At 42.6% G+C, this 72,089-nt stretch overlaps 2 protein-coding genes across 4 annotated transcripts; one reads left to right on the top strand and one right to left on the bottom strand.

The window, feature by feature from the left end:
* The first annotated feature begins 8,637 nt into the window (after window positions 1-8,637).
* LOC129839982 (C-reactive protein-like) lies at window positions 8,638-10,864 on the top strand. Its single transcript, XM_055907744.1, has 2 exons — window positions 8,638-9,086; window positions 9,314-10,864. Exons 1-2 carry the CDS (start codon window positions 9,029-9,031, stop codon window positions 9,934-9,936), a joined length of 681 nt encoding a protein of 226 aa, XP_055763719.1. The 5' UTR covers window positions 8,638-9,028; the 3' UTR covers window positions 9,937-10,864.
* A 1,191-nt stretch (window positions 10,865-12,055) lies between these two features.
* On the bottom strand, window positions 12,056-57,951 carry LOC129839981 (egl nine homolog 1-like). Of its 3 annotated transcripts, XR_008757140.1 has the most exons (6): window positions 56,909-57,951; window positions 38,979-39,098; window positions 20,620-20,756; window positions 20,135-20,202; window positions 14,244-14,937; window positions 12,056-13,785 (listed from the first exon to the last, which is right to left on the bottom strand). XR_008757140.1 is itself a non-coding variant. In XM_055907742.1 (5 exons), exons 1-5 carry the CDS (start codon window positions 57,698-57,700, stop codon window positions 13,730-13,732), a joined length of 1,215 nt encoding a protein of 404 aa, XP_055763717.1. In that variant the 5' UTR covers window positions 57,701-57,951; the 3' UTR covers window positions 12,056-13,729. The 3 variants fall into 3 exon arrangements, 2 of the variants coding, with proteins under 2 accessions (XP_055763717.1, XP_055763718.1); XM_055907742.1 differs by lacking the exon at window positions 14,244-14,937 and having other exon boundaries at window positions 20,093-20,202; XM_055907743.1 differs by lacking the exon at window positions 14,244-14,937.
* Between the last annotated feature and the right edge of the window lie 14,138 nt (window positions 57,952-72,089).

Below are 72,089 nucleotides of genomic sequence, written 5' to 3'. Positions count from 1 at the left end.
CTACTATACAAACATACAGTACCGATCAAAAGTTTGGACACACCTACTCATTCAAGGGTTTTTCTTTATTTTTACTATTTTCTGCATTGTAGAGTAAGAGTGAACACATCAAAACTATTAAATAACACATATGGAATCATGTAGTAAACAAAAAAGTGGCCACCCATTGCCTTGATGACAGCTTTGCACACTCTTGGTCTTCTCTCAACCAGCTTCACCTGGAATGCTTTTCCAACAGTCTTGAAGGAGTTCCCCCACATATGTTGAGCACTTGTTGGCTGCTTTTCCTTCACTCTGCGGTACCAACTCATCCCAAACTATCTCAATTGGGTTGAGTTTGGGTGATTGTGGAGGCCAGGTCATCTGATGCAGCACTCCATCACTCTCCTTCTTGGTAAAATAGCCCTTACACAGCCTGGAGGTGCATTTTAGGTTATTATCCAAATGATAGTCCCACTAAGCGCAAACCAGATGGGATGGCGTATCGCTGCAGAATGCTGTGGTAGCCATGCTAGTTAAGTGTGCCTTGAATTCTAAATAACTCACTGACAGTGTCACCAGCAAAGCAACCCCACACCATCACACCTCCTCCTCCATGCTTCACGGTGAGAACCACACATCATTCGTTCACCTACTCTGCGTCTCACAAAGACAAGGTGGTTGGAACCAAAAATCTCAAATTTGGACTCATCAGACCAAACGACAGATTTCCACCAGTCTAATGTCCATTGCTCGTGTTTTTTGGCTCAAGCAGGTCTCTTCTTATTGGTGTCCTTTAGTAGTGGCTTCTTTGCAGCAATTCGACCATGAAGGCCTGATTCACAGTCTTCTCTGAACAGTTGATGTTGAGATGTGTCTGTTACTTGAACTCTGTGAGGCATTTATTTGGGCTGCAATCTGAGGTGCAGTTATTCTAATGAACTTAACCTGTGCAGCAGATGTAACTCTGGGTCTTCCTTTCCTAAGGTGTTCCTCTTGAGAGACAGTTTCATCATAGTGCTTGATGGTTTTTGCGACTGGACTTGAAGAAACTTTCAAAGTTCTTGACATTTTCCAGATTGATGTCTTAAAGTAATGATGTAATGTCATTTCTCTTTGCTTATTTGAGCTGTTTTTGACATAATATGTACTTGGTCTTTTACCAAATAGGGCTATCTTCTGTATACCACTCCTACCTTGTCACAACACAACTGATTGGCTCAAACACATTAAGAAGGAAATAAATCCCACAAATGAACTTTTAACAAGGCGCACCTGTTAATTGAAATGCATTACAAATGACTACCTCGTGAAGCTGGTTGAGAGAATGCCAAGAGTGTGCAAAGCTGTCATCAATGCAAAGGGTGGCTTCTTTGAAGAATCTCAAATATAAAATATATTTTCATTCGTTTAACACTTTTTTGGTAAATACATGATTCCATATGTGTTATTTCATAGTTTTGATGTCTTCACTATTATTCTACAAAGTACAAAATAGTTTTTTTTAAACTTGAATGAGTAGGTGTGTCCAAACTTGACTGGTACTGTACAAGGTCAGAGAGTGTATTATAAGGATGTTATATCTACTTATGCGTTCTTCTGACAATTCACAGGAAGTGTTATAACGCACTACAAGGGTAGGCCTATCATAAGGCATCATAAATGCATGTGCCTCATAGAAAGTTAACAAAAGTTGTTGTGAAAATAGCCTCCCTTCTTAGCTTATCTAAGATAGCAGAAAAAGTTCCAGCAAGCAAACTGTTACTCAGACAGACCTTATCAAAGCACTTTCATATCAGGGATAATTACGCCCCAGATGTAGCCACTGAGAGATGTTAACGGTTACTGTGCAAACAACAGCCACTATAAAGACTTGCCCTCTGTGAGAACATCTTAACCGCAAGGTTTTACATAGTATAATTCAAGTTAAAACTCTAACAAGTGTTCAAAAGTAGTCAACTGTATTAGTGTTCATTTTCAACTCTTTGCGGTTACTGAAACTCCCGGAAAGCTAACACTAATAATATTAAATGTAACTCAAAAAAAGTGTCTATATTGTTCCGCACTACACAGAAGTAGCTAACACCGTGTGGTATAGGGCAATATATACACTTCTGATTTAACACTTGCTTTTTTTGCTGTGAGAAACACCACAATGTTGGGCTGTCGATCAATTTTGAAATGTTGATTAAAAACCATATTTGTTTTTAAGAAAGCTTGAGTTGTTGGAAAAGGGCCAGTGGTCAAGTCAGCATGGGTGAATAAGCAATTCATCCAGGACTGTAATCTAAAATTAACTTCAAGCGTTTAGATAAAAAGCCGTTAGAAAAAGCCCCTAATGTTGCCTTCAAAAACTTGGCAGACAAAATGTCTGCCCCAGTCCAATTCTCTACCTTTCTCTAAGATAGCAATGAGAAATAATCATCTTTGGGTAATTTTATGTCTTATCCAAGGGTGGCATGTCAAAATCAGTGCCTTGACACACTTCATGTAATGGAGTTGGCCCTAGTGCCTAGAAGAAACTTGGTAACACTTTCTAGTGTAAAAATTTACTATAAATGTATATCTTAAGGCATAACGCAATTTGAAAGTATTGCTGCCTCATAGAAAGTGTTACCAAACGTTTCTACTTGGCGATTTGTGCTGTTGTTGTTTTTTTAAATGACATTTTTGTCCCTCTGATTATACAGCAAAATGGGTAATATCGCAATCAAAATCTATTTGTTGTTGTTGATATTTGAACTATATTTTATTTCAAGTGCATGCTCAACTTTTTAAATGCCCCAACACCCTTTTATTCCAAAGTTGAGCAGTATAATTTTGACTTTAGCAATGATACACTTCCAATTCCAAAGGGGCCGGTGTTGCAATCTAGGGGGCGGTGTTGCAATCTCCATCGCTAACTACAACATTTTCAGAAAAGATAGAACGGCCAAAGTGGGCGGTGTTGCAATCTACTGCAGAGATAGCCTGCAGAGTTCTGTCCTACTATCCAGGTCTGTAGCAAAACAATTTGAACTTCTACTTTTAAAAATCCACCTCTCTAAGAACAAGTCTCTCTCTGTTGCCGCCTGCTATAGACCACCCTCTGCACCCAGCTGTGCTCTGGACACCACATGTGAACTGATTGCCCCCCATCTATCTTCAGAGCTCGTGCTGCTAGGTGACCTAAACTGGGACATGCTTAACACCCCAGCCATCCTACAATCTAAGCTTGATGCCCTCAATCTCACACAAATTATCAATGACCTTACCAGGTACCACCCCAAAGCCGTAAACACGGGCACCCTCATAGATATCATCCTAACCAACTTGCCCTCTAAATACACCTCTGCTGTTTTCAAACAAGATCTCAGCGATCACTGCCTCATTGCCTGCATCCGTAATGGGTCAGCGGTCAAACGACCTCTACTCATCACTGTCAAACGCTCCCTGAAACACTTCAGCGAGCAGGCCTTTCTAATCGACCTGGCCGGTGTCACGATCGTCCATGGGAGAGAGATAGGACCAAGGCGCAGCGTGTAAATAATACATCTTCTCTTTATTTAGGAGATGACCAAACGAAGCAAAACAACAAATCCAAGACCGTGAAACAAAAACCGACTAAATGCAAAACATGCCAACTTGACACAGACCTAGACACAGACTAAGACAATGACAAAATCAATGACCCAACAAACACATGATGCCTATGGCCGCCTAAAATATGACTCCCAATCATAGACAAATGAAAGACACCTGTCTCTGATTGAGAAACCACTCAGGCAACCATAGACATACCTAGAAACCCTCACTAAACCATAGACATACCTAGACATACTCACTCAACACAAAACCACAAACACAAAACCCAACAACCCCTTAACCATATAACCACCCAAACACAAACCTTCCCCATGTCACACCCTGACCTAACAAACATAATAAAGGAAACAAAGATAACTAAGGCCAGGGTGTGACAGCCGGGGTATCCTGGAAGGATATTGATCTCATCCCGTCAGTAGAGGATGCCTGGTTATCTTTTAAAAATGCCTTCCTCCCCATCTTAAATAAGCATGCCCCATTCAAGAAATTTAGAACCAGGAACAGATATAGCCCTTGGTTCTCTCCAGATCTGACTGTACTTAACCAACACAAAAACATCCTATGGCATTCTGCATTAGCATCGAACAGCCCCCATGATATGCAACTTTTCAGGGAAGCTAGAAACCAATATACACAGGCAGTTAGAAAAGCCAAGGCTAGCTATATCAAGCAGAAATGTGCTTCCTGCAACACAAACTCAAAAAAGTTCTGGGACACTGTAAAGTCCATGGAGCATAAGAACACCTCCTCCCAGCTGCCCACTGCACTGAGGACAGGAAACACTGTCACCACCGATAAATCCACTATATATACGATAATTTCAATAAGCATTTTTCTACGGCTGGCCATGCTTTCCACCTGGCTACCCCTACCCCGGTCAACAGCACCCCCCACAGCAACTCGCCCAAGCCTTACCCATTTCTCCTTCTCCCAAATCCAGTCAGCTTATGTTCTGAAAGAGCTGCAAAATCTTGACCCCTACAAATCAGCCGGGCTAGACAATCTGGACCCTTTCTTTTCTAAAATTATCTGCCGAAATTGTTGCAACCTCTATTACTAGCCTGTTCAACCTCTTGTGTCATCTGAGATTCCCAAAGTTTGGAAAGCAGCTGAAGTCATCCCCCTCTTCAAAGGGGGGGACACTCTTGACCCAAACTGCTACAGACCTATATCTATCCTACCCTGCCTTTCTAAGGTCTTCGAAAGCCAAGTCAACAAACAGATTACCGACCATTTCGAATCCCACCATACCTTCTCCGCTATGCAATCTGGTTTCAGAGCTGGTCATGGGTGCACCTCAGCCACGCTCAAGGTCCAAATCGATATCCTAACCGCCATCGATAAGAAACAATACTGTGCAGCCGTATTCATTGACCTGGCCAAGGCTTTCGACTCTGTCAATCACCACATCCTCATCGGCAGACTCGATAGCCTTGGTTTCTCAAATGATTGCCTCGTCTGGTTCACCAACTACTTCTCTGATAGAAGACTTCTGGCCCTTCTTTGGACACTGTGTTAACAACCCTCCAGACGAGCTTTAATGCCATACAACTCTCCTTCCAGGGACTCCAATTGCTCTTAAATACAAGTAAAACTAAATGCATGCTCTTCAAACGATCGCTGCCTGCACCTGTCCGCCTGTCCAACATCACTACTCTGGACGGTTCTGACTTAGAATATGTGGACAACTACAAATACCTAGGTGTCTGGTTAGACTGTAAACTCTCCTTCCAGACTCACATCAAACATCTCCAATCCAAAGTTAAATCTAGAATTGGCTTCCTATTTCGCAACAAAGTATCCTTCACTCATGCTGCCAAACATACCCTTGTAAAACTGACCATCCTACCGATCCTCGACTTCAGCGATGTCATTTACAAAATAGCCTCCAATAAATTGGATGCAGTCTATCACAGTGCCATCCGTTTTGTCACCAAAGCCCCATATACTACCCAACACTGCGACCTGTACGTTCTCGTTAACTGGCCCTCGTTTCATACTCGTCGCCAAACCCACTGGTTCCAGGTCATCTACAAGACCCTGCTAGGTAAAGTCCCGCCTTATCTCAACTCGCTGGTCACCATAGCAGCACCCACCCGTAGCACGCGCTCCAGCAGGTATATCTCTCTGGTCACCCCCAAAACCAATTCTTCCTTTGGCCGCCTCTACTTCCAGTTCTCTGCTGCCAATGACTGGAATGAACTACAAAAATCTCTGAAACTGGAAACACTTATCTCCCTCACTACCTGCTGGAGCGCATGCTACGGGTTGGTGCTGCTATGGTGACCAGCGAGTTGAGATAATAATCATAAACCAGAAATATATCTCCTACATCATAAACCAGAAATACCTGGACTGTAATAATAAGAAACAGCAACACCTTATCAAAACTGTTGACAACAATTCACTACCCATTGATGTTTGACTCAATCACTGAAAATAGATACTGGCAAAAGGTCATGTTCCTTTACCTAGAAATTCATCTGCACCAGCAGCATATAATAAATGAGGTTTAATATTAAACCGAGTTGAACACCTGCTTGATACGCATCAATAGGGGTTAAGAAGTGAGTATACGGTGTATACCCTCCACTATACCACCGGCCCTATGTTTTACATAAAGTCCACTCTCCTACATGAGCGCGCTGGTATTACGGTGGCTGTCTTTTCAGAATCACAAACTTGTCACACACTGACGGTCAATAGGTTCGCCATTGTGCAAACATGTCTATACTAGATAAAGGCTGTGAAGATATTGTTTCAAGAAAGGAGTGTATATATTTGTCCTGGCGAAGCGGTTTTATGCACTGACTGAATGGAAGTTGATCATGATGAGTGTTTTAATCCGCTTGACTCTGCTGGTCTCTGGAAGAAATGACGAGTCCTCACTGTCCAAGACCGAGTACAAATGTATACGAGACAAGACAGAGACACTCAATATGTGGTCTCGAGATTGGACTCGGTCTCGAGTGCTTCAACACTGCCAGAAGAAGTGCTATTCTAACATCAGGAGTGCTTTTCATTTGTTTATGTACTGCTGTAGGTTCACCAGCTGGCCTCTATCGAGGCACCTCAACTGGATTCCCACTGTGAAGATGAGCAATGCTGCAGCAGCATCAGTTAACACTTCTACTACATTGTCCTTTTCCAGATATGAAAGGAAACATCTCTCAATTATACGAGATGGTTGTTATAGGCTGTTCTTTGGTCAATCTGAACGATTCGGTTGTGCCATTTGAGTAGAGCACCTTGCCATCATGACAAAGTGCCCCCTTAAACAGTATGAACATATAAAATGTCATTTAAAACGTGTAACAGACTATTGTTTATGGTATTGTAAACATACTGTACTTTGATAATAGGGTGAAATGAAAAGTATTTTGCAATCTCTACTTTGCCTATCCCCATTGAATAAAATGTATATCTTAAAAGCCAACTATTTTCTTTCTTTACAATTTAAACACATGTATTATAGACAATGTAATTGTTGTGGTAGTCTTAGGCAAACCACCTTTATTATCTTAGTCGCACCTCTTTTTAATTAAAAAAATAAATAATAATTTCACCTTTATTTAACCAGGTAGGCTAGTTGAAAACAAGTTCTCATTTACAACTGCGACCTGGCCAAGATAAAGCAAAGCAGTGCGAAACAAACAACAACAGAGAGTTACACATGGAATAAACAAACATACAGTCAATAATACAACAGACAAAGTCTATATACAGTGTGTGCAAATGAGGTAAGATAAGGGAGTTAAGGCAATAAATAGGTCATAGAGGCGAAGTTATTACAATATAGCAATTAAACACTGGAGTGATAGATGTGCAGAAGATGAATGTGCAAGTAGAGATACTGGGGTGCAAAGGAGCAAAATAAATCAATAAATAACAGTATGGGGATGAGGTAGTTGGATGGGCTATGTACAGGTGCAGTGATCTGTGAGAGAGATATGAGTCTCCAGCTTCAGTGTGTGCCACTCAGACCTTCTTGGAGAAAAGTATCTGGCATTGAACTTGGTAGTAGTTGTGTGCATGTTTTAATTAAGCTAAAGATCCTATCATCTCCTGCTTTCAGACCGAGATTACAAGGGTTGGATTTGCACCAAAAAATGTAATGTCAGCACAAGGCATGTACAAAATCTAGTATAATGATTAGCCTCATGTACATTGTCTACTGGAATCGTTTTTAAATAACAATATGTAAGCAATGTGGGAGTTAAGCTATTCTCTACTTCAGATTCACAATGTAAAGGGGTGCATTGCAAATGCCCATAAGGCTTAAAGGCGCTCCATGGTCAATCTGTGGTCTGCATTGGCCGTGCAGCATTTACGGTTGATACGTCCTCTGCAGAAGTCAGGACATTCATAGTTCTTGCTTTTCGCAGAGCAGCGCAGCACTGTTGTGAAGGAAGTTGTCAGGGAAGTGAGTTTTTGTTTATACAGGACCTCCCGCCCCCCCGTAATGAATCATGTCAGTGCGGAGCTATACGGAGCCCTCCGCATTGTTACACAATTTGAGAGGCGCACGGCAAAGCAGTACGGAGCTCAATTTCCGAAATTGCGTCACATCATCTACACTTCCCCTCAAGCATAAATTGTCTCTAATGACATCATACTGTAGGCCGGTGGTTCCCAACTCCGGTCGTCGAGTACCTCAAAAATACAGTTTCATCTTAGCCACAGACAAACACACCTGATTCAACTTCTCAACTAATCTTCAGGCCCTCAATTAGTTGAATCAAGTATGCTTGTCTGGGGCTACAACAAAAGTGTGCTGTTGGGGGTACTGGAGGACTGGAGTTGGGAACCACCGCTGTAGGCCTATGGCTGCATTGGCGTTGCATGCTATTATCAGCTGCAAAAAGGGTTCACATGACTGATATCCTGAAAAAATAGTGACAATCAAATTAAAAGAACTGGAGACCTTATGACTGAACAAAAAGGTCATGTTCATTTGAGAATATAACACAGGAACACAGACAAATTAGAGACAGATTCCCTTCCCCTCTTTATTGCAGGATTTTGATCTGTGATTAATCAACCTCAACACTAGTTAATCTTGAAAAATTGTTAAGTTAACAATTAAAACAAGTTTAAACACTTAATTTCAAAGAATCAACACTTTCATATAATTTCAAAGTGTACAAGTAAGCTAACTCAAATGCAAAGGTTAGACATTTTAGTAACAAGTAGGCTATTATTACTAAAAAGTCTGACAGAAAGAACATCTTGATAAACTGGCAATGTTGAAACATCATATGAACTTAGGTTCTCAGATGACTCTATTTTCTAATCTGGACCAATATCAAAACAAGGAAGTGGGTAATGTGCTATGTCTGGCTGGCATTCATAGGAGCATACAGGTAGTTCCTCCCATTTTCAGTCCCTTTTCTATACTATAAATAGGAATATCCTTTGAGGATGTGTCCATAACATTAGTGCTTACTCCAAGTGAAACTACAAAATGGAGCTGCAGACATGGCTTCTGATGTTCTTTACGTGCTGCTATGCTGTGCCACAAGGTAAGACGGAAATCTTGGAGATGGCCCAAAATAACTTTTATGAATTGTTGAATAATTACATGTGTTTCAGTAGTACTTACTTACTATACTAATAGGATTGCAAAATTCCCTGTAATTTTTCTAAGTTCTGGAAATTTTCAAACGCATTTTGGAAATATACAGGGAATATTTCCTCCCTTTGCAACTCTAATAATGAATATTAATGAATATTATTCTAATTGTAACAGACATGTCAGGGAAGGAAATCATTTTCCCAGTAGAGTCAAACACCGCCTATGTCAAGATAACCCCTGACATGAACAAAATCTTCTTTGCTGTGACTGTCTGCGTTCGATTTTTCACCGACTACCAGACGAAGGAGCTGACCATTTTCTCATTGGCCACGCCTTCTCATGCTGATGGTTTTGTCATCTTCAGGGGAGATGGGGGAAATTACAGGGTGTACATTCAGGACCAAGGTATCTATTTCTGGGGATTGCCAGACAAAATGAACGAGTGGAACTCTGTTTGTGGGACGTGGGATGCCAGTACAGGATTGACTCAACTGTGGGTGAATGGGAAGCCAAGTGCGAGGAAAGCTCTCCAAGCCGGCGGCTCCATCTCTGGTACACCGAGTATTATTTTAGGTCAGGACCAAGATGCATACGTTGGTGGGTTTGATGTGTATGACTCCTTTTACGGACATGAGACCGATGTCCACATGTGGGACAGAGTGCTCTCTCCATGTGAGATCCAAAGCTACATGAAGGGGGAGGTGTTATCTCCAGGGAATGTGGTAAACTGGAACGCACTAAAATACACAAGGCATGACTATGTGGTTGTTGAGACGATGCAGAACCTGATCTGTTAAAAATTTGACCGCAACAATCACAAACAGATCATTTCAAACTATGCTTACATTTGTATACGATCATGTGTCTATATTATGCGTGGGAATAGTTTGGAACAGATTTCCAAAATTTAAATAACTTGGAGCTGATTTCCTGGTGTTTTTACAGTCTTTTATGTCCCAAAATTAAAACAAGAAAAAAAGTTTGGGGGCGGAATAAAACCACCCACGGGCCAAATTTGGCCTGCGTGCCGCCAGCTGGGGAACCCTGCTGTAGGGGTTTGTATCAATTATGTATTAAAACACTAGATTGTTGATTATAAAATTTGATATGTATTGGCCATTGAGAGACTTTGAAGCCACTGTCCGCCATATTGGTACTTCTCAGAAGGAGCAGTCCTCCATAGGAATGAATGGAATGCTACATTATTTCAATTTAATGTTTCAAGCGCAAAATTACATATCTTTAAGTATTTATTTGTTGTAGAGTGAACAGTAACATTCGTATTCTCAAAAAATTATACTTTAAGGAAAAACTATTTTTGTTTTGTTTGTTCATATAATACAATTTAAAAGTATGCATTAAGGTGTCTGTTATATAATATGCTTGACAAAGTGTTGGAGGGGTACAGAAATGGTGACAGTGACTTCAAAATAGCGCCACCTGTCAGTCATCTAGTATTAATATGCACCATTGGTTTGTATGTGTGCAAGAGCAGATGGACGTTATGGCTCCCTGCGTCGAGGCCATGTCAAGCAGGGTTCGAAATAAAGAACCAAAAAGGACATAGCCGTGCCTCTCCACTTATAATTGTTGATATCACAATGCCAAATTTACTTTCTCATTTGAATAAAATCTCAATAATAAATACAATGAAAATGTACAACCACGTCTTTATTAATTGTTTGTGTTTCCACGACATCCTAATGTTTGACACCGCAGTAAAGCAGACAGAGGGCTTTTTACTGTATCACACTTCCTCCAGAAAGGGCAGGTGTAGAAGAGAGCATGTTGATGGGCATGGACAGAGAGTCATAGGATTTATCATGACCACTGTGGTCTGCACACACCTGACCAGGGGGACCATGCTGTACAGAACGGTCTACCCCTCCAATAACTCCTAAAGCCCCACTGAAGCAGAGTTGGATGGAGTTTGTGGTCAACGCCTTGGGAGTGGCAGGGTGGATGATGTCCATACTGGCAATTATTATGTTTCCCCATTACAGGTCTGCTTATAGCCAAATCCTTTCAGAGCAAGCCAAATAATTTAATGTTTTGAAAAGTTATCCTAGATCAGGATTCATTGTTTGAATGTAAGTTAAATTAAACTGTTGATTTTTTTTTTATTGTGGACAGGTATTAGGAGCTCTGCTTGTGTGCTACCACTTCAAAAAACAATACTAGTTGCAACTTATCCCTTCAAAATGTTATTTTGGACAGGTATTAGGAGCTGCGCTTGTGAGCTACCACTTCAAAAAACAATACTAGTTGCAACTTATTCCTTCAAAATGTTATTGTGGACAGGTATTAGGAGCTGTGCTTGTGAGCTACCACTTCAAAAAACAATACTAGTTGCAACTTATTCCTTCAAGTATTTTATTGAGGCGAGCATGACAAACTGGGATATACACGAGCTCGTGACCAATCATCCCCAGCATCCTTGGGTCAAGTGCACTGAATACCTCAAGTGGGATTTGTTCAAAGACAAGGTGACGGTCATTGGCGGAACATTTCTCATCCTGGCCGGTACCGTTCATCTGATTTTTGTCTTCTTGGTTGCTTTTGATGTGAACTCGAAAGCCAACAACTACCAAATCATGAATCATCTTGGTGTTTTTTTCTGAATGCAATAGCTGCCCTGCTCCTGATAGTAGGGACCATACTCCTGGTTAGAGCAGAACAAGCCAGACTCTGCTATTCATTCAACCTCTCTCTAACAGCTCTGTACAGCGACTGTCATTTGTCGTTACGTAAACAGTGTTGGCAGAGCCGTCATCAACATTTAGTTGGGGAGTTTCCTCCATATTCCTTGCACCTATTTTATTCCTTCATACATTTGTAGGGACTAGAAAAAGGTCCTTGGCTTTCCTGTGGATGTAATGTGAGACATGGCCTGGGAAGAGAAGCTCCTGACGAGACTCTGCAATGAAGGGATATATTCAGACATGGGTGAAAAAAAGTATATTTCAGCTGTGCTTGATTGAGCTTGCCCTTTACAATGGAACCAATCGAAACGTCTGTAATTACATACTGGAATTTATATTTTAAAGTTGATGCAAACAACACATACATACATTGTTCTCTAAATGTTGTCTTATTTACTTGTCAACTGATTTATTGATAAATGAATAGATCAATGACAAATAAATACAGTTTGAACAAAATCACATGCGAGGATTCTTTGGTATGTTTTAGGGTGGATGGAGAAATGGAAAACCTAATCAGTTACCCAACCCCACTGAATCAGAGATGTGCGGGGGGCTGCCTTAATCGACGTCAACGGCGCAGTTGTTGTTGGGTGTTATTGCCTTAGTCAAGGGCAGAAAGACAGATTTTTCCACCCCAGCTCTGGGATTCAAACCAGCGAGCGTTCAGATACTAGCCCAACACTCTTAACCGCTAGGATACCTGCCGCATTCAGTTAGGTCTGCCAATTCTCCTGTTGATAAACTCATTGGTCAGATGTGACCACATGATGGCGATGGTGTATAGCCAGAGAGAATAGTCATGACGGTATTATTACAGTCTCTCTCACTCACGTTCAACCTCGGCTCAGTGGTTAGAGAAGGAATCGCACACATTGCATACGTGCAGATACACACACACACGCGCTGTAATGATGAGACCATACAGCAGTAGACTCAAACTGCACTAACAAACCCCAACTTTTTACAAAAAATTCAACAGTTTTTGGTTTTTAAGACAAAGGTGATATTAACGTCTGCAACAACAGTTTTGCAACGGAAAACGAGCATGTCAGTTTCAGTCCATTTTCTTCTGTTTGGTGCCTAATGAACAAGACCCAGTTACCAAGCAATGAGTGCCAGGACACAAAACAGCCCCGCAGTCAATATAATATACCTGCAATGTGAAAATCACTACCGCAGTTTGCAAAAAATGTGAAAACTTCTATCTTATTCGAGTCAGTGCAGCTCAAGCTATTAATAGCCTTTTCACGCAACTAAGCCAAACCGGCCCAATACTAGTTGTACTGGTCTGGCGTGGTTACTCATCATCCTCATTTACTACTAGTGATGCAAAGGATCATGTGAAAAGAACGTATCCAAATTAGCGCAGTATGGTTTGAGTCAGCCCTATAGTGCGCCGCAACCTCCTGTCTAGGAACATCACGCACAGTCTTTTGTACCTTTTTTTTTTTTTATAACAGTGAGAGATCCATCCGATGGAGACCATGACAACCCGTCTGACATATGGGTATATCTTTCAGCACCCCAAAATTCACAACAATATTTGTTTGGGTTTCGGTTCACTTAATACATATTATTTTTCTCCATAGCTCATTTTTACACCGGTATTCTTCACATAATAAAGCCCAAAAATCAAAGCAACAAGCAAAAACAGAAACTTGGCAAATAATGATGATTCCTTGCAGTGCAATGACATCACATTCAGGGTCTGTGTGTGTCAACTTTGAATATTAAAGTTTAAAGAACGCGGACTAATCCAAGATGGTTTCTTTCGTCTCTCCTCTTCATCCCACCATCCTTTTTCCTTCCCTCTATCCCGCCATCCATCCCTCTTTCCCCATCTGTCCACAGCAGCAGCAGGTGATGGCAGGACGCTTCTCTCATATTAGCTCAGATCCGACGGCTTGTTCAATTCTACGTTTACTCCCTTTTCTCCTGCACCTTTAGGACGGAATAGAGAAGGAGGGTCAGCGGGAGAGTTATATTTTATTCAACCAGTTAAGAACAAATTCTTATTTCTAATGACTTCATATAAATGATTTTTTCTTCAAATCAAATTGTATTAGTCACATACAGTGAAATGCTGACTTACAAGCCCCAAACCAACAATTCAGTTTAAAAAATATGAATAAGAAAGAACAAGTAAATAAAGAGCAGCAGTAAAATAACAATAGTGAGACTATATACAGGGGGTACAGAGTCAATGTGCAGGGTAATATGTACAGGTACAGTGCCTTGCAAAAGTATTCATCCCCCTTGGTGTTTTTCCTATTTTGTTGCATTACAACCTGTAATTTAAATACATTTGCATTTCATGTATTGGACATACACAAAATAGTCCAAATTGGTGAAGTGAAATGAAAAGAAAACAGGAAAGTGGTGCATGCATATTGATTCACCTCCTTTGCTATGAAGCCCCTAAATAAGAGCTGGTTGTAACGGTTCTCGTGGGCTGAAGGAAGAGTGGACCAAGGTGCAGCGTTTAAAGTGTTCATGATTTCATCCAAAAAAACAAATCGAACAAAAACAACAAACAGGAGAACGAAAGCGAAACAGTTCTGTCTGGTGCAGACACAAAACAGAAAACAACTACCCACAAAACACAGGTGGAAAAAAGGCTACCTAAGTATGGTCCTCAATCAGAGACAACGATAGACAGCCTTCAGACGTCACATAGTTAGTTAAATAAAGTCCACCTGTGTACAATCTAAGTGTAACATGATCTCAGTATTTATACAGTCGTGGCCAAAAGTTTTGAATGACACAAATATAAATTTTCACAAAGTCTGCATGATGGCAATTTGCATATATTCCAGAATGTTATGAAGAGTGATCAGATGAATTGCAATTAATTGCAAAGTCCCTCTTTGCCATGCAAATGAACTGAATCCCAAAAAAACATTTCCATTGCATTTCAGCCATGCCGACATCATGTCAGTGATTCTCTCATTAAATTAACACAGGTGTGAGTGTTGACGATAACAAGGCTGGAGATCACCCTGTCATGCTGATTGAGTTCGAATAACAGACTGGAAGCTTCAAAAGGAGGATGGTGCTTGGAATCATTGTTCTTCCTCTGTCAACCATGGTTACCTGCAAGGAAACACGTGCCATCGTCATTGCTTTGCACAAAAAGGGCTTCACAGATATTGCTGCCAGTAAGATTGCATCTAAATCAACCATTTATCGGATAATCAAGAACTTCAAGGAGAGCGGTTCAAATGTTGTGAAGAAGGCTTCAGTGCGCTCAAGAAAGTCCAGCAAGCGCCAAGACCGTCTCCTAAAGTTGATCCAGCTGCGGGATCGGGGCACCACCAGTTCAGAGCTTGCTCAGGAATGGCAGCAGGCAGGTGTGAGTGCATCTGCACGCACAGTGAGGCAAATCATTTTGGAGGATGGCCTGGTGTCAAGAAGGGCAGCAAAGAAGCCACTTCTCTCCAGGAAAAACATCCGGGACAGACTGATATTCTGCAAAAGGTACAGGGATTGGACTGCTGAGGACTGGGGTAAAGTCATTTTCTCTGATGAATTTCCTTTCCGATTGTTTGGGGCATCCGGAAAAAAGCTTGTCTAGAGAAGACAAGGTGAGCGCTACCATCAGTCCTGTGTCATGCCAACAGTAAAGCATCCTGAGACCATTCATGTGTGGGGTTGCTTCTCAGCCAAGGGAGTGGGCTCACTCACAATTTTCCCTAAGAACACAGCCATGAATAAAGAATGGTACCAACACATCCTCCGAGAGCAACTTCTCTCAACCATCCAGAAACAGTTTAGTGACGAACAATGCATTTTCCAGCATGATGGAGCACCTTGCCATAAGGCAAAAGTGATAACTAAGTTGCTCGGGGAACAAAACATCGATATTTTGGGTCCATGGGCAGGAAACTCCCCAGAACTTAAATCCCAGTGAGAACTTGTTGTCAAGCCTCAAGAGGTGTGTGGACAAACATAAACCCACAAATCTGACAAACTCCAAGCATTGATTATGCAAGAATGGGCTGCCATCAGTCAGGATGCGGCCCAGAAGTTAATTGAGAGCATGCCAGGACAGATTGCAGAGGTCTTGAAAAAGAAGGGTCAACAGTGCAAATATTGACTCTTTGCATCAACTTCATGTAATAAAATAAAAGCCTTTGACACTTATGAAATGCATGTAATTATACTTCAGTTTTCCATAGTAACATCTGACAAAAATATCTAAAGACACTGAGGCAGCAGACTTTGTGAAAATTAATATTTGTGTCATTTTCAAAACTTTTGGCCACGACTGTACACCTGTTCTGAAAGGCCCCAGAGGTTTGCAACACCATTAAGCAAGGGGCACCACCAAGCAAACGGCACCATGAAGACCAAGGAGCTCTCCAAACAGGTCAGGGACAAAGTTGTGGAGAAGTACAGATCAGGGTTGGGTTAAAAAAAATTGAACATCCCACGGAGCACCATTAAATCCATTATAAAAAATTGAAAAAATATGGCACCACAACAAACCTGCCAAGAGAGGGCTGCCTACCAAAACTCACGGACCAGGCAAGGAGGGCATTAAAACTTCTTTGGGACAGGGGGGCAGTGGATAAAAAGGTGCCCAGAGTAAACTGCCTGCTACTCAGTCCTTAAAGCTAGAATATGCATGGGACTGAGCACGCACCCCTGAGGGGCCCCTGTGTTGAGGATCAGCGTGGTGATCACCCTATAGGGAGGAAGTCAGAGACCTGTCCACGCTGATCCTCAACACAGGGGCCCCTCAGGGGTGCGTGCTCAGTCTCCTCCTGTACTCCCTGTTCACACATGACTGCACAGCCAAGCACGACTCCAACACCATCATTAATGGTGTTGAACGCTGAGCTGTAGTCAATGAATAGCATTCTCACATAGGTGTTCCTTTTGTTCAGGTGGGAAAGGGCAATGTGGAGTGCAATAAAGATTGCATCATCTGTGGATCTGTTAGGGTGGTATGCAAATTGGAGTGGGTATAGGGTTTCTGGGATAATGGTGTTGATGTGAGCCATGACCAGCCTTTCAAAGCACTTCATGGCTACAGACGTGAGTGTTACGGGTCGGTAGTCATTTAGGCAGGTTACCTTAGTGTTCTTGGGAACAGTAACTATGGTGGTCTGCTTAAAACAGGTTGGTATTACAGACTCGGACAGGGAGAGGTTGAAAATGTCAGTGAGGGTGCCTCCCGGGTGGCGCAGTGGTCTAGGGCACTGCATCGCAGTGCTAACTGCGCCACCAGAGTCTCTGGGTTCGCCCCCAGGCTCTGTCGCAGCCGGCCGCGACCGGGAGGTCCGTGGGGCGACGCACAATTGGGCAAGCGTCGTCCGGGTTAGGGAGGGTTTGGCTGGTAGGGATTTCCTTGTCTCATCGCGCTCCAGCGACTCCTGTGGCGGGCTGGGCGCAGTGCGCGCTAACCAAGGGGGCCAGGTGCACGGTGTTTCCTCCGACACATTGGTGCGGCTGGCCTCCGGGTTGGAGGCGCGCTGTGTTAAAGAAGCAGTGCGGCTTGGTTGGGTTGTGCCTCGGAGGACGCATGGCTTTCGACCTTCGTCTCTCCCGAGCCCGTACGGGAGTTGTAGCGATGAGACAAGATAGTAATTACTAGCGATTGGATACCACGAAAATTGGGGAGAAAAGGGGATAAAATTTAAAAAATCAAAATCAAAAATGGCAGTGAAGACACTTGCTAGTTGGTGAGCGCATGCTCGCAGTACACGTCCTGGTAATCCATCTGGCCTTGTGAATGTTGACCTGTTTGAAGGTCTTACTCACATCGGCTGCGGAGAGCGAGATCACACAGTCGTCCGGAACAGCTGATTCTCTCATGCATGTTTCAGTGTTATTTGCCTCGATGCGAGCATAGAAATAGTTTAGCTCGTCTGGTAGGCTCGTGTCACTGGGCAGCTCTCGGCTCTGCTTCCTTTTGTAGTCTGTAATGGTTTGCAAGCCCTGCCACATTCGACGAGCATCAGAGCTGGTGTAATACGATTCGATCTTAGTTCTGTATTGATGCTTTGCCTGTTTGATGGTTCGTCGGAGGGCATAGCGGAATTTCTTATAAGCTTCCGGGTTAAAGTCCCGCTCCTTGAAAGCGGCAGCTCTAGCCTTTAGTTCAGTGCGGATGTTGCCTGTACTCCATGGCTTCGGGTTGGGGTATGTTGGGGTGGTTGGGGAATGTACAGACACTGTGGGGACGATGTCATCGATGCACTTATTAATGAAGCCAATGACTGATGTGGTGTAGTCCATCGGAAGAATCCCGGAACATATTCCAGTCTGTGCTAGCAAAACAGTCCTGTAGCTTAGCATCTGCTTCCTCTAACCATTTTTTTATTGACCGAGTCACTGGTGCTTCCTGCTTTAATTTTTGCTTGTAAGCAGGAATCAAGAGGATAGAATTATGGTCAAATTTGCCAAATGGAGGGCGAGGGAGAGCTATGTACACGTCTCTGTGTGTGGAGTAAAGGTGGTCTAGAGTTTTTCCCCTCTGCTTGCACATTTAACATGCTGATAGAAATTTGGTATAACGGATTTAAGTTTCCCTGCATTAATTAATAGGGGGCGCTGTTTTCACTTTGGAAAAAAATCGTGCCCAAATTAAACGGCCTCGTACTCTGTTCTAGATCATACAATATGCATATTATTCTTACTATTGGATAGAAAACACTCTGAAGTTTATAAAACTGTTTGAATTATATCTGTGAGTAAAACAGAACTCATTTGGCAGCAAATTTCCAAACGGGAAGTGAAAATTCTGAAAATAGGGCTCTGTGTCAGGGCCTGCCTATTCAACTGGCTTATATTTATGGATCTGTATGCACTTCATACGCCTTCCACTAGATGTCAACAGGCAGTAGAAGGTTGAATGGGGTGTCTAGCTTGATGTGAGGCCGAATGAGAGCTTTTGGAGTGACAGGTCCGCCCTATTGGCAGTATTCAGCTGCGCACAAGGGAACACGACATTGTCTTCTGAAATGCGTTAAGTATACACAACGAAATGCTCAGGCTCTGATTTGATTGGATACATATGAGAAAAACATCATAAAGTAGGATTTTCAACCGAGTTTGACCAGTTTATTCAAAGTTTATTGGGAATTTTGGAATTTTCCGTTCCAGGCGCAACTATTTCTTGGACATGTGCCCTCCACATGACTAGCCAAAGTTGCTAATTCGACAGAAGAAATGGACATTCTAAAACCAAACAACGATTTATTCTGGAACTAGGACTCCTTGCACAACATTCTGATGGAAGATCATCAAAAGTAAGAGAATATTTATGATGTTATTCGTATTTTTGTGGTGTATGTTGGCTCCAACAAGGCGGAGAATATGTGAGCGCTGTCTCACAATATTGCATGCTGTATGTTGTACTAAAGTTATTTTTAAAAATCTAACACAGCGGTTGCATTAAGAACCAGTGTATCTTTCATTTGCTGCACAACATGTATTTTTAGTAAAGTATATGATGCGTTTTTTGGTTAGATAACGTGACTGTCCAAAATATCTCCGGACAATTTGGTGCATTATGGCTACGTATTCACAATGTAAAACCAGGATTTGTAGCTCTAAATATGCACATTTTCGAACAAAACATAAATGTATTGTATAACATGATGTTATAAGACTGTCATCTGATGAAGTTGTCCAAAGGTTAGTGATTAATTTGATCTCTATTTGTGGGTTTTGTGAAAGCTATCTTTACGGTGAATAAATGGCGCTGTGTGTTTAGCTATTGTGGTGAGCTAATATAAATATATATTGTGTTTTCGCTGTAAAACACTTAAAAAATCGGAAATATTGGCTGGATTCACAAGATGTTTATCTTTCATTTGGGCCTGTTCCCGGGAAAGCAGTATGTCCTTCACGTGGGCTCGTCGGACTCGTTAAAGGAAAAAGCTTCTGACAGTTAGTGGTCAGTAATCGCTGATCTAATGTCCAGAAGTTATTGTCGGTCATAAGAGACGGTAGCAGCAACATTATGTACAGAATAAGTAAACAAATATGTTACAAACAACACAAAAAAACAGACAAAAAATATGTTCTTATGATGATCACATTGACCCTGTATTCATAAAGTGTCTCAGTCTCACATTGCTGATCTAGGATCAAGTGCTGGTCTAGTCTCACATTGCTGATCTAGGATCACATTGCTGATCTAGGATCAAGTGCTGATCTAGTCTCACATAGCTGATCTAGAATCATCTTATTTATTATGATCCAAAAGGCAAAACCAATCCTAGATCAACACTCTTACTTTGAGATGTTTTATGAATACGTGCCCAGGACTCCATCTTACTTGTTAGATATTTCTCCTTGGCCCGAGCTCGTTCATCGGCATCAAAATACCACACTGTTATGGCATACCTGGACAGCGAGTGAGACAACGGAAACAGAGAGGTCAACTAACATACAATTATTCACATAATAGGTATACATACTAACACCAACACTACCATTTGTCATGGTCCAACTATTCTAACACTATTGAGCATTTTCCAATATATTAAAGCTGGATATTGTTGTTGGTGGTGTTGCTTAATGTGGTAACACTTTACAATAATGTCTGATCATGGCATGCATTAACCTAATGTAAACTGTCACAATTCACGCTCCAGCCAACTTCTCAAAATGGCCTGTGACGGATGCTTTACTTAAATGCCATTACAATAAGCAACACAAAACAGGAGGTTTGGGATTGTGATGGAAGACAAGCAGACAACCCTGGGTCCAAGGTCAGGAGTATGACATTTTCTCTGGGGTCAAAAGGTCAGATCACCCTACCTGGTGTGGTATGCCGGCTGCACCTCATGGGGGTTCCGCCGGTCCGACCAGAAGAAGAGCAGGCGGTCGAACTTGGGTTCGATGTCGACGAATTGCGCCTTGGCCTCTGGGAAAATCCTCAGGATTCCTCCGTGTTTCTATGAGACAACAATAAATTATCCAAATGTATCCAATTTCCGCTCTGGAGAACAATAATGAATTCATTCATTCAGAAATTAAGTCCAAATGTAATAAAAATGTATTCTCCCATTTCGATTTGTCAAAGAACATAGAACCAATCCCCTCATAAAACTGCAAATGATGTGAATAGAAAGAAAAATCACATTGAATAAGAAGTTTTAAAAACACCTTTAACCTCTCTGGGATATGTGGGACGCTACATACAAGTATTATAAACCATTTTAAAGATAAACTTCTTGTAAATCCAGCCAGTGTCCGATTTCAAATAGGCTTTACGGAGAAAGCACACCAAACGATTGTTAGGTCAGCACCTATTCACAGAAAACCATACAGCCATTTTCCAGCCAAGGAGAGGGCTCACAAAAGTCAGAAATAGCGATTAAATGAATCACTAACCTTTGATGATCTTCATCAGATGGCACTCAAAGGAGTCCATGTTACACAATAAATGTGTGTTTCGTTCGATAAAGTTAATCTTTATGTCCAAAAACCTCATTTGAAATTGGTGTGTTATGTTCAGAAATGAATTGTCTGAAACAAACATCCGGTGAAAGTGCAGAGAGCCACATCAAATTACAGAAATACTCATAATGAATATTGATAAATGATACAAGTGTTATGCATGGAATTACAGATAAACTTCTCCTTAATGCAACCGCTGTGTCAGATTTCAAGAAGGCTTTACGGCGAAAGCACACCTTGCGATTATGTTAGGTCAGCACCTAGCCATAGAAAAACATACAGCCATTTTCCAAAGAAGGAGAAGTGTCACAAATCATAAATAGTGTTATAAATATTCACTTACCTTTGATGATCTTCATCGGAATGCACTCCCAGGAATCCCAGTTCAACAATAAATGTGTTTGTTTTGTTCGATATAGTCCATCATTTATGTCCAAATACCTCCTTTTTGTTCAAGTGTTTAGCCCAGTAACCAAATGCTCAATGCGCGATCGCTTAGTTCAGACGAAAAGTCAAAAAAGTTATATTACAGTTCGTAGAAACATGTCAAACGATGTATGATTCAATCTTTAGGATGTTTTTATCATAAATCTTCAATAATGTTTCAACCGGACAATTCCTTTGTCTTTAGAAAGGAAAAGGAACGCAGCTAACTCTCACGGGCGCACGCCTGACTGAGCTCATGGCATTCTGCCAGACACCTGACTCAAACAGCTCTTATTCACAGTAGAAGCCTGAAACAAGGTTCTAAAGACTGTTGTCATCTAGTGGAAGCCTTAGGAAGTGCAATATGACCCAATAGACACTGTATATTCGATAGGCAATGACTTGAAAAACTACAAACCTCAGATTTCCCACTTCCTGGTTGGATTTTTTCTCAAGTTTTTGCCTGCCATATGAGTTCTGTTATACTCACAGACATCATTCAAACAGTTTTAGTATGTATTTTTAATCTCATTTTTCCATCTACAGACTGAACATACTCTCCTGCAACCCGTCTCACCCAATGCGGTATGGATCTGCTATTTTTTATACTTTAGAACCGTAACCCCCTTCAAGCTAGCCAGCTAGTAGTCAGTTAGACATCACCGTTAACTGGGACATCTGCCAGCTTCAGCCCTTTCAACTCCTGCCAGCCTGCACAACGCGATATCAACCCAGAGCATATCGGACTGCTTTTCTCTACCATATCTCCGGATTCCTACCGCAAGCTCTGAACCTTTACTCTGGATCATCGCAGTTAGCCGAGTGGCTACTCCTGGCTAACGTCTCTGTCACGAAGCAAGCACCAGTTAGACTGGAGCTAGTCTCGAATCTAGGCCGTCTTCCGGCTAGCCGCTAGATCTATCAAGAATTCCTGGACTTCATTTACCTCTTTTTCCAATTGGCCTGGACCCTTTGCTGCCGACACGGAGCCCCGCCGATCCATCATGACTGGTCTACCGACGTAACCGTCCGAGGGGGTTTCTGTCCCATAGCAAGCACCAGTTAGTCTCGAGCTAGGCCCATCTCCTGGCTAGCCTGAAGAAATCCATCAGATAATCCCTGGGCTTCAATGCCAATTGGCTTGAACCCTTTGCTGCAGACACGGAGCCCCGCCGATCCATCACGACTGGTCTGCCGACGTAACCGCGCAAGGGGGTTTCAACAGGCTTCCCCGTTGCGACGTCCCCCTGAGGCCCATCTGCTAGCCTGCTGCTAGCCCCGGTCTGCTAGCTGTCTGAATCTACGTGCCTACAGCTCGCCTAGCTACTCACTGGACCCTATGATTTCTTGGCTACACATGCCTCTCCCTAATGTCAATATGCCTTGTCCCTTGCTGTTTTGGTTAGTAATTGTCTTATGTCACTGTAGAGCCTCCAGCCCGGCTCAATATGCCTTAGCTAGCCCTGTTGTTCCACCCCCCCACACATGCGGTGACAGCACCTGGCTTAAATAGTGCTTCTAGAGACATAACCGCTCTCATCGTCACTCAATGCCTAGGCTTACCTCCACTGTACTCACATCGTACCATACCTTTGTCTGTACATTATGCCTTGAATCCATCATTCCGTGCCCAGAAACATGTCCCCTTTACTCTCTGTTCCAAACGCACTAGACGACAAGTTATTTTAGCCTTCAGCCGTACTCTTATCCTACTCCTCCTCTGGTGATGTAGAGGTTAACCCAGGCCCTGCAGCCCCCAGCATCAATCCCATTCCCCAGGCACTCTCATTTGTTGACTTCTGTAACCGTAAAAGCGTTGGTTACATGCATGTTAACATTAGAAGCCTCCTCCCTAAGTTTGCTTCATTCACTTCTTTAGCACACTCTGCCAACCCGGATGTCCTAGCCGTGTCTGAATCCTGGTTTAGGAAGGCCACCAAAAATCCTGAAATTTACATCCCTAACTATAACATTTTCCGACAAGATAGAACTTCCAAAGAGGGCGGAGTTGCAATCTACTGCAGAGATAGCCCGCAGAGTTCTGTCATACTATCCAGGTCTGTGCCCAAACAATTTGAGCTTCTGCTTTTAAAAATCCACCTTTCCAGAAACAAGTCTCTCACCGTTGACGCTTGTTATAGACCCTCTTCAGCCCCCAGCTGTGCCCTGGACACCATATGTGAATTGATTGCCCCCATCTATCTTCAGAGTTTGTACTGTTAGGCGACCTAAACTGGGATATGATTAACACCCCGGCTGTCCTACAATCTAAACTAGATTCCCTCAATCTCACACAAATTATCAAGGAACACACCAGGTACAACCTAAAATCCATAACCATAGGCACCCTCTTAGATATCATCCTGACCACCTTGCCCTCTAAATACACCGCTGCTGTCTTCAACCAGGATCTCAGTGATCACTGCCTCATTGCCTGCATGCATAATGGGTCCGCGGTCAAACGACCACCCCTCATCACTGTCAAACAACTACCTCTTCCCTACTGTATTTATTTATTTATTTAGCTCCTTTGCACCCCATTATTTCTACTTTGCACATTCTTCCACTGCAAATCTACCATTCCAGTGTTTTACTAAGTCACCATGGCCTTTTTTTGCCTTTACCTCCCTTATCTCACCTCCTTTGCTCACATTGTATATAGACTTATTCTTCTACTGTATTATTTACTGTATGTTTGTTTTACTCCATGTGTAACTCTGTTGTTGTATGTGTTGAACTGCTTTGCTTTATCTTGGCCAGGTCGCAATTGTAAATGAGAACTTCTCTCAACTTGCCTACCTCTGGTTAAATAAAGGTGAAAATAATTAAATAATTAAACGCTCCCTAAAACACTTCAGCAAGCAGGCCGTTCTAACCGACCTGGCCCGGGTATCCTGGAAGGATATTGACCTCATCCCGTTAGTAGAGGATGCCTGGTTGCTCTTCAAAAGTGCTTTCCTCTATCTTAAATAAGCATGCCCCATTCAAAAAATGTAGAACTAAGAACAGATATAGCCCTTGGTTCACCCCAAACTTGACTGGGCTTGACCAGCACAAAAAACATCCTGTGGCGTTCTGCATTAGCCTCGAATAGCTCCCATGATATGCAACTCTTCAGGGAAGTCAGCAACCAATATACTCAGTCAGTTAGGAAAGCTAAGGCTAGCTTTTTCAAACAAAAATTTGCTTCCGGTAGCACTAATTTCAAAAGGTTTTGGAACACTGTAAAGTCCATGGAGAATAAGAGCACCAGCTGCCCACTGCACTGAGCATGGGAAACACTGTCACGACCGATAAATCTACGATAATTGATCATTTCAATAAGCATTTTACCACGGCTGGCCATGCTTTCCACCTGGCTAACCCTACCCCGGCCAACACCTCAGCAGCCCCTGCAGCAACACCCCCCCCCCGCTTCTCCTTCACCCACATCCAAACAGCTGATGTTCTGAAAGAGCTGCAAAATCTGGATCCATACAAATCTGGACCCTCTGTTTCTAAAATTATCCGCAACCCCTTTTACTAGCCTTTTCAACCTCCCTTTCGTTATCGTCTGAGATCCCCAAAGATTGGAAAGCTGCCGCGGTCATCCCCCTCTTCATCTTAGACCCAAACTGTTATAAACCTATATCCATCCTGCCCTGCCTTTCTAAAATCTTTAAAAGCAAAGTTAATAAACAGATCACCATTTCGAATCCCACCGTACCTTCTCCACTATGCAATCTGGTTTCGGAGCTGGTCATGGGTGCACCTCAGCCACGCTCAAAGGTCCTAAACGATATCATAACCGCCATCGATAAAAGACAGTACTGTGCAGCCGTCTTCATTGACCTGGCCAAGGCTTTCGACTCTGTCAATCACCACATTCTTATTGGCAGACTCAATAGCCTTGCTCACCAACTACTTCTCAGATAGAGTTCAGTGTGTCAAAACGGAGGGCCTGTTGTACTCTGGCAGTCTCTATGGGGGTGCCACAGGGCTAAATACATGGGCCGACTCTTTTCTCTGTATATATCAATGATGTTGCTCTTGCTGCTGGTGATTCTCTGATCGACCTTTACGCAGACGACACCATTCTGTATACATTTGGCCATTCTTTGAACACTGTGCTAACAAACCTCCAAACAAGCTTCAACGCCATACAACACTCCTTCCGTGGCCTCCAACTGCTTTTAAAAGTGCATAATCTTCAATCGATTGCTACCCGCACCCTCTCGCCCTACTAGCATCACTACTCTGGACGGTTCTGACCTAGAATAAATGGACAACTACAAATACCTATGTGTCTGGTTAGACTGTAAACTCTCCTTCCAGACTCACATTAAGCATCTCCAATCCAAATTTAAATCTAGAATCTGCTTCCTATTGTGCAACAAAGCGTTCACTCATGCCACCAAACATTCCCTCGTAAAACTGACTATCCTACCGATCCTTGACTTCGGTGATGTCATTTACAAATTAGCCTCCAACACTCTACTCAGACTACATCCAGTTTTCTATCACAGTGCCATCTGTTTTATCACCAAAGCCCCACCCCATATACTATCCACCACTGCGACCTCTATGCTCTCGTTGGCTGGCCCTCACTACATATCTGTCGCCAAACACACTGACTCCAGGTCATCTATAAGTCTTTGCTAAGTAAAGCCCCGCCTTATCTCAGCTCACTGGTCACATTTACATTTACATTTACATTACATTTACATTTAAGTCATTTAGCAGACGCTCTTATCCAGAGCGACTTACAAATTGGTGCATTCACCTTATGATATCCAGTGGAACAACCACTTTACAATAGTGCATCTATATCTTTTAGGGGGGGGGGGGGTTAGAAGGATTACTTTATCCTATCCTAGGTATTCCTTAAAGAGGTGGGGTTTCAGGTGTCTCCGGAAGGTGGTGATTGACTCCGCTGACCTGGCGTCGTGAGGGAGTTTGTTCCACCATTGGGGTGCCAGAGCAGCGAACAGTTTTGACTGGGCTGAGCGGGAACTGTACTTCCTCAGAGGAAGGGAGGCGAGCAGGCCAGAGGTGGATGAACGCAGTGCCCTTGTTTGGGTGTAGGGCCTGATCAGAGCCTGAAGGTACGGAGGTGCCGTTCCCCTCACAGCTCCGTAGGCAAGCACCATGGTCTTGTAGCGGATGCGAGCTTCAACTGGAAGCCAGTGGAGAGAGTGGAGAAGCGGTGTTGACGTGAGAGCACTTGGGAAAGTTGAACACCAGACGGGTTGCAGCGTTCTGGATGAGTTGTAGGGGTTTAATGGCACAGGCAGGGAGCCCAGCCAACAGCGAGTTGCAGTAATCCAGACGGGAGATGACAAGTGCCTGGATTAGGACCTGCGCCGCTTCCTGCGTGAGGCAGGGTCGTACTCTGCGAATGTTGTAGAGCATGAACCTACAGGAACGGGTCACCGCCTTGATGTTAGTTGAGAACGACAGGGTGTTGTCCAGGATCACACCAAGGTTCTTAGCACTCTGGGAGGAGGACACAATGGAGTTGTCAACCGTGATGGCGAGATCATGGAACGGGCAGTCCTTCCCCGGGAGGAAGAGCAGCTCCGTCTTGCCGAGGTTCAGCTTGAGGTGGTGATCTGTCATCCACACTGATATGTCTGCCATGCAGAGATGCGATTCACCACCTGGTTATCAGAGGGGGGAAAGGAGAAGATTAATTGTGTGTCGTCTGCATAGCAATGATAGGAGAGACCATGTGAGGATATGACAGAGCCAAGTGACTTGGTGTATAGCGAGAATAGGAGAGGGCCTAGAACAGAGCCCTGGGGGACTCCAGTGGTGAGAGCACGTGGTGCGGAGACAGATTCTCGCCACGCCACCTGGTAGGAGCGACCTGTCAGGTAGGACGCAATCCAAGCGTGGGCCGGTCACCATAGCAACACCCACCCGTAGCACGCGCTCCAGCAGGTATTTTGCACTGGTCATCCCCAAAGCCAACACCTCCTTTGGCCGCCTTTTTTTTACAGTTCTCTGTTGCCAATGACTGGAACGAATTGCACAAATTTCTGAAGCTGGAGTCTTTTATCTCCCTCTCTAACTTTAAGCATGAGCAGCTTACCGATCACTGTACCTGTACACAGCACACCTGACTACCTCATCCCCATATTATTACTTACCCTCTTGCTGTTTTGCACCCCAGTATCTCTACTTGCACATCATCATCTGCACATATCACTCCAGTGCATTTCAGCCCTGCCACAAAAGGACCAGCTGACATCATGTCAGTGATTCTCTCGTTAACACAGGTGTGAGTGTTGACGAGGACAAGGCTGGAGATCACTCTGTCATGCTGATTGAGTTCGAATAACAGACAGGAAACTTCAAAAGGAGGGTGGTGCTTGGAACCATTGTTCTTCCTCTGTCAAACATGGTTACCTGCAAGGAAACACGTGCCATCCTCATTGATTTGCACAAAAAGGGCTTCACAGGCAAGGATATTGCTGCCAGTAAGATTGCACCTAAATCAACCATTTATCGGATCATCAACAACTTCAAGGAGAGCGGTTCAAATGTTGTGAAGAAGGCTTCAGGGTGCCCGGACCATCCTAAAGTTGATTCAGCTGCGGGATCGGGGCACCACCAGTACAGAGCTTGCTCAGGAAGGGCAGCAGGCAGGTGTGAGTGCATCTACACGCACAGTGAGGCGAAGACTTTGGAGGATGGCCTGGTGTAAAGAAGGGCAGCAAAGAAGCCACCTCTCCAGGAAAAACATCAGGGACAGACTGATATTCTGCAAAAGGTACAGGCTGAGGACTGGGGTAAAGTAATTTTCTCTGTTGAATCCCCTTTCCGATTGTTTGGGGCATCCGTAAAAAAGCTTGTCCCAGAGAAGACAAGGTGAGCGCTACCATCAGTCCTGTGTCATGCCAACAGTAAAGCATCCTGAAACCATTCATGTGTGGGGTTGCTTCTCAGCCAAGGGAGTGGGCTCACTCACAATTTTCCCTAAGAACACAGCCATGAATAAAGAATGGTACCAACACATCCTCCGAGAGCAACTTCTCCCAACCATCCAGGAACAGTTTGGTGACGAACAATGCCTTTTCCAGCATGATGGAGTACCTTGCCATAAGGCAAAAGTGATAACTAAGTGGCTCGGGGAACAAAACATCGATATTTTGGGTCCATGGGCAGGAAACTCCCCAGACCTTAATCCCATTGAGAACTCCCCACAAATTCTGACAAAATCCAAGCATTGATTATATCAGGGTGGATTGCAGAGGTCTTGAAAAAGAAGGGTCAACACTGCAAATATTGACTCTTTGCATCAACTTCATGTAATTGTCAATAAAAGCCTTTGACACTTATGAAATGCTTGTAATTATACTTCAGTATTCCATAGTAACATCTGACAAAAATATCTAAAGACACTGAAGCAGCAAACGTTGTGTAAATTAACATTTGTGTCCTTCTCAAAACTTTTGGCCACGACTGTACATAGATTCTTAAAATGTTTGTGTTATTGACTGTACGTTTGTTTATATGTAACTCTGTGTTGTTGTTTTTGTCACACTGCTATGCTCGCAGTTGTAAATGAGAACTTGTTCTCAACTGGGCTACTCGGTGAAAAAAATAAAGGGCAAATGATACCACGTGCTTACATGATTGAAAATCAGTACCTTTATCACTTTGTTTACTTTATGTGATAATAGATTGGCTAACCAAATACTCTCCCTATTCATTGTTTAGGTATTTGTAAATCAGTGGTCTGTACTCTCTTGGTACCTCAACTTGTGTCCTCTTGGCTGTTTTCCTTCATAGTAATCCCAGCTATGCCTCCAATTTTGTTACCCACTATCAGCTTATAAAGTTAACTGAAAATGTGGAAGTACCGTAACTTATTTTTTATATGTACGAGGTAACAATCGGTCTACAACATGGTTTCTCCTCTTTGAGGCTGTTTTCACATTGAACTCTTGGATTAAAAAAAGCTAAATAACTCAGTTTTCTTTGTATTCACACTGCCCCTGCCTTTAAAATGAGGACTCAAATTTTGCCAGTTCACTTCACCTATTCTGTGATCCGAGTCCCCTTTGCATTGAAATTGATATGTTTCGAAAGGAACCAATAACTTTTTCTAACATTCACTCAATGCACACAGGGTTTTTACAAAGTGCAAGACAAGCCATTCCATCTGTTATCGGACAACCTACATACATATTGGAAGCTAATAGATTGCATTTAGTTAAAAGATTAGACAATAAATTTTATCAGAAGATACTATTAACATGTGCCTTCAGAAAGTATTCACACCCCTTGACATTTTCCACATTTTGTTGTGTTACAAAGAGGGATTAAAACGGATTTAATTGTCATTTTGTGTCAACGACCTACACAATATTACAGCTGTGAGTCTTTCTGGGTAAGTCTCTAAGAGCTTTCCACAGCTGGATTGTGCAACATTTGCCCATTATTCTTTTCAAAATGCTTAAAGCTCTGTCAAATTGGTTGTTGATCCTTGCTGGAAAACCATAGATTTTCAAGCAGATTTAAGTCAAAACTGTAACTCGGCCACTCAAGAACTTTCACTGTCTTCGTAAACAACTCCAGTGTAGATTTGGCCTTGTGTTTTAGGTATTGTCCTGCTGAAAGGTGAATACAATCTTCCAGTGTCTGGTGGAAAGCAGACTGAATCAGGATCTTACCTGTGCTTAGCTCCATTCCGTTTGTTTATTTATTCTGAAAAACTCCTCAGTCTTTAACGATTACAAGCATACCCATAACATGATGCAGCCACCGCTATGCTCGAAAATATGGAGAGTGGTACTCAGTAACGTGTTGTATTGGATTTTTGATGAAGGACAAAAAGTTTGTTGCAAACAGGATGCTTTTTTTTTTTTTAAATGGTATTCTGTACAGCTTGTCTTCTTTCACTGTGTCAATTAGGTAAGTATTGTGGAGTAACTACAATGTTGTTGATCCATCCTCAGTTTTCTCCTATCACAGAGATTTGGTGAAATCCCTGAGTGGTTTCCTTCCTCTCCTGCAACTGAGTTAGGAAGCCTGTATCTTTATAGTGTATTGATAAAACTTCACCATGCTCAAAGGGATATTTTTACCCATCTACCTATAGGTGCCCTTCGTTGCAAGGCATTGGAAAACCTTCCTGGCCTTTGTGGTTGAATCTGTGTTTGAAATTCACTAATCGACTGAAGGGACATTACAGATAATTGTATGTGTGGGGTATAGAGATTAGGTATTCATTCAAAATGTTAAACACTGGGGTTGAATACTTATTGACTCACATTTCAACTTTTTATACATTTGCAAAAATGTTGACAAAACATGTGTCGGCCAGTGACAAAAAATCTACATTTGAAACATTTTTAATTCAGGCTGTAACAACAAAATGTGGAAAAAGTCAAGGGGTGTGAATACTCTCTGAAGGCACTGTAAATATTATAAGTAACAAAATAAAGAGCAAAGGAATAACTGCAGATTAAATAATGCTTTCATTCTTTATTGTACACCCAATGTAGGCTACTGCTCCCTTAAGAGCAAGAATTGATTTTGTACCCTATGTTGTGATTCTCACCAAATATGATGTTGAATAAACAGCTTATGAAGCTCTCTTAGCCTATAGATCACATATCGCAAACAAATCATCTTAACTAAAACAACCACAGATATTTTGGTTAGCTCAAACCTTTGATTAGTGGATTTATGTAGTGCAAGGGCAAAAACTAAAATATGCACCCCTTTGGGTCCCAAGGACCAGGATTAACACTGCTGCGGATGGAACAAACCAAGTCATGGTGTAATCTAACGTCTTACTATGTGCTCTGAAATAAACTGAACAAAAATATAATTGCAACATGTAAAGTGTTGGTTTCATGAGCCCACAAAATATCCCCGACATTTTCCATACGCACAAAAAAGCTTATTTCTCTCACATTTTGGCACACATTTGCTTACATCCCTGTTATTAGTGAGCATTTCTAATTTGCCAAAATAATCCACCAACCTGACAGGTGTGGCCATAGGCGGAAATCCCAGGGGGGACGGGGGGGACACGACCCCCCCATCTTGGGAAAAATATGATTTGTCCCCCCCAATATATCACTGTAAACATAACTATGTAATTTCAATAATATTAATAATACGCAATGAAAGCACTTGTGCTGATTATAGACACTTAATAGCGCATTTAAATTTCAAAAGATTGCAACCCCCCCCCCGCCCTTTGCCTCACAATGGTTTGATCCACTGCCAGTTCTTTAGCTGGCAAGGTAATAAAGGGTTCGTATCTACTGTCCGAAAGGGACATGTACGTAACTGACGTGAGGTTCATTCAGTCAATCCATAGCAGGTCCATAGCAATGTTATTTATTTATTTTTATGTTGGCAGGGTTCACACACTAGTTGAATTTGCAGAGCTAGCGCGCAAACTAAAGCAAACATTAACTATCAAGCTAGCTAGTACCTATTCCATTTATGTGGCGTCGTCAAAGATGGAATCTTTGCTATCGTCAGTTTATTCCAAGATCAGCATGCAGCTGTAGTGCTTCGACGTCCCTGTGATAAGGTTAGCAATAAACTGAAGTCCAAACTGAACAGAACAGAACTACACTCTCTTCTACCATTGTCTTAAATATATATAATGGTCTCGTTGCAAAAGATAAATTGTCGCTAGTGAACTTTTTTTATTTTATTTTATTTCACCTTTATTTAACCAGGTAGCAAAGATCATAGCAAACACACAGAAACGGAATTGGTGCTCGCTAGCTTTACAAATTCAGCTATTGCTGGAAGCCAGCCAATATGAAACAAACTATTTAAATTACAAAAGGTTGCAGCATGTGTTGTGTAAATGTGTGTGTGTGCAGCTAGGCCAGCCAGCCAGCCAGGTAGAAAAATGGCAGAAAAAAGTAAGAAGACGGACATCAGAGTATTTGTCAGTACACCAAAACGCATAGTAAGAACTCTAGTATCCTAATATCTCAAAGACTAGTTGATAAAATGTTCATAAGAAAGAAGTGAAATGCTAATGGAAATGTTTCACAATGATGTCATTAGGCAGAGCAGGCAACAGATGGCACACAGACAGCAGAGCTGGGGACAGATATGCAGGGGCAGATTGGCAGAGACAGGGAGTCTCAGGTAAGTTTGTTGAGTCTTTGTTTGGCAACATTATGAAAGGTTCTCAATTTTTTTGACTTGTAAAATAGGGACATAATTGGAAATTGCCATGGATACCCCCACTCTCAACTTAAACTGGTGACTAAACTAAGATTTGTTTACGGCAATGGTATTGCTGTTGTGATTAATTGTGTAGTTTTGGGTACCGGTAGTTAGGAGTACGGCAAACACCTTATTTATTTTCTAGGAGACAGACTGAGTCAGTTAGGGTGGTGAAAGGGAAAGAGCCAGGGAGAGAGACTTCAGAGGACAGTGTCACAGCCACGGCAGGACCAAGTGTCACCCTTGTTGCCAGCAGCACCAGTATAGGGGACAGTGGCACAGCATTGTCCAGTTACCACAGTGATGGCACAAAACCATATCAGCCACACCCACAATTTATAGAACCGCAAACTCTTGCCAACAGAGTGTTGACGTTTCAGGAGAGATGGTTTCGCGATTTCCCCTGGCTACATTATAACCCATCAATAAAAGGAGTGTTGTGTTTTCACTGTAGCCAAGGGTTTTCAAGCCAGCCATCTTTTGGCCAAAGAGCTGATGCTGCCTTCATTCGTGCAGGATTTAGGAACTGGAGAAAAGGCATTGAAAAATTCACAGCACATCAAAATTGCCAAACCCACCGCCACTTTGTAATTGTAACAGCACACCAGCTAAATCCAATCAGTGTCCAGTTATGTCCAGCGCGTGGGGTAAACAGCAGGATGACGCAAGGCATTGCTTGATGAAAATTGTTAGTTCGGTGCGGCATGTAGTAAGACAGGGACAAGCCTTTAGAGGCCACACGGATGACAGTGGGAATTTATACCAGATTTTGAAACTTAGGGCAGAAGAGGATGATCCCATTTTACTGAAGTGGTTAACAGAGCGTACCACAATGTACACAGGCCCAAAAGCACAGAATGAAATTCTGAACATCATGGCCAATAGTCATTCGAGGCATTGCAGCTGAGATTAGGTCTCTTCCGATTGTACAATTTTCATTAATTGTTGATGGTACTCAAGATGTCTCTGGTGCTGAACAGGAGAATGTCTGTCTGCGTTATGTTGACCATGACCTTGTCCCTCACGAGGAGTTTATTGGGCAATACAGGGTGTCGGAGACAACAGGCGAGGGCATTGCGAAAGTGCCAACGTGTTGTTGAGGAAACCCGCAAACATATGCTCGGTTCTTTTGTTCAGTAGTGTGTATAGCAGTGGTTCTCAACCTTTTTGGGGTACTGGAACCCCTGCATATTTTGAGGCAAGGCAGGCAAGGTTTTGAGCGGTCCTCAGGGACCTCCACCCCCTCTATATTATATGTAAACTTACTGGAAACCTTGTGGTACTGACTACATTCATTACACTTTTTTATTTCACGGACCCCTTGCAATTAGTCCATGGACCCCTGTTTGAGAACCCATGGTGTAATTGATAGTTGTTCTTTTGTTTAGTAGTTTTCAGTACACTTACAAATGATTTATTTCATGTTATTTTATTTAAAATGGCATACTTTGTGCGACATACTTGTCCATAGCTGCTGTTTGAAGAGTTGAGACACTGAAGGATATTTTGTTTGATTTATTTGGGTTTTTCATTGAAGTAGTTATTTTGCTTTTAGAACTGTACTTATTTTAAGCTTTTTGTTCTTGCAAAGATATTGTAGACTCAGGCCAGGTGCACATATTTAATGACTATATAAATGTATCAGAAAAAGTCAAATTAAAAGGTCAATTCAATACGGAGACCAACTTTGTGATGGTTCTCAATGGAGATTCTTTTAGATGTGATCACACCATGTTCATTGTATTTATGAAAACTACACCCATACAGTGTACAGTACCATTGTCACCTACTGACCTTTCTTGATATTGCTGGTTGTAAGTACGAATACCTGCATACATACTGGACTGGTAAGGAGCACTGCTATAACTATTATTAGTAGTAGAATTATAATGATTTAAACATTTGAACAAGTTGGGAAAACCCTTCAGTTAACTACTGTACCTATCAATTATCCAGTTGTAGGAATTATGGTTCCTCAATATACATTTAACAACGTATGCTATGTGTTACAGCACTACTTTTGGTGTCCCCCTCAGGAATTGCTCTTGAGAAAATTTAATGTAATTGTCCCCTCCAAGGTTGATCTCAGATTTTCGCCCCTGGGTGTGGCATATCAAGAAGCTGATTAAACAGCATGATCAGGTGCACCTTGTGCTGGGGACAATAAAAGTGCACTCTAAAATGTGTTGTTTTGTCGTTTTAGAGAATTTGGCAGCACATCCAACCGACCTCAGAACCGCAGACCACGTGTAACCACGCCAGCCCAGGACCTCCACCTGCAGGATCGTCTGAGACCAGCCACCCGGACAGCTGATGAAACTGTGGGTTTACACAACCGAAGAATTTCTGTCAGAAACCATCTCAATGAAGCTTATCTTTGTGCTTGTCGTCCTCACCAAGGTCTTGACCTGACTGCAGTTCGGCGTCGTAACCGACTTCATGGATGAATACCCGGTGTATGGTGTCGTGTGGGCGAGCGGTTTGCAGGCATAAGATAGGGACAACGAACACAATTGCATTTTATTGATTGCAATTTGAATGCACAGAGATACCGTGACAAGATCCTGAGTCCCAATGTCGTGCCATTCATCCACCGCCATATCACCTCATGTTTCAGCACAATAAAGCACGGCCCCATGTCACAAGGACCTGCACACAATTCCTGGAAACTGAAAATGTCCCAGTTTTACATGGACTGCATACTCACCAGCCATGTCACCCATTGAGCATGTTTGGGATGCTCTAGATCGACGTGTACGACAGTGTGTTCCAGTTCCCGCCAATATCCAGCAATTTCGCACAGCCATGGAAGAGGAGTGGGGCAACATTCCACAGGCCACAATCAACAGCCTGATTAACTCTATGCGAAGGAGATGTGTCACGCTGGATGATGCAAATGGTGATCAAACCAGATCCTGTCTGGTATTCTGATCCACTTCCTTCCTATCATGTGAAATCCATAGTTAGGGCCTCATTTATTTATTTAGATTGACTGATTTCCTTATATGAACTGTAACTCAGTCAAATCTTTGAAATTGTTGCATGTTGCGTTTATATTTTTCTTCAGTGTATTTGCAGCTATTAAGACCCACTGGAAGTATCTACCTCTTGGTAGAGTTCCTAATGTAGATCATTATAAAACAGGCTGTTTGGATCCTGGATGCTGATTGGTTGATATGTGGGACAACAACTCCAGCAATATACCATGACGTGTTAATTCCACTGTCCCGCAGCCCAGGCAGGAAATTCACAAACTTAATCTCCCTTGGGAAAAGATACTATTTGGTTTGCAACAGTTGTCTGCTTCTAAGTCTTGTGCAACAATGTATCATTTGACAAATGCTATCTCTCCTGTGTAGGCTATCTAGCCCAAGAACGAACGTGAACCTAATCATTTACCATGGAAAACCGTAAACACTCAGAATTCGATTCCATCGATCCTTCAAAAAGCTTTGATCCAGCGCAGTGTGGGATATTTATGAAATCCTTATTTATTGACGTTCTTGTCTCTCATCATCATTGAATGCTATCTACACGTCAACGATATGTTTAGCATAGCAACATCGAATGAATAGAATTAACGACTGGGCCAAAACATAACTCACGACCAGTTCTTCAATTCGTGTGCCATCAACGGAAAACGTCACTATTAACATCACCAACTAGCTTGGTTAGCTTGGACTCGACAACCCATAATTTGTTGCCTCTGTAGGCCTATTGGATATTTATTCAATCATTATTTATTGAGTCTCTTGTCTCTCATCATTGAATCTCTGCTAACTAGCTACATGCCAATGATTTGTTTAGCATACCAATGTTGAATGAATATAATTATTTGAATTAACGACTGGGTAAAAACATGAATGAGAAAATTGGGTAGCAATTTCAGAATGCAAAACCAAAATTACTTGTAATGAATATTTTTATAAATATGTTGGCAAACATTTTCTAAAAGCAATAATGCCCTCATATCCGGGAATTATCGTGTGACAACTCCCTCCAAGGGCTGTATCCCGGCCATTGGCTTCGCCTAGGGTCTCAGAACAGCCCTTGACGGGAGCTGTCTGACAATAATTCCCGGGTTCTCAGGTATTATTTTTTAAATAATTCCCAACCCCTGGTCCCCGAGTACCCCCAACAGCACACATTTTTGTTGTAGCCCTGGACAAACTCACCTGATTCAACTAATTGAGGGCTTGATGATTAGTTGACAAGTTGAATCAGGTGTGCTTGTCCGAGGGTACTGGATGTTGGAAACACTAATGATGCATCTATTGATAGAACCTCAGCTGCTATCAACTTCTCCAGCATTCCTCAAACATTCCATGGAGACCTCCAGCCATTCCATGTATGTGATATTCCAGAGCTAGCACACCTGATTTAACTCGTCAACTAATCATCAAGCCCTTGATTAGATTAATCAGGTGTGCTGGTTTAGGGCTACAACAAAATGTTCTGGGTGTCCGATGGTGAGGCATTTGCAAGTATACGGTCGTGCTCAGTAGGGCACACCATAGGAAAATTAAACAACAGCAAATTAAAATCTGTGTCCTTATTGGAAAAGTTAAGGTAGTTCCTTGTTTCACTCTGTTTTCTCCTTACTGAACATGACCCAGGTAAAATCTCTAAGTGATCCTAATTTCATAATTAGCTGCTAATCTTACACCAGGCCTGCAGGGCAGTGAGACTGACAGCTTCTCTTCTGTTGACACTTACTAGGACCTAGGCTGCAGCCCTACTATACGACCCCACTAGCGGATTCCAAACTGATAACTCCCCATCCCCTTATTCACGTCAATTCTTTCAGATCTGAGAGGGGTCAGCAAAAGCAAAGATCAGGGGGAAAGAGAAGGGAGGGCGCTATCGGATTAGAATTAAGGCCCACAACATCAGTGGGAGTGTGAGGGGACCTGCCTGCCTGTCATCCCCATTCCAGCATAGTTTCCACCTGCAATCCCAATGTTCTAGTGGTAGCCCTGGGGTTTGTTCTAGCAGTTACTGCCACTCCTTTTGGTGCATGAATGGTGCGTGGGACTGTGTGCATTATTTGTGCAATTACATGCAAATGTAATAGCAGTGAGTGCCCACATTAGCTGTAAATCATGCAGACTGTGTCCATTACATGTTTTCCGTCCCAATAGGACTCCGTAGTCAGCCATATCAGAAAGTGCTTTTGTCGTCACACCGTAGCATGTATGGTTGTCATATTAGAACAGCTTCAGATTCACAAAGTGTTGGTGTCCATCAGAGGCTGTCCTCATATGGACACCATACATATGGTGTGGAGTCAGTTACCTGATGACTCAAACGGAATTCTTCCGCTGCTCTATCGTTTACCTACATACTTCAGTCAGACTGCCATCGTTAAAGTCGTCTGTGGTGACGTCAAAATGAGGGGTGCTTTACAAAACAAAGTCATCAGTGATTGGATCATCTCTAACCAATCAGAGTATCAAAGCCAATGATACATTTTCAAAACGACGCTTTACCCACGTGTGTTCTGGCTCTGGCCCAACCCACTGGTTTCTGGAGCAAGGTATTAATCCATAGCGTGTCAGTACCTGTTTAGACACCCCCCTTTCCCCATCGATCAACACTTCTCCCTTCCGCATGAACTCATTTAGTGGGCTGGCTGGTGAACTTTGGAATTACACCCAGAAACTGAACTCTAAAGGGTGACTGGCATGGAATTTATTTAACTAGACAAGTCCATTAAGAACAAATTCTTATTTACAATGATGGCATGGAATTAACAGAGTCAATATACAAGGCCACAGTGTTGTTCCCAGCAGAGAAATGACATCATGGCATCTTTGATGAATAGGCCTTGTATAGGTCTACTGTTTTTTTTAAGGAACCAGAAAAATAAGGAACTCTTTTTTTTACTGGTTAGAATTTGACCAAAATATGTACTCTTTCCCACGCCATCGTCATCTTGTAATGAAAAATACTTCTTTACCCGGTGAAGTCTCCACAAACTGAGAATCAGTTTACAACCAGAAAAAGGCAAATTTGGGGTTAGTAGCAGAAAACATGTAAAAAATAAACTAAATATTGGACATCAATTTTGCTTTCAGTTCATTGTATTGACATACCTTAGCCTCCCAGTCTTTATTGAGATAGTAAATACACGTTACACATCTCCCATCGCCGTTCGGGTTATCCACGTGACGTACATACCCAGTCCCGTTGCCTGGGTAACAGGCCACCATGGCCTGAAAAAGAACATTAGAAGGACATGTTAGGAGGAAATATTTTGGGTAGCCATTTTGACAGTGTTGTAAAAGTTGTCACAAGATGAAAATGCTTCCCAACAGTAGACATACTTTCAACACCAATTTCTGAGATGTATATGCAAGTCAGCAATAAATTACACCGGTTGAGGATGATATTGCAAATGCAATTCATTTTTAAATACATTTTGTGACAATCATTACAATGCATTTCACAACAAATGATTAACGTATATCCAATTGTTTAAAGTGACCCCTTATAAACACGCTATTCTATGTCACTTCAGAATATTTCCTATTATGAAATTGTCATGTCATTTAAAAAGTCTCGTTGATTCATAATTGATAATACTGCTATTGAAATTCATATGTGCAAAAAAAGTATATACTAAATGATTCCCGTTCAATGCATGCTAACAAAAAAGAGAATCACAAACAAAAAGGGGAGCTTGTTAATCATAATTGCTGATATGTGAAAGACGAGGCAGAGAGGAGACTGACACGCTTGCTGGGCTGAATTGAAAGGAAAGAGGCTCATTGGAGTAGCCGAGTTGTTTTTGCTGTGTCATCGGTCTGGCCTTTTACTTCAAGTGTTAGAAAACAATTATTTATTATGTCGGTCTCTGGGTCACACGCACAAGTTGTTACGTAACAAACCGTGGGCGGGAAAAAAAGAAGCCAGCTGGATTATGTTTATACACAGATACATCCTCTTGATTTAATTTATTATAAATGGATACATCCTTTTGGTTCTCGGGTATTGCCATGGAACCGGGCCAAAGTGGAGGGACAAACACACACACATGTATTTTGCTCAGTCATTGGAGATGTATAGTACTTCCAAGGACATAGGCTACAATTGAGTAGTTGCAAAGTAGTATATTTTGTCAGACTTTATTTGGATAGTCCCATATAGATGATCTACATATCAACAGAGATGGCACTGTGCTCTGATATTGATTAATTCATTGTTAGGAAAGAGCTTGCAAAAAAGGCATTTCACTGTACTTGTGCATGTGACAATACAACTTAACTTGAAAGTACAGATGGTCAAACAAGGCAACAGTAAACACGAATGATGCCGCACGCTCAGGGATATGAGTCTCGCTCACCCATGCGATATCTCAGACACCACTGGCCCGATTTGTTCAATTACTGTAATTTTATAAATGACAGATCTCTGTGGCAAGATGCATCATTCACCCAAGTTTAATCAAAATCGCGCCAGTGGTGTCTGAGATATCGCATGGGTTAGCTAGACTCATATCCCTGAGCGTGTGTGACAAATTTCATATTGTTTTAGGTACTAGTCTGGAAAATATTGTGTTGAGAGACTTTTGTCTATAGATGCCACATTTGTTTTGAGTTGCATTTAAAGTGTTTTTCACAAAATTCTAAAGGGTGGAAAATCCCTGGGTCCCTGAGGCAAATTTTAACTAGCTTGTTAAAGCGCCACCATCTGGCCAATCAGTGTAATTTTGTAAATGCCGGATCTCTATGGCAAGACACATCATTCACGCAAGTTTTCATCAAAATCAGTCCAGTGGTGCCTGAGAAATCGTGTGTGACGAACAAACGTACTGACGGAAGGGGACTCATTTAGTCATGGGGGACAACTATCTGTTGATAAGCAATTGCTCGCTAAGGTTAAGATTAGGGCTAGGGTTAGTGGAAATGTTGTTGACAGTTATTGAACTGTCAACTACTGAACAACTACTGAACATCTACAAATCATACACAAACCATTTATTTTGGACTATCCAAATAAAGTGTTACCGTATATTTCATATCTAATCACAGAAACAGAAGACATTGATGCTACAAATCTGTTACCATTCAATTCCAAAGTAGGCAAACTGACAACACTCTGAATTCGACCTGCTTTCCAAACAATATCCCTGTCAAGTTCGTATAGCAAGTCCTCTTCAATTATGTTCTACAATAATCATAACTATGCTAAACTAATAACAGAATTCCGATAGGTCCTTAGACTGTCAACAAGGGCCAGAGTGTAATCCACCCCCCACCACCCCACAGGACTGTATGATACTATGACATGAGACTGCTTACACTGCCGTTTCCCCCCAGATCGCTGGGCTCTCTCTGTATGTGTTTATTTGTGACCTGGAAGGCCTTCTGATCTCTTTTCCATCTGTGGAGGAGGGAGGAGGACGGAGGGGTGAGATGAGGGGGACGGGAGGCTGTTAACCACCAGGATGTTCTGCACGTCTCCCGTTCACGCCGCTCCGCCAGGGTCATTTCCAGATGGTGGAAACCCCCTCGCCTTTTTATTTAAGAGAGGCCTGCACGCAAAAGAAAGGAAATCAAAGGGAGGAAAGGGGGTCGGAGGTCACGAAATAGGTCACCGGCGCTCTGGGTCAGACCTTGCGTCTAACTGGGATAGGCAGTGGTGATCATAATTGTGAGTTTGTGTGTGTGTGCTTGTCTGTGTGGAAACCATTAGGTGAAAAATCTGTTGATGTGCCCTTGAGCAAGGCACTTAACCCTAAATGCTCCTGTAAGTCACTCTGGATAAGAGCTTCGGCTAAATGACGTTACATTTTTGGGGGATAAATGCTTCGATCTCGCTGCGTTCGCCCTCGGATTCCGTAGAGTGATCTCCACGCTGCAGCCGGCAGTCAGTGACAGGCTACGCATGACAGATGCGTATTCCATAATTCCAACCATTAGTGCTGTGCAAGAGCCCCCATTGAGAGAGGACAGGTGAATGGAGAGAAGGGGGGGGTGAGGGGGTTGGCAGCCATACCGCCTTCATACAGACAGTGCCCATACTAAACCTAGGGTTGCAAAATTCCGGAAACTTTCAATAAATTCCCTGGTTTTCTAGAAATCCTGGTTGGAGGATTACGGATTTTCTGCTTATTCGCTCCTGAATCCGGAAAACCAGAGAATTGATTAAAAGTTCCAAGAACGTTGCAACCCTACACATACCTTATTATGACACAACAGCAGTCTACAAAACACAGGAAACATCTTCTACTGTAAGCACTTAATATGCATAACAAGACTGTTATGGGAGTTGAGGGTAATTTGGTAACTGGGACCTGAAATTTCTGCTCGTTACTTTATTTTCCAGATGTTTAATGAACGCTTCATGTTAATAAAGTTGGTGATCAGTTACATTTTCTTCCGCACTCCTGCAAGCAGACGTGAGAAAGCCAATGTATGCGTTATGGAATAGAAATGTATTGGAGCGAGGTACTCGCTTACTGTAGGCACAATGCATAAATGGGTCACAGCTTTGAACTGTATGAGGCCACACAAATGGAATAGGCTATATTGCACTTGTAGGCATTGCGCCCAATACACTTCCACACTCCAGTCTTGCACACTTGGAGTGAGTGTGTCTGTATCCGAGTGTAAATGTCTGCGTATTCCTGCGTTTGTGTGTCGTAAGTTGAGGGTGCCTGTGCATATTTCAGTGTTTCTGTGTAATTGCATGGTTCAACGTTTGAAAATGAGTCTGTGTGAATGCACCTCAGTGAGAGTGTGTCAGTGTGTGTGTGAGGATGGTCTGCTGCGCTCTCATCCTGCTCGATCTCCCACACACACCACCTCCAGAGTAGGTTTGAGTAGTATCCAGATTTTCATATCGTGATACCATCCTCCTCTCATTCCGGGATATTACCGGCATAGCTAAAAACGCAAGAAAAGCTAATTGGCCTTCTATTACCGGAATGCTAACAAAATTAGCACAAAAAAATAAAAATATATCATAGACACTGCTAATGAGTGAAAAACGAACAAACTAATTGCAAAGGGAAATCGAGCTCATAAAGTTACCGGAAGTCAAGGGAAACTGAGAAATTGTGCAAATGAACAAAGTTGTGATGCATGCTTTTCTGGAGGAAGAGCAGATGTGAACACTGAGCAGATGGGAGAAAAACAGAGGGGAAAAAATGCTGATAGGAAGCGCAGGGGGGAAAATGTAGCTGTGGATAACTCATCCAGAGTTTGTCTTCTGGCAGAAAGGCATTATAAGATATCTGATGGCAAACATTTAGTAGCGAATTACATACAAGCGTAACTTCATCGTCTCATGTGCGCCGCACAACTGAGACTCGCCGATATACATAGAACGCTATGGACTCACCGGCTCCTGCTGTGCTATTTAAAAATAAACACACAACCGGCTCATCTGTTCTGGGGAAATACGGTAAGCTTCATAATGTGACAGGTGAAATGAAGAACTCAAATCTGCTTTATCTCCTAACGTATAACACGAGTTGACTGCAGGTATTAACTTAAGGTAGGTACAAATATTCACATGTATTGGAAAAACTTAATAGAAATGGTTGACGGTATTGAAAAACCATCCTGTGGCTTTTTCCAATACCCCGGTATACCACAGGAGGTTGGTGGCACATTAATTGGGGAGGACTGGCTTGTGGTAATGGCTGGAGCGGAATTAGTGGAATTGTAACGGTTCTGTAACAACCAGACGCTGGGTGACGAGACGCAAGTACAGGGTGTGGATTTAATAATAAATTGGCATGAAACAAAACAAGAACAGCGTCTGGACAGGAGAAACATTAACATCAATGCTGACTCGGGAATGAAACTGAGGAAGTGACAAATATAGGGGAGGTAAATGACGTGATGGAGTCCAGGTGAGTCCCATCATTAAGCGCAGGTGAGCGTAACGATGGTGGCAGGTGTGCGTAATGAGTGAACTGGTGACCTCGAGCACTGGAGAGGGGGAGCGGGTGCAGACGTAGCAGTACCCCGTCCTCTAGGGGTGCCACCTGGCGTCCTACCTGGGCGAGCCCGACGAGCCGGCCGAGGCTTGGAAACTCTCGAGCCAGCTGAGGCATCCCCGATTGTGTTGGCAGCGGCACCCGGACCCAACGTCACCAACAAAAAATAAATAAATAACAAAAAAACTCTGCTTCCAATTGGGGAGTCAGGATTCTGTAACAACAGACGCTGGGCGCGAAAAGAAAGTACAGGGTGTGGATTTGGACAGGAGAAACATAACAACATCAATGCTGACTTGGTAAATGAGGTGATAAGAGTCCAGGTGAGTCCCATAATTAAGCACAGGTGCGCGTAACGATGGTGGCAGGTGTACGTAATGATGAGTGAACTGGTGACCTCGAGCACCTTTGAGGGGGAGCGGGAGCAGACGTGACAGGAATGGTATCAAATACATCAAATACATTCTTTCCATGTGCTTGATGCCATTCCATTTGTTGCGTTCCAGCCATTATTATGAGCCGTCCTCCCTTCAGCAGCCTCCACTGCAGTATACGGTATAAACGGAATACTGCCCAAGCCTACTCCAGGTTGAAGAGTGGCTGAACTGATCTAAACTCAGCGGTGGCTGTGTCGGCAGCTGGAGCCCATCCAGACAGGATTTATTTTAATGATCGCGCTACGTGCGGTGCGTGAGGCTGCCTGTCTGTCTCCTAGCTGGCTGCTGCTCCTCTAGTGGGGAGAAGAGCATCCAGGCCAGGCTCAACCGGTGTTGGAGTAAACACATTTGTTATGGTCAAAGGGAGGGAGGTTAGCGAGCCAATTTAGGATTGAGACGGGTCATGCACAACCCCCGCAGTTTACGTTTAATGAGTTACTGTCTGACACAGACACTTGGGGTTGTTTGAGATGGAGGACCTGAACTGCCTTCAAAGTGACCTTTTAAAGTGAGATTGACTTTCAAGTCGGTTGTGCACTGTTTTATGCCTTAAGCTGGATTTACATAAAGCAGCTGTTTTAAAAAGCAACTGTTTTCGCTCTTTCAATGCAACTTCACTAATAGACCTCCCGGGTGGCGCAGTGGTCTAGGGCACTGCATCGCAGTGCTAGCTGCGCCACCAGAGTCTCTGGGTTCGCGCCCAGGCTCTGTCGCAGCCGGCCGCAACCGGGAGGTCCGTGGGGCGACGCACAATTGGCATAGCGTCGTCCGGGTTAGGGAGGGTTTGGCCGGTAGGGATATCCTTGTCTCAGTATGTAAAATGTAATAAAATGTATGCACTCTACTGTAAGTCGCTCTGGATAAGAGCGTCTGCTAAATGACTAAAATGTAAATGTAAACAGGAAGCAACTCATCCACGTTTGAAATTGCATGCAATATCCAATTCAATCATAGTCGATAAATATGCTCTTCTTTACGGCAGTATTCTACAATGTAGGTCCTGGGGACCACCAAGGGTGTAGACATTTAAGTTCTATCCCAGAGCAAAACACACCACATTAAACTTATCGGGGGCGTGAATGTGCAAAAGCTGTGCGTCCCCAAGATCACGACCGAAGAGCATTGCACTACTGTAAGAATTTGTTACAACAAGTTGTGCCATCATATCAAAGCTTTCTGTGGAGCTGGAGACGAAAGTCGGTAGCCCCGCTCCAACCATTGGTAAAGCAATGTTATTTCAGAAGCACATGAGAACCCATTTGGACCAGGATTCATTTTGTTTTCACATACGAGCTGCAGCACAGTTAAGGAGTTCAAGCACTCATGGATCCAAAAAAAAGGACGTTGCTATGATGTGAACATTTCTTAAATAACCTCTCAAACAGAGGAACATAAAACTCTTATTTCCTGTCAGTTTCACAGACTGTACTGAGGGGGACTTTCCTCAGGGAGTCTACAGTGCCACTGTGAGTTCTGGGCGACTGGAGCAGCCTCGGTCTTCTGAATTAAAATAACGGGGCAAAACCGGCTCTCCTTAGCCTGTGCATCTCCACCGTAGAATGTAAATAGAGGCATTGGGCAGGTCATAGAGCTCCAGCACCGACCCACCACCAGGGAGGAAGTATAGGCTGCCAGACCCAGAGACACCAGGGTCGTACTCATTGGGGCACGCAACGGGAAACAATTTTTGCCACGAAAAATGAAAATGTGTGTTTCTTATTGGACGCTGACCCTGTTCTGTTTACATTCCCTAAATTGCTGTTTTAGCGCCCATTAGCCTTTATCTCCTTAGCCTGTGAGGGTCAACCCGTTGCATCGCTGCCTGTCCAAACAAGCCCCTAAATTAATCAATAGCGCTTCCTAGACAGGAGAAAAATGGCGAGAAAACTGCCAGGACTGGTTCAAACGACCCTAACGCAGCCTGTAACTCACCAAAGGCTTTTGGAATTGTTATGAGGCCTGAGTCAACCAGTACACACAACCAGGAGGAATTATGCCATAAGTTTCCCATTACCATGTGTGGACCACTGCATTTTGTAGGTCCCCATAAGTAAGATTCTTTAGGAAGCACAGGTGGATCCCAAATTTATACATTACATTTTACATTTTAGTAATTTAGCAGACGCTCTTATCCAGAGCGACTTACAGTAGAGTGCATACATTTTATTACATTTTTACATACTGAGACAAGGATATCCCTACCGGCCAAACCCTCCCTAACCCGGACGACGCTATGCCAATTGTGCGTCGCCCCACGGACGGATTGTGCGTCGCCCCACGGATTATACAATGGGCCATGTTAAGAGGAAAGGGATAGTGTACAATTATTTGCTAGTAACTTGAGCATTTCCTTATTGTCTAGTAGGTGCTAACATGCTATTGTGCTAATGGTCAGAGAAACCCAGTATGGCCCTGCTGCCTGTATCAGTGTCTGCAGGAAGTACTGCTTCGGCGCTTCTGGAAACATCCTGTTGTAGTGCACGGCCTTAGATGACACAGGGACCAGCTGCATTGAACTTTTGCCAATTTCCTTGAATGTGTACAAAAGTGTATCTGGTGTTGTGCATTTTCCAAATATCGCCTAGTATCTTCCATTTGTTGCCAACGGAATAAGTCTATCAATTGCAGTTGACACGTCCTTTGAAAAGTACACAGGAAAATCTCCTAAGCAATTTTAACACCCACAGTGTTCAAATAAACACCTTCAACATGTACATATAATTATCCGGAAAATCGTTAAATTAAAACTTTGAAAAGTGTTGATAAATGAACACATTTTAAAAGAAACAGTCCATCAATCAAGAACTTTAGCGTGTTAGGCTCCAGACACTTTGGGTGATCATGTATATTTAAAAATAGTGACAAGAGACAACACATAGATGTGCAATATTTGGGGGCAAATGAGTCAAAGCCTTGCAATCCCAGAAAGGGAACATTTTCTTATCCTTTAAGACCTTGACATAGTGCATTTGTGCAAAGTCCCAGGACTGCTGGAAAACAATCAATTAGGAAAAAATTATATATATATTTTTTGATTTGTTAGCGGATACGGCAGGTCCCAGGACCGCTGGAAAACAATCAATTAGGAAACAATAATATAAATATTTTTTGGATTTGTTAGCGGATACGGCAGGGGAGTCTGAATACCCATTGCACAATATCATGATCAGTCTGTTTACTTTCCTACTGTTTAGGCCTATCACCCGGAAAATGTTCAAATGAAACCTTCAGGCCTGGACACTACTCTGCATCTCATAAACTAATGACTGAGGCAAACGTCAAATTATTAGAGAAAATAAACAAGCCACTATTTAAGCTTGCAGGGCGGATTACTTCCTATCAAATTTCTCTTGAAAGCCATATCTGTACTCTAGGTAGAGGATTGTTTTGATTTAAGATCATACCATAGTGTTATTTCCAGTGTCGTATTGCTGTAATTTCATATTATTTTGAGATCTTGACACCAGATACCAATTCTAGTAACCACAAAAGCCAGGCTTTGCTTGTAATGAAATGTTGTGTTTGCATTCACCACGTCAACAACAGAACCAATCATTATAGATCGAAGATACATTACATCAAGACACTGAGCATGTTAACGGTTCCAAAAGCAACATTCTCAGAGTAGTTTACACGTTTTTGGTTTGGTTAGACACTCAAGACGTAAACTTCGTAGACCTTGAATCTGGGGCTTGCGTGACTAGGAAAGCAGAGCTGCACTGTTTTCCTTGGCAGACAAAGTTGAGCTTCACGAGTGCGTCTGTCTGTGTGTAGGGACTGATAAGGGAAGCCCTCCAATCTACAGTCCAAACGGTCACTGATCTATCAGGGGTCGTCCTTCCTCACAGCTGTGACAAAACAAACTCAGTCACCTTGCTAGTCAACAGGGTTCAGAGACACACACCCAAACAAAATGGCAGCTACATCAGTAACTGACACATCAGTGTATTTTTTTCTCTATTGGTCTAACAACTTAAAGAGGCTATATGTAGCATCTGCCCGGGGGTGCTCTTGAGCCAAAGGAGGTACCCTAAATGGACAGAAATAACCCATTGGACAGAGGCACATTTTCTCACAACCATGAGAAAAAGCATACATTGTTTCCTTAATACTATTAAATGGATGTGTGATTTCATAAAACAGGGAAATTAATTTATTAACGTATTATATGCATATGAAACATGCAGACAACATCCAAGCCAAAATTTGACTTAAAACAATGACAAAACTAAACTTCCATAGTGTATCTTTAAGGCAATTGTCCTCTAAAACACAACACAACCTTTTTGAGTATGGGCCCAAAGCTGGCGGTAAAGGGGCGTTCCTCGCATGCAGGAAATGTGACGGTCGTCCTGGCGATGGATGACTCAAATACAGCCTATCAGTAGCATTGGGTGCAGCCTGCCAGGAAGTCCCTGTTTAAAGAAATGGACTCTAGTTTTTATATCAGAGAGTTCAGGACAATAGAGAGAGAAGATACACAGCAGTTTGGCTGTGGAGGGGACTGCAATGAACCCCTGGCGAGAACCTATAGGGGCCACAACAGACGCAGCATACCTTGGTGAATTAGTCGTCTCGAGGGGGACAGATTGTGGAATGAAGTAAAGATAAACCATGAGAGTTTGGCAGTAGAGTACCATCAACAGCTGGTGAGAGAGGCGCAAGGGGCAGCTCCCAATACAACTCAATCGAAGGTATTCGAATTGCTTTGCATTGAATTATTTTCCATCGGTTTTGTAAAGATTGCATCACCTGTCAACCGGTTAACAGTACACACCAACTCTGTTCATAGAATGGTTAAGACTTCAAAGTTTGTCAAGAGATTAGGCTTAATGAGTGCATACTAGCAGCGTGGTTCAACTGGTGTGTGTGTGTGGATAGACTGGATGAATAACACAGTACTGTATTGTAACCCTAGTACAGTTCTGTCTGGTGGAGGGGTGAAGACTGATCTCACACACAAGTTTAGGTTGAGTTCCTGCCCGACTAGATGTGTACCAACGGTTGCGTGCCACATCTTTAACTGTGCAGTCGGGCATCAGATGGCTGTAGCATATGATGTGGTTAGCTTATATGTTAAATAGTAAGGTCTGGCATGCAATGAAGCAATAAAGTCGGGCAGGAACTCAATCATAAAGTAGGGAACGCATCGGAACCAACGATCAGTCCAACACCGTCTGTGGTCGACCATTGCTCACAGGTGTGTGCCGCACCCTCGCCGTTAGTTGGACGTGAGCGATTGGCTGTCATTCCCAGATTCATGTATAATCTTGTTCCGGGCGGACAAAGGGTAAAGAATAGTCAGTGGCCAGCCATCGCTGAATCTTTTCTGTTTTAGGCTTAACACATTTGACTGCCCCCTCCGTTCTTGACTTTTCCTAAATAAGTGTTAGAATGATTATCCCCGTTGCCCCTCCTTCTCCTGACAGTTGAAAGGGGGGAGATACCTAGTCAGTTGTACAACTGAATGCCTTCAACTGAAATGTGTCTTCCGCATTTAACCCAACTCCTCTGAATCCGAGTGGTGCGGGGGATTACCTTAATCAACATCTACATCTTCGGCGCCCGGGGAACAGCCTTGCTCAGGGGCAGAACGACAGATTTTTACCTCTTCACACCTTTCAGTTACTGGCACAACGCTCTAACTACTAGGCTACATGCCATGCCCATCATCTAATCACCCCAATAATTGACTCGAAACTAAACCTGAACTATACCGAAACTGATTTCACACAAATAACAGATTAAATAAATGAAGTAAAGTATAATGGGGAAAAAGGGGGTAAATGGGTTGATGAGCGAGGGAAAGCGAACAATGCATAATTATGCAATCACCAACTGTGAATATAGAACAGGACGGGCCATTCTATCGTATTGATCTGTTCTAATTATAATCTACAAAATGGTATGTACCCTATATCAGGGTTGGCAAGGGGAGAAATGTCACCGTGGACAATTTCTTCACTCCACTGTCAATGGCAGACACCGTGAACAAATTGAGGTGGGAGCTCGCTCCCTCCCTCTGCGCAAAATAAGGCACCTGTACAGGCGTTGTACTCCACAGTGGTGCTGAAGAATGACAAGGCTACGGGGACACAATAAAGAGAGAGCTGGAGACTATTACGCATTACTAAACAAAGGTACAGTGCATTCGGAAAGTATTCTGACTCCTTTTCCCACATTTTGTTACGTTACAGACATTCTAAAATAGATTAAACGGATTACACACAATACACCATAATGACAAAGCAAAAACATGTTTTTATAAACTTTTGCAAATGTAAAAAAAAAAAACCTGAAATAACACATTTACATAAGTATTCAGACCCTTTACTCAGTACTTAGTTGAAGAACCTTTGGCAGCGATTACAGCCTCAAGTCTTCTTGGGTATGACGCTACAAGCTTGGCACACCTGTATTTGGGGAGTTTCTCACATTCTTCTCTGCAGCTCTGTCAGGTTGGATGGGGAGCGTCGCTGCACAGCTATTTTTAGGTTTTGGCTGGGGCACTCAAGGACATTCAGAGGCTTGTCCTGAAGCCACTCGTGCATTGTCTTGGCTGTGTGCCTAGGGTCATTGTCCTGTTGGAAGGTGAACCTTCTCCCCAGTGTGAGGTTCTGAGCGCTCTGGAGCAGGTTTTCATCAAGGATCTCTCTGTACTTTGCTCCGTTCATCTTTACCTCGATCCTGACTAGTCTCCCAGTCCGCTAAAAAACATCCCCACAGCATGATGTTGTCACCACCATGCTTCACTGTAGGAATGGTGCCAGTTTTCCTCCAGATGTTGACGCTAGGCATTCAGGCCAAAGAGTTCAATCTTGGTTTCATCTGACCAGAAAATCTTGTTTCTCATAATCTGAGAGTCCTTTAGGTGCCTTTTGGCAAATTCCTTTTACTGAGAAGTGGCTTCCGTCTAGCAACTCTGCCATAAAGGCCTGATTGGTGGAGTGCTGCAGAGATGGTTGCCTTCCTGGAAGGTTCTTTCATCTCCACAGAGGAACTCTGGAGCTCTGTCAAAGTGAACATTGGGTTCTTGACCACCTCCCTAACCAAGGACGTTCTCCTCCGATTTCTCAGTTTGGTTGGGCAGCCAGCTCTAGGAAGAATCTTGGTGGTTCCAAAACTTCTTCCATTTAAAAATGATGGAGGGCACTGTTCTTGGGGACCTTTAATGATGCAGACATTTTTTGGTACCCATCCCCAGATCTGCACCTCGACACAATGCTGTCTCGGAGCTCTACGGACGATTCCTTTGACCTCATTTTAGGGTTTTTGTTCTGACATGTCAATTGTGGCACCTTATATAGACAGGTGTGTGCCTTTCCAAATCATGTCCAATCAATTGAATTTACCACAAGTGGACTGCAATCAAGTTGTAGAAACATCTCAAGGATGATCAATGGAAACAGGATGCACCTGAGTTCAATTTCGAGTCTCATAGCAAAGGGTCTGAATACTTACGTAAATAAGGTATCTGTTTTTTATTTTTAACACATTTGAAAACATTTCTAAAAACATGTTTTTGCTTTTCATTATGGGGTATTATGTGTAGATTGTTAAAGAATAGACACTGATCAAAAAAATAAAGGGAATACTTAAACAACACAATGTAACTCCAAGTCAATCACACTTCTGTGAAATCAAACTGTCCACTTAGGAAGCAACACTGATTGACAATAAATTTCACATGCTGTTGTGCAAATGGAATAGACAAAAGGTGGAAATTATAGGCAATTAGCAAGACACCCCCAATAAAGGTGGTGACCACAGACCACTTCTCAGTTCCTATGCTTCCTGGCTGATGTTTTGGTCACTTTTGAATGCTGGCGGTGCTTTCACTCTAGTGGTAGCATGAGACGGAGTCTACAACCCACACAAGTGGCTCAGGTAGTGCAGCTCATCCAGGATGGCACATCAATGCGAGCTGTGGCAAGAAGGTTTGCTGTGTCTGTCAGCGTAGTGTCCAGAGCATGGAGGCGCTACCAGGAGACAGGCCAGTACATCAGGAGACGTGGAGGAGGCCGTAGGAGGGAAACAACCCAGCAGCAGGACCGCTACCTCCGCCTTTGAGCAGGAGGAGCACTGCCAGAGCCCTGCAAAATGACCTCCAGCAGGCCACAAATGTGCACTTCAACTATGACAGACAAAATGAGGGGAAAAAATCCAGAAAATCACATTGTAGGATTTTTTATGAATTTATTTGCAAATTATGGTGGAAAATAAGTATTTGGTCAATAACAAAAGTTTATCTCAATACTTTGTTATATACCCTTTGTTGGCAATGACAGAGGTCAAACGTTTTCTGTAAGTCTTCACAAGGTTTTCACACACTGTTGCTGGTATTTTGGCCCATTCCTCCATGCAGATCTCCCCTAGAGCAGTGATGTTTTGGGGCTGTTGCTGGGCAACACGGACTTTCAACTCCCTCCAAAGATTTTCTATGGGGTTGAGATCTAGAGACTGGCTAGGCCACTCCAGGACCTTGAAATGCTTCTTACGAAGCCACTCCTTCGTTGCCCGGGCGGTGTGTTTGGGATCATTGTCATGCTGAAAGACCCAGCCACGTTTCATCTTCAATGCCCTTGCTGATGGAAGGAGGTTTTCACTCAAAATCTCACGATACATGGCCCCATTCATTCTTTCCTTTACACGGATCAGTCGTCCTGGTCCCTTTGCAGAAAAACAGCCCCAAAGCATGATGTTTCCACCCCCATGCTTCACAGTAGGTATGGTGTTCTTTGGATGCAACTCAGCAATCTTTGTCCTCTAAACACGACCAGTTGAGTTTTTACCAAAAAGTTATATTTTGGTTTCATCTGACCATATGACATTCTCCCAATCTTCTTCTGGATCATCCAAATGCTCTCTAGCAAACTTCAGACGGGCCTGGACATGTACTGGCTTAAGCAGGGGGACACGTCTGGCACTGCAGGATTTGAGTCCCTGGCGGCGTAGTGTGTTACTGATGGTAGGCTTTGTTACTTTGGTCCCAGCTCTCTGCAGGTCATTCACTAGGTCCCCCCGTGTGGTTCTGGGATTTTTGAGGTGAGATCTTGCGTGGAGCCCCAGATCGAGGGAGATAATCAGTGTTCTTGTATGTCTTCCATTTCCTAATAATTGCTGCCACAGTTGATTTCTTCAAACCAAGCTGCTTACCTATTGCAGATTCAGTCTTCCCAGCCTGGTGCAGGTCTACAATTTTGTTTCTGGTGTCCTTTGACAGCTCTTTGGTCTTGGCCATAGTGGAGTTTGGAGTGTGACTGTTTGAGGTTGTGGACAGGTGTCTTTTATACTGATAACAAGTTCAAACAGGTGCCATTAATACAGGTAACGAGTGGACAGAGAAGCCTCTTAAAGAAGAATTTACAGGTCTTTGAGAGCCAGAAATCTTGCTTGTTTGTAGGTGACCAAATACTTATTTTCCACCATAATTTGCAAATAAATTCATAAAAAATCCTACAATATGATTTTCTGGATTTTTTTTTCTCATTTTGTCTGTCATAGTTGAAGTGTACCTATGATGAAAATTACAGGCGTCTCTCATCTTTTTAAGTGGGAGAACTGGCACAATTGGTGGCTGACTAAAAACCCCACTGTATAGCATGCAGTAACATAAACTGAAAATGCTGTAGTGTTATTTGAAATAAAATAACAATCGGATTCTAATGTTGCCCAAGGCCTTCATAAACACAACCAAATAATGATTTGGTAGTGCTGTAGTCCCCCAAGCACATATGGCCAATAACTGCATGAGATCAAATCCCGCCACCACTTTCCTCATGAATAAACTGAAAAACATATGTTAGGACGACAGAGCTCCATTGTGTCCTTACAAAGAAAAAGGAGGTGGTGATGGAGGGAAAGAGAATCTGGACTCTTTAGTAATAGGGAATACCCCATTCTCTCTGTTTTTTGTCATATGACTCAAATATCCTAGCATATGGAAAGTAGCATATCTTAGTAATAGTTTAAGTCTTAATAAATGTATGTAATATTAAATGAATTAAACAATTTAATAATCACCAAGTTATTTTATTGTGAGTAACACAGATTTTTTTTGTTTCAAGCAGTAGTGTAAAGTACTTAAGTAAAAATACTTTAAAGTACTTCATATATTTTTTCTAGTGTAAATAGTCAAGTGTTGATCCCATGTTTCATGAGCTGAAATGAAACATTCCAGAGATGTTCCATACACGCAAAAAGCGTATTTCTCTTAAATGTTGTGCACAAATTTGTTCACATCCCTGTTAGCGAGCATTTCTCCTTTGCCAAGATAATCCTATGCCCTCCCAGGCCCACCTATGGCTGTACCCCTGCCCAGTCATGTGAAATCCATAGATTAGGGCCTAATGAATTTATTTAAATTGACTGATTTCCTTATATGAACTGTAACTCAGTAAAATCTTTGAAATTGTTGCATGTTGCTTTTATTTTTTTTGGTCAGTATATATTTTTGACAACTTTTACTTCAGTACATTCCTAAAGAAAAGAATGTACTTTTTACTCCATACATTTTCCCTGACACCCAAAAGTACTCGTTACATGTTGACAGGAAAATGGTACAATGTACGCACTTATCAAGAGAACATCCCTGGTCATCCCTACTGCCTCTGATCTGGCGGACTCACTAAACACAGATGCTTTGTTTGGAAAGAATGTCTGAGTGTTGGAGTGTGCCCCTGGCTATCCGTCAATAAAATAAATAAAACATGGACAATTGTGCTGTCTGGATTGCTCAATATAAGGAATTTGAAATGATTTACACTTTTACTTTTGATAATTAAGTATATTTTAGCAATTACATTTACTTTTGATACTTAAGTATATTCAAAACTTTGTAATTTACTGGGTGACTTTCACTTTTACTTGTGTCATTTTCTATTAAGGTATCTTTACTTTTTGTCAAGTATGACAATTGAGTACTTTTTCCACCACTGGAATGCAATGTGCACTATTCAATTATTATTTCCCCCCATTAAATTACTGTTACTTGACTGACAGTCGCAGAGACCTGACTGGGTACCAGCTGGAGAAGGGGGGGGCTTGTGAGCTCTCTGCAGGATGGGGGTGGTGTGTGTAGGCTCCTTAGTACGTTCAGAACTCTCGGTGTAAGGTGTGAGGTGTTGGACTGACAGACGTTCCTGTCCATATCAGGGCTACCTTCCGTATTTCCGTTCATACATTGCATTCGGAAAGTATTCAGACCCCTTGCCTTTTTCCACATTTTATTACGTTACAGCCTTATTCTAAAATGTACTAAATTAATGTTTTTCTTCATCAATCTACACCACAATACCCCATACTGACAAAGTGAAAACAGGTTTTTAGAAATTTATGCAAATGTATTAAAAATAAAAAACAGAAATACTTTATTTACATACGTATTCAGACCCTTTGCTATGAGACTTGAAATTGAACTCATCCTGTTAACATTGATCATCCTTGAGATGTTTCAACAACTTGATTGGAGTCCACCTGTGGTAAATTCAATTGATTGGACATGATTTAGAAAGGCACACACCTGTCTATATAAGGTTCCACAGTTAACCAGTTCATGTCAGAGCAAAAATGTCTGCAGCATTGAAGGTCCCCAAGAACATCATTTTTAAATGGAAGTTTGGAACTACCAACAATCTTCCTAGAGCTGGCCGCCCAGCCAAACTGAGGAATCGGGGGAGAAGGGCCTTGATCAGGGAGGTGACCAAGAACCTGATGGTCACTCTGACAGAACTCAAGAATTCCTCTGTGGAGATGGGAGAATCTTCCGGAAGGACAACCATCTCTGCAGCACTCCACCAATCAGGCCTTGTTGGAGTTTGCCAAAATGCAGGATCGAGGGAATGATGAACAGAGCAAAGTACAGAGAGGTCCTTGATGAAAACCTGTTCCAGAGCGCTCAGGACATCAGGCTGGGGTGAAGGTTCACCTTCCAACAGGACAACAACCCTAAGTACACAGCCAAGTCTCTGAATGTCCTTGAGTGACCCAGCCAGAGCCCGGACTTGAACCCGATCGAACATCTCTGGAGAGACCTGAAAGTAGCTGTGCAGCAACGCTCTCCATCCAAACTGACAGAGCCTGAGAGGATCTGCAGAGAAGAATGGGAGAAACTCCCCAAATACAGGTGTGCCAAAAACTTGTAGCATCATACCCAAGAAGACTCGAGGCTGTAATCACTGCCAAAGGTGTTTCAACAAAGTACTGAGTAAATGGTCTTAATACTCATGTAAATGTGATACTTCCGTTTTTTTTATACATTTGCAGATTGTAGATAGATGAGGGAAAAAACAATTTAATCAATTTTAGAATGTCTGTAAAGTAACAAAATGTGGAAAATGTCAAGTGGTCTGAATACTTTCCGAATGCACTGTATATGCTAATGCTTATTCATTATTATTTTAAGAATAGGCCTATCTGTTATTATAATATTATATGTATTATATATTCTTATAGTATAATTAATATGATACCATATTCATATTATAATTATTACGCATTTCAAAATATTGTATTATTGTTTTCAATATTATGATTATGTTGCTGCAAAAATAAATGTTTAAGACTTTCGTAACTTTTAAATATACCTACCTGGAGAAGATAAATAACAAGGTGCTACTCACTTTCAGTGTTTACTTACTTTCGTCCTTCCATTTATTCTGTAGTTTCCCAGTTTACCATTACAGTGTCGGACCATGTCATCCATGCGGCTCATGAGAAAGGCTATCTTCTCACAACCAGGTTCTCTTCCTTCAGTCCAGGTTATTTTGTCTCCTCGTATATCTTTAGTGGAGTCACTTCTTTGACTCACCAACTGCCCATCAGTAAATTTACCAGTCTTGTGGAGGGCTCTCACATCCTCCAGAATACTCAGTCCAGTCTCTTCTCCAAGAAAATTGTCAACAACACAAATGCCATGCTTATTCATACATGGAACAATATAGTCCATAGCCAGTTTTAGCGGGGGGGACATCGTTTGTCCGTTGGTCTTAGAGCTGAGTTTAATTCCTTCCCCAGTCTGCTTGCTGTCAGACACACTACCCGGGCGAGTTACTGAAGTGATCAAATCTTTCATTCTTTCGCCACCTGCAGGCGGATTTGAAAGCCCAGTGTTTGTGGTGCTCTGAGAAGCTGTTTTATTCTGTTGTTCTGTGCTTTTCTTTTTTAGCTGCGAGTCTTGTCCTCCTTTCGCAGTCCGTGCGGGCTGTTGTGTTGATTCGGGCTGTGGCTGACACTGAGGTTTCTCGGCCTCTTTACAAAACTGCTTGTGCTTCTTCCAGTCCGCTTTCTGGTGTTCTTTACTACAATAGAAAGAGTTCCGACACCGTCCACATTTAAGCAGGTTTTCCATCTTTCCACAAAGCTCACAAAACTGCTGGTCCCTGTCTAAATCGGTCCCGGCAGTCCTTTCCTTTACGCTCTCTCTCTCCATGCTTATACAAGAGCGAATGCCACTTTAAACCCAGGTCTTTTCACGCGCTTCTACCGTGCAAGTTAGAAGACTCCTGAAACATTACAAACGAAACTGGAGAGCGGGGGCATCCCAGGTATATCATTGAATCACGTGGTGACTTGCGCTCCTTTTGGGTTTCGTAGTAGATCAAATACTGTTTGTACGCGACATAACAAATTGTTTGACTCTTGTTTGCAGTGTGTCATTCTGGTCGAGTCGCATGGCGACGACGCACTGTACACCCCCCCCCCCCCCAACTTCACTCCACACGTAGCCCAAAGTAACACAATCTCCGACGTCAGCATAACGAGGGCATGGCCAACCGTTAAGGACCAAGGCCCATTCATAAGGTTGAAACAAAGCGTGCAGGTTTTTTTTCCGAATTCGTTGTTGTTTTTGTCATTCAAATTATTATTAACTATAACCACTCATTATTTTATATATTCTGTTAAAGTGGTTGTTTACATATGCATGTTATGTTTACCACTTATGAATGCGTTTCTAAGTTATGAATGTGTTATGAAGTCCTTAGGTACATTTCATGACTTGATGTTCCCAATATTCTTCTCATCATTAAATAGAACGTGTTTCGCTCAGCAATGAAGCTCTGTTAATTTGCAATATATCTTTCATCAAATGTACCTTTTATACTAGGATAAAGAGTGAACTTAGCCAAACATTTTTAAAAAACTATATTCAGAGTTGATTAAAAAAAATATGATGCTCCATTATAAATATAATATCATAATAATCATAAACCATAAATACCTGGACTGTAATAATAAGAAACAGCAACACCTTATCAAAACTGTTGACAACAATTCACTACCCATTGATGTTTGACTCATTCACTGAAAATAGATACTGGCAAAAGGTCATGTTCCTTTACCTAGAAATTCATCTGCACCAGCAGCATATAATAAATGAGGTTTAATATTAAACCGAGTTGAACACCTGCTTGGTAAATACTGGCACTCTTACAGGAACTGTTGGAACTGAGTCCAGCTGCACGTACACAGTTGGCTTCAGTCTTTTTAGAGAGGAGGACCTCATAACACTCGACCTTTACCTCTCCTGAAGAAGAAGGCATGAATCTGTTTCATTGTAAAAACAAGGAAGACCAACCTGCGACCTTACTGTCTCTGTGCAGGGTTATAATAAACTATTCATTTTTTTATTTTTTTATTTCACCTTTATTTAACCAGGTAGGCAAGTTGAGAACAAGTTCTCATTTACAATTGCGACCTGGCCAAGATAAAGCAAAGCAGTTCGACACATACAACAACAACACAGAGTTACACATGGAGTAAAACAAACATACAGTCAATAATACAGTAGAAAAATAAGTCTATATACAATGTTAGCAAATGAGGTGAGATAAGGGAGGTAAAGGCAAAAAAAAGGCCATGGTGGCGACGTAAAAACAATATAGCAAGTAAAACACTGGAATGGTAGATTTGCAGTGGAATAATGTGCAAAGTAGAGATAGAAATAATGGGGTGCAAAGGAGCAAAATAAATAAATAAATACAGTAGGGGGAGAGGTAGTTGTTTGGCCTAAATTATAGATGGGCTATGTACAGTTGCAGTAATCTGTGAGCTGCTCTGACAGCTGGTGCTTAAAGCTAGTGAGGGAGATAAGTGTTTCCAGTTTCAGAGATTTTTGTAGTTCATTCCAGTCATTGGCAGCAGAGAACTGGAAGTAGAGGCGGCCAAAGGAAGAATTGGTTTTGGGGGTGACCAGAGAGATATACCTGCTGGAGCGCGTGCTACGGGTGGGTGCTGCTATGGTGACCAGCGAGTTTAGATAAGGCGGGACTTTACCTAGCAGGGTCTTGTAGATGACCTGGAACCAGTGGGTTTGGCGACGAGTATGAAACGAGGGCCAGTTAACGAGAACGTACAGGTCGCAGTGTTGGGTAGTATATGGGGCTTTGGTGACAAAACGGATGGCACTGTGATAGACTGCATCCAATTTATTGGAGGCTATTTTGTAAATGACATCGCTGAAGTCGAGGATCGGTAGGATGGTCAGTTTTACAAGGGTATGTTTGGCAGCATGAGTGAAGGATGCTTTGTTGCGAAATAGGAAGCCAATTCTAGATTTAACTTTGGATTAGAGATGTTTGATGTGAGTCTGGAAGGAGAGTTTACAGTCTAACCAGACACCTAGGTATTTGTAGTTGTCCACATATTCTAAGTCAGAACCGTCCAGAGTAGTGATGTTGGACGGGCGGGCAGGTGCAGGCAGCGATCGGTTGAAGAGCATGCATTTAGTTTTACTTGTATTTAAGAGCAATTGGAGTCCTTGGAAGGAGAGTTGTATGGCATTAAAGCTCGTCTGGAGGGTTGTTAACACAGTGTCCAAAGAAGGGCCAGAAGTCTTCTATCAGAGAAGTAGTTGGTGAACCAGACGAGGCAATCATTTGAGAAACCAAGGCTATCGAGTCTGCCGATGAGGATGTGGTGATTGACAGAGTCGAAAGCCTTGGCCAGGTCAATGAATACGGCTACACAGTATTGTTTCTTATCGATGGCGGTTAGGATATCGTTTTGGACCTTGAGCGTGGCTGAGGTGCACCCATGACCAGCTCTGAAACCAGATTGCATAGCGGAGAAGGTATGGTGGGATTCGAAATGGTCGGTAATCTGTTTGTTGACTTGGCTTTCGAAGACCTTAGAAAGGCAGGGTAGGATAGATATAGGTCTGTAGCAGTTTGGGTCAAGAGTGTTCTTCCCCTTTGAAGAGGGGGATGACTGCAGCTGCTTTCCAATCTTTGGGAATCTCAGACAACACAAGAGGTTGAACAGGCTAGTAATAGGGGTTGCAACAATTTCGGCAGATCATTTTAGAAAAGAAAGGGTCCAGATTGTCTAGCCCGGCTGATTTGTAGCGGTCCAGATTTTGCAGCTCTTTCAGAACATCAGCTGACTGGATTTGGGAGAAGGAGAAATGGGTAAGGCTTGGGCGAGTTGCTGTGGGGGGTGCTGTTGACCGGGGTAGGGGTAGCCAGGTGGAAAGCATGGCCAGCCGTAGAAAAATGCTTATTGAAATTATCGTATATATAGTGGATTTATCGGTGGTGACAGTGTTTCCTGTCCTCAGTGCAGTGGGCAGCTGGGAGGAGGTGTTCTTATTCTCCATGGACTTTACAGTGTCCCAGAACTTTTTTGAGTTTGTGTTGCAGGAAGCACATTTCCGCTTGATAAAGCTAGCCTTTTCTAACTGCCTGTGTATATTGGTTTCTAGCTTCCCTGAAAAGTTGCATATTACGGGGGCTGTTCGATGCTAATGCAGAACGCCATAGGATGTTTTTGTGTTGGTTAAGTACAGTCAGGTCTGGAGAGAACCAAGGGCTATATCTGTTCCTGGTTCTAAATTTCTTGAATGGGGCATGCTTATTTAAGATGGGGAGGAAGGCATTTTTAAAAGATAACCAGGCATCCTCTACTGACGGGCTGAGATCAATATCCTTCCAGGATACCCCGGCCAGGTCGATTAGAAAGGCCTGCTCGCTGAAGTGTTTCAGGGAGCGTTTGACAGTGATGAGTGGAGGTCGTTTGACCGCTGACCCATTACGGATGCAGGCAATGAGGCAGTGATCGCTGAGATCTTGGTTGAAAACAGCAGAGGTGTATTTAGAGGGCAAGTTGGTTAGGATGATATCTATGAGGGTGCCCGTGTTTACGGCTTTGGGGTGGTACCTGGTAGGGTCATTGATAATTTGTGTGAGATTGAGGGCATCAAGCTTAGATTGTGGATGGCTGGGGTGTTAAGCATGTCCCAGTTTAGGTCAACTAGCAGCACGAGCTCTGAAGATAGATGGGGGGCAATCAGTTCACGTTGTGTCCAGAGCACAGCTGGGTGCAGAGGGTGGTCTATAGCAGGCGGCAATGGAGAGAGACTTGTTTTTAGAAAAGGTGGATTTTTAAAAGTAGAAGTTCAAATTGTTTGGGTACAGACCTGGATAGTAGGACAGAACTCTGCAGGCTATCTCTGCAGTAGATTGCAACACCGCCCACTTTGGCCGTTCTATCTTGTCTGAAAATGTTGTAGTTAGCGATGGAGATTGCAACACCGCCCCCTAGATTGCAACACCGGCCCCTTTTGAATTGGAAGTGTATCATTGCTAAAGTCAAAATTATATTGCTCAACTTTGGAATAAAAGGGTGTTGGGGCATTTTAAAAAGTTGAGCATGCACTTTAAATAAAATGTAGTTCAAATATCAACAACAACAAAAAGATTTTGATTGCGATAATACCCATTTTGCTGTATAATCAGAGGGACAAAAATGTAATTTAAAAAAACAACAACAGCACAAATCACCAAATAGTAACGTTTGGTAACACTTTCTATGAGGCAGCAATACTTTCAAATTGCGTTATGCCTTAAGATAAACATTTATAGTAAATTATAACACTAGAAAGTGTTACCAAGTTTCTTCTAGGCACTAGGGCCAACTCCATTACATGAAGTGTGTCAAGGCACTGATTTTAACATGCCGCCCTTGGATAAGACATAAAATTACCCAAAGATGATTATTTCTCATTGCTATCTTAGAGAGAGGTAGAGAATTGGACTGGGGCAGACATTTTGTCTGCCAAGTTTTTGAAGGGGACATTAGGGGCTTTTTCTAACGGCTTTTTATCTAAACGCTTGAAGTTAATTTTAGATTACAGTCCTGGATGAATTGCTTATTCACCCATGCTGACTTGACCACTGGCCCTTTTCCAACAACTCAAGCTTTCTTAAAAACAAATATGGTTTTTAATCAACATTTCAAAATTGATCGACAGCCCAACATTGTGGTGTTTATCTCACAGCAAAAAAAGCAAGTGTTAAATCAGAAGTGTATATGTTGCCCTATACCACACGGTGTTAGCTACCTCTGTGTAGTGCGGAACAATATAGACACTTTTTTTGAGTTACATTTAATCTTATTAGTGTTAGCTTTCCGGGAGTTTCAGTAACCGCAAAGAGTTGAAAATGAACACTAATACAGTTGACTACTTTTGAACACTTGTTAGAGTTTTAACTTGAATTATACTATGTAAAACCTTACGGTTAAGATGTTCTCACAGAGGGCAAGTCTTTATAGTGGCTGTTGTTTGCACAGTAACCGTTAACATCTCTCAGTGGCTACATCTGGGGCGTAATTATCCATGATATGAAAGTGCTTTGATAAGGTCTGTCTGAGTAACAGTTTGCTTGCTGGAACTTTTTCTGCTATCTTAGATAAGCTAAGAAGGGAGGCTATTTTCACAACAACTTTTGTTAACTTTCTATGAGGCACGTGCATTTATGATGCCTTGTGATAGGCCTACCCTTGTAGTGCGTTATAACACTTGCTGTGAACTGTCATAAGAACGCATAAGTAGATATAACATCCTTATAATACACTCTCTGACCTTGTACAGTACCAGTCAAAAGTTTGGACACACCTACTCATTCAAGTTTAAAAAAAACTATTTTGTACTTTGTAGAATAATAGTGAAGACATCAAAACTATGAAATAACACATATGGAATCATGTATTTACCAAAAAAGTGTTAAACGAATGAAAATATATTTTATATTTGAGATTCTTCAAAGAAGCCACCCTTTGCATTGATGACAGCTTTGCACACTCTTGGCATTCTCTCAACCAGCTTCACGAGGTAGTCATTTGTAATGCATTTCAATTAACAGGTGCGCCTTGTTAAAAGTTCATTTGTGGGATTTATTTCCTTCTTAATGTGTTTGAGCCAATCAGTTGTGTTGTGACAAGGTAGGAGTGGTATACAGAAGATAGCCCTATTTGGTAAAAGACCAAGTACATATTATGTCAAAAACAGCTCAAATAAGCAAAGAGAAATGACATTACATCATTACTTTAAGACATCAATCTGGAAAGTGTCAAGAACTTTGAAAGTTTCTTCAAGTCCAGTCGCAAAAACCATCAAGCACTATGATGAAACTGTCTCTCAAGAGGAACACCTTAGGAAAGGAAGACCCAGAGTTACATCTGCTGCACAGGTTAAGTTCATTAGAATAACTGCACCTCAGATTGCAGCCCAAATAAATGCCTCACAGAGTTCAAGTAACAGACACATCTCAACATCAACTGTTCAGAGAAGACTGTGAATCAGGCCTTCATGGTCGAATTGCTGCAAAGAAGCCACTACTAAAGGACACCAATAAGAAGAGACCTGCTTGAGCCAAAAAACACGAGCAATGGACATTAGACTGGTGGAAATCTGTCGTTTGGTCTGATGAGTCCAAATTTGAGATTTTTGGTTCCAACCACCTTGTCTTTGTGAGACGCAGAGTAGGTGAACGAATGATGTGTGGTTCTCACCGTGAAGCATGGAGGAGGAGGTGTGATGGTGTGGGGTTGCTTTGCTGGTGACACTGTCAGTGAGTTATTTAGAATTCAAGGCACACTTAACTAGCATGGCTACCACAGCATTCTGCAGCGATACGCCATACCATCTGGTTTGCGCTTAGTGGGACTATCATTTGGATAATAACCTAAAATGCACCTCCAGGCTGTGTAAGGGCTATTTTACCAAGAAGGAGAGTGATGGAGTGCTGCATCAGATGACCTGGCCTCCACAATCACCCAAACTCAACCCAATTGAGATAGTTTGGGATGAGTTGGTACCGCAGAGTGAAGGAAAAGCAGCCAACAAGTGCTCAACATATGTGGGGGAACTCCTTCAAGACTGTTGGAAAAGCATTCCAGGTGAAGCTGGTTGAGAGAAGACCAAGAGTGTGCAAAGCTGTCATCAAGGCAATGGGTGGCCACTTTTTTGTTTACTACATGATTCCATATGTGTTATTTAATAGTTTTGATGTGTTCACTCTTACTCTACAATGCAGAAAATAGTAAAAATAAAGAAAAACCCTTGAATGAGTAGGTGTGTCCAAACTTTTGATCGGTACTGTATGTTTGTATAGTAGGTAGGCCTATTATATTCACTTCATGGCCAGCCTGACTGTCATCTCCTCAGTTGCTTATTAGGCCCACTTTGCTACCACATATAAAATGACTCAACAACATTGGCACTGGGGCACAGGGGGTATGTTTGGCAATAACTCACCTTCTCCTTTCTGCTCCATCTGACGGCGGCAGTGACTTTGCACGCCCCAACACCGAACGCTTTGTTAGGCCATGCCATGCTGGTACGTGGTGCTGACGTTGGCACCTGCGGGTAGACCTGAACCCACCCGTGGTGTTGGAAGCATCACAGTATTGGCATTGCCAGTCTTGGCTTGCAGCTGTGTGTGCCTCTCCGATGCACGTGTGTGTAAAGTGACCTTTTGCAGTGTTATGGATGAATAGTGCACAACACCAGTTCGTTATTGAGGCAGAGTCAAAATCATAATCAATGACTGGATAGAATGAACAAAGCAATTTATGGATAAATAGTCTAAGCTATCCTTAAATTGTTGCAATTTATCCATTATTCTCACATGGGGGCTTTGAAAAAGCCATACCTTCACAGAAGAAGGCTGTAAGCATTTAAAGAGAACGTGGAGAGAGGACTCAAGCAACTGCGCATTCACGACCCACATAAACTCCCACATCTCTCAGTCTGTGATGTGTATTGTCTCACTAAGACAGGCCCAGTCGACCCAAAGTGATAAGCGCACTGGTTTTTTTAACAGATGCATACCAGATATAAATTCCTGCCCCTATCTACACGGCTGCGCTATTACCACCAACCTTTAGAAGGTGTTGCAAAAGATGGAGGTCATTAATATACTATTTAACCGTCTGTGTTTGGCCCTCATTTTTATGTCACTTATGCGGTTCACAGCACCCATGGAAAACAAGGGACCCGGTGTCTTCTTGAGGTTTTGTCGATGTGGGCAGACGTTTGGATATTCTTGGATGCCTACCACGCCAGCTCATTTTCGAGGTTGCATCTGAAATCTCATCCTATATTCTTCCTATCTAGTGCTCCTTTGACCACTGCCCTATGGTCCAGAGCCCTATGGTCCAGAGCTCTATGGTCCAGAGCCCTATGCACTACACAGGAAATAGCAGAGGTGTGGACTCGAGTCACAAATATGATGACTTGCAACTCGACTTTAACACCAATGACTCGTGACTTGGACTTGAGCCTTATGACTCGACCTGACTTGATACCCTCCCCAGGCCCAAATATAAAAAATTATGCTATTTTAAAAAAGTGTGCAGCGCATCAACTCTTCACTTAACGGATTACAGTTTGAATCAGACAGCAGCCAATCAAATTGTGCCAGCTGAGAAAAAGTTGTACTTGGCAGTGCAGAGGAACGTCCGCGGGTGAATTCAGATGGAGCCCTTGGAAAGATGATACCTAAAAAAAATATTTTCGGATATAAAGACTACACTGTATCAACAAAAAACGTATTGCAACTTGCAAAACATGCAGGAAGAAAATTACGCAACTTCCAACTTGGTTCGACATTTGAAGCTGCACAAAGAACGGTAAGTCGTGGCTAATATAGCCGATAGCTATATATTGTATTACTTTACTAGTGTAGGCTAATGTAACGTTAAATCAATGAGCCTACACACAGTCAGTCAGTGCGGGAACGTGATCATTGCACCCAAGATTGAGCTACAACTGGCTTGGCAGTTGTTCCGGGTGAATGACTGTAGACAGAGAGAACGGAGGTAAGTTCAAGGCAAGCAAGAAGTACAAAACAACAAAACAAACTCTATCAAAATGGAGGCTGATACGCTGGCACGACATACTGTTCATGGCTAACGATCCGGCAGGGAATGGATGTCAGGTCAGTGCTTATGAAGTGGAGGGGTGATGATCAGGACCAGGTGTGCAGATAGCGGATGGGATACAGGTGCGGTAAATCAGAGATCTCCCAACTAGCTACGTCGCCCGGCAACCAGACAGGGTGCGTTCCAGGACACCGGAAAAAAACACTCCAGGACAGAACACAGGCAAAAACAGACTCAGGAAGCGGGATTCGTGACAATTACATTTGGTGAAGAGCACATTATAACTTGTTTTTGACTTGATACTTGACGGTCTTGACTTGAGATTTGACTCAGACTTGCCTGTCTTGACTTGGGACTTAACTTGGGACTTGAGTGCTAAGACTTGAGACTTACTTGTGACTTGGAACAATGACTTGGTCCCACCTCTGGGAAATAGGGTGCCATTTAGGATGGATCCCAACTGTTTATTGTGGAGAAAGTCAGGTGTGCTGTCTTTTTTCTCTTTCTCTCCTTCTCTTCCTTTTCTCCTCGTCACCTTAAATAAACCAGACGGTCCCTGGGTTATTTCAGATCATCAGCGTAGGGGGAAAGTGTGGCCTGAAACATAGCTGAATCTTGAATTGAAAAGGAATTTTGTGTTTCACGTAAGTAACCTTTGAGTTACTTTGTGTATATAGTTTACTTTAACGTATTCAACATGTTTTATAATGGCCCTAATCGATGTGACCACAATACTTTTTTAAGCATTGCACAATGGATTTTTTCATGAGTTTGGGAATTAATGTCCTACCTTTTGCGAAATAATGACTCAACCCATATTAGGGAAAGGTGGGAAAAGTTTAAGCCTCATCTCTTGCCAATCCACTGATCCAATACTCCACGAGTCACCTAATAGTCACCTTGATTGCTTAATGGTACATTACTGCCCAAGTGCCAAGGGAAGGAATGATGGACACGCCACAAATCATCCAACCGTGGGCACTGCCAGGCACCTCTCTGACACAGTTATCACCCTACACTGCTCTGCGCTGGCACTCCTGGGGATGGGGTTTAGAGATAGTATAAACAAACTGTCACGTTCCTGACCTATTTATGTTAGTTGTTATGTGTGTTAGTTGGTCAGGACGTGAGGTTGGGTGGGCATTCTATGTTTTCTGTTTCTGTGTTGGTTTTGGGTTGCCTGGTATGGCTCTTAATTAGAGGCAGGTGTTTGGCGTTCCTCTAATTAAGAGTCATATTTAGGTAGGCGTTGTCACAGTGTTCGTTGTGGGTGATTGTCTCCTGTGTTTGTGTATGTCGTTGCGCCACACGGGACTGGTTTCGGTTTGTTTGTTAAGTGTCATTTCTGTAACGGCTGTCCTCCTCTTCTTCATCCGAAGAGGAGCAGGGATTGAACCAAGGCGCAGTGGAGTTTGAATACATAATGAATTTAATGACAAGACGAAAAAACACGAACTTGACTATACACTAACAAAACAAATAAACGGTGTAGAACAGATCTGAACGACGGACTCACATAACACACGAGAACGCACGAACAGGGAAAAAGCCTACACATAAATGACACTTAACAAACAAACCGAAACCAGACCCGTGTGGCGCAACGACATACACAAACACAGGAGACAATCACCCACAACGAACACTGTGACAACGCCTACCTAAATATGACTCTTAATTAGAGGAACGCCAAACACCTGCCTCTAATTAAGAGCCATACCAGGCAACCCAAAACCAACACAGAAACAGAAAACATAGAATGCCCACCCAACCTCACGTCCTGACCAACTAACACACATAACAACTAACATAAATAGGTCAGGAACGTGACACAAACAAACACATACAGAGTGAAACAAAACACACAAGTTTGGCAGACTGGCGAGGAAGGGTTTGTGTGCCTGCCTTGTCACAAGGTAAACATAACAACTTGTCATACGCTGACATAACTACCCTGTCGTAAGTCATAAGGTTGTCATAAGGTAGACAAAAGTCAGCAATGTTTCAGGCCATAGGGCAGCTATACTCTACCCCATTGTTATGAGGTAATAAGCAGGTTTTCCCTAACCTATTTATAACATATTTTCACATGCATCCATACATAGGGCACTGTAAAACCTGATTAGTTACATTTACTCAAATGGTTTGAGGAAACTGATTGCACTGAACCATTTGAGTAAAAAAATATATAATTTGAGTATACTGTACTGCACTGTCAATGTTTGAGTAAGCATAACAAGTGTTCTTGTCAACTGTACTTAAATAAACAGCTCAAATGTAACGGAACACGATGGTGTTGGCTTTACCTGAATTTATTTTTAATTTTTTTAATTTTCTATTTCACTTTTATTTAACCAGGTAGGCCAGTTGAGAACAAGTTCTCATTTACAACTGCGACCTGGACAAGATAAAGCAAAGCAGTGCGACATAAACAACAACACAGAGTTACACATGGAATAAACAAACATACAGTCAATAACACAATAGAAAGGTCTATATACAGTTTGTGCAAATGAGGTAAGATAAGGGAGGTAAGGCAATAAATAGGCCATAGTGGCGAAATATTTACAATTTAGCAATTAAAAACTGGAGAAATAGATGTGCAGAAGATGAATGTGCAAGTATAGATACTGGGGTGCAAAGGAGCAAAAAATCTATAAATAACAGTATGGGGATGAGGTAGTTGGATGGGCTTTTACAGATGGGCTATGTACAGGTGCCGTGATCTGTGAGCTGCTCTGACAGCTGGTGCTTAAAGTTAGAGAGGGAGATATGAGTCTCCAACTTCAGTGATTTTTGTAATTAGTTCCAGTCATTGGCAGCAGAGAACTGGAAGGAAAGACGGCCGAAGGAGGAATTGACTTTGGGGGTGACCAGTGAAACATACCTGCTGGAGCGCGTGCAACGTGTGGGTGCTGCTATGGTGACCAGTGAGCTGAAATAAGGCAGGGCTTTACCTAGCAAAGACTTATAGATGACCTGGAGCCAGTGGGTTTGGCGACGAATATGAAGCGAAGGCCAGCCAACGAGAGCATACAGGTCACAGTGGTGGGTAGTATATGTGGCTTTGGTGACAAAACGGATGGCACTGTGATAGACTGCATCAAATTTGCTGAGTAGAGTGTTGGAGGCTATTTTGTAAATGACATCGCCGAAGTCAAGGATCCGTAGGATAGTCCGTTTTACGAGGGTATGTTCGGCAGCATGAGTGAAGGATGCTTTGTTGCGAAATAGGAAGCAGATTCTAGATTTAATTTGGGATTGGAGATGCTTAATGTGAGTCTGGAAGGAGAGTTTACAGTCTAACCAGACACCTAGGCATTTGTAGTTGTCCACATATTCTAAGTCAGAACTGTCCAGAGTAGTGATGGTAGACGGGCGGGCAGGTGCGGGCAGTGATCGGTTGAAGAGCATGCATTTAGTTTTACTTGCATTTAAGAGCAGTTGGAGGCCACGGAAGGAGAGTTGTATGGCATTGAAGCTCGTCTGGAGGTTAATTAACACAGTGTACAAAGAAGGGCCAGATGTATACAGAATGGTGTCGTCTGCGTAGAGGTGGATCAGAGAATCACCAGCAGCAAGAGCGACATCATTGATGTATACAGAGAACAGAGTCGGCCCGAGAATTGAACCCTGTGGCACCCCCATAGAGACTGTCAGAGGTCCAGACAACAGGCCCTCCGATTTGACACACTGAAATCTGTCTGAGAAGTAGTTGGTGAACCAGGCGAGGCAGTCATTTTGAGAAACCAAGGCTGTTGAGTCTGCCGATAAGAATGTGGTGATTGGCAGATTTGAAAGCCTTGGCCAGGTCGATGAATACAGCTGCACATTATTGTGTCTTATCGATGGCGGGTTAAGATATCGTTTTGGACCTTGATCGTCGCCGAGGTGCACCCATAACCAGCTCTGACACCAGATTGCATAGCGGAGAAGGTATGGTGGGATTCGAAATGGTCGGTGATCTGTTTGTTAACTTGGCTTTCGAAGACTTTAGAAAGGCAGGGTAGGATAGATATAGGTCTGTAACTGTTTTGGTCTAGAGTGTCTCCCCCTTTGAAGAGGGGGATGACCGTGGCAGTTTTCTAATCTTTGGGGATCTCAGACGATACGAAAGAGAAGTTGAACAGGCTAGTAATAGGGGTTGCAACAATTTCGGCAGATAATTTTAGAAAGAGAGGGTCCAGATTGTCTAGCCCGGCTGATTTGTAGGGGTCCAGATTTTGCAGCTCTTTCAGAACATAATCTATCTGGATTTGGGTGAAGGAGAAATGGGGGAGTCTTGGGCAAGTTGCTGTGGGGGGTGCAGGGCTGTTGACCAGGGTAGTGGTAGCCAGGTGAAAAGCATGGCCAGTTGTAGAAAAATATTGTGGATTTATCGGTGCTGACAGTGTTTCCTTTCCTCAGTGCAGTGAGCAGCTGGGAGGAGGTGCTCTTATTCTCCATGGACATTAGTGTCCCAGAACTTTTTTGAGTTTGTGCTACATTATGCAAATTCCTGTATGAAAAAGCTAGCCTTTGCTTTCCTAACTGCCTGTGTACATCGAAAAGCGGGGGCTATTCGATGCTAATGCAATACGACATAGGATGTTTTTGTGCTGGTCAAGGGCAGTCAGGTCTGGAGTGAACCAAGGGCTATATTTGTTCCTGGTTCTACATTTTTTGAATGGTGCATGGTTATCTCTCTCTCTTTATAGCTCCCTCTCCCTTCCTCTCTCACAACACAATCTCCCTTCTATCTGTATCGTGGAGGTGTGCTCTTGCAACAGATGGAGACAATCCAAGTGATAGCAGCAGCGTTGAAAGGAGCCATCCAACATTCGACCAAGCTACGTGTCAGACTGTGGCCAAAGAATGGAGAGATATCACATTCTTTGATGTTAATTGCCATAGTAAAAATAGATCCAAGTGCCAATCTCTCCTTCCTGTGGCTATTGGGCCTGTAGCTAATGTTTACTGACGGGCCGCTCAAGACCTCATATAACCTCAACCCTATAACCTAGTTCCATCTAGTTGATGAAATACTAGCTAAACTGTGTTGATTTGGTGGCTCAGCTACTTGTCAGGTCTTTTCTATGTGCTTGATGATTTACAGTTCATGTATAGGCTACAATCATTTCCTTGTTTTTTCCCTCAGTGTCACACTTCCGCAAATGTACTGGATGGAGATTATTTTGAGGTGATATTGTACCGTCTATTATTCTGTGGTTGGGTGCTAATCATCCTAACTAAAGTTCACAATATAAGAGAAAAACACATCTACTGGTGAGAATATACAAATGTAAGGATATCGCATGGTATTTATGTTTCCTTCACTATTTACTATAAACATGCAGTGTCACACAGGCAGCACAACATGTCTTGACGTCAAATGTCGAATCAATTGTGTTATCATCATCACGCCAAAAAAATATCTGTCATACCACCAATTCAAAAGAGCTGCCACGAAACCATACAAACGTGCTCCCAGTAGAGGTCGCTACAATACAAGCAACTGGTCCTCAGCAACTTCAGTCTTCCATACTACAGATACACTCTATGACAATAAAATGCCACTTCAAAACTGTTTGAAAAAGAACCACATCAATCGACTGAAGTCACTGATTCTATATTGTTGTAGAGGTTCATCTGTCTATGAATGAAATCCAACGAGCTTC

Source organism: Salvelinus fontinalis, chromosome 40, assembly GCF_029448725.1.
Source record: "Salvelinus fontinalis isolate EN_2023a chromosome 40, ASM2944872v1, whole genome shotgun sequence".
In the NCBI taxonomy this organism is placed as follows: Eukaryota; Metazoa; Chordata; class Actinopteri; order Salmoniformes; family Salmonidae; genus Salvelinus; species Salvelinus fontinalis.
Note: the sequence above shows the minus strand (reverse complement) of the source record. Positions and strands in the feature narration are given on the sequence as shown.

Coding starts and splice junctions, on each gene's coding strand:
- LOC129839982 (XM_055907744.1), top strand. CDS start 9,029: ATGGAGCTGCAGACATGGCTTCTGATGTTCTTTACGTGCTGCTATGCT. Junction 9,087..9,313: donor CTGCTATGCTGTGCCACAAG/GTAAGACGGAAA, acceptor TAATTGTAACAG/ACATGTCAGGGAAGGAAATC.
- LOC129839981 (XM_055907742.1), bottom strand. CDS start 57,700: ATGGAGAGAGAGAGCGTAAAGGAAAGGACTGCCGGGACCGATTTAGAC. Junction 39,099..56,908: donor GAATAAATGGAAGGACGAAA/GTAAGTAAACAC, acceptor GTTCTTTTTCAG/GCCATGGTGGCCTGTTACCC. Junction 13,786..20,092: donor TATTCATAAAACATCTCAAA/GTAAGAGTGTTG, acceptor TCCGTCCTAAAG/GTGCAGGAGAAAAGGGAGTA.